This window comes from Pleurodeles waltl, chromosome 11 (assembly GCF_031143425.1).
Source record: "Pleurodeles waltl isolate 20211129_DDA chromosome 11, aPleWal1.hap1.20221129, whole genome shotgun sequence".
Lineage (NCBI taxonomy): Eukaryota > Metazoa > Chordata > Amphibia > Caudata > Salamandridae > Pleurodeles > Pleurodeles waltl.
The window spans coordinates 306,838,672-306,910,760 of NC_090450.1; positions in this window are offsets into that span (position 1 = coordinate 306,838,672).

The following is a 72,089-nucleotide window of genomic DNA, read 5'->3' on the forward strand; positions in this document are numbered from 1 at the left end:
CATCACATCATATCCCTTGAGTCAGTTGAAGTACTGATTGATGACATTTGCCCTGATGTCTCCAGCTTCATCCGCATCATGCTCATCCTCACTTGGCAAATCTGCATTTCAACCCACAGGATCTGCTGGCTCCTCTTCATCTGGTATGAATGGTATCTGATATCTCAGGGCAAGGTTATGGAGCATGCAGCAGGCAGCAATGATTTGACTTACTTATATGGTGAGTAGAGGAGGGCTCCTCCAGACTTGTCTATGCCTTCAGGAGCTCAAATGTCTGCTTCACGAGAAGCCTTGTCCTTCTGTGGGCCTTATTGAAGGGGACTTCCCCTGGCATGGTAGAGTATCTTACTGTTGTCACTAAGCTAGCATGGTTTGGATAGCCTACGTCCCCTGTTAGGTACAGTGACACCAATCCAAACATTAATCTTGGACATCCACGTATAGAGTAGCGGAAAAAAGGTACAGACACACATGACATATATGACTTACCAACTAGCCAGGCCTTCTCTGTGTATAGTTGTGTCATTAGCAGTGGGATATTGCTGTTCAGCATGATGAAGGAATCATGGACTTATCCTGGATACCTTGCACAAACTTGTGAAATGTATAGTTCAGCCAAACAGACCGCTTGTACGTTTATGGAGTGGAAGTTTTTCCTGTTCCCATATATCTGTTCATTGGCACTTGGGGGAACCAAGGCTACTTTGGTGCCATCTATAGCTCCAACCACATATGGAATGTGTCCCAAAGCATAGAATTCTGCCTTCACCTGGGCCAAATCCTCACGTTGGAGAAATCTTATATAGCTGTCCAAGTGTTTTAACAATGCAGACATTACAGCCTTCAAAACCAAACTGAACATGGGCTAAGACATCCCTGCAGTTAGGGCCACTGTATTCTGAAAGGACCCAGTGGCCAGGAAGTGCAGCACTGACATGACTTGAACGATGGGAGGTATGCTATTGGGATTGCGAATGACAAGCTACAGATCTGGCTTGAACTGATGACATAGATCGATAATTGTATACCTATCCAGCAGATATATTTGGATTGCATGTCGATCCTCCATGATCTGCAGATCTGCCAGTGTATGGTACACTAGAGGTTGTTTTGCTCTCCTCAGGCCAAGGTAACTATGTGGAACAACACCAGAATTTATGTGAATGACCCAATCTATACATCATAGGTATGATCACATCAACGTCACACATATATCTAAAATCATGTAACATGAAACAGTGACTATGTGGTATTGAGCACATACCTAGGCAAAATATGAAATTGTACTATATTCCAAGCCCCTAAACCGTTGCATGTTCTCCTCATGGAGATATATGTCATTGACAGTAAAGGTTACATCACCCTAGTTGACGTGCAACATATATTTTTTGCACCTATACTATCTTCAGATTGCTATTGTTATGTTGACAACACTGTTTCAGGTATATGACCCAAAATACCTCTTTTCAATTCCTCTACTGATGACATGCACATTGATACTTGTAAACAGTAAGCTAGCACTTAACACATTATCATACATATGAGCTTTCAATAAATGAGGCAACTTTCAGTACTTCATCGTACATATATAAGGCGTAAAAGGCAGCTGCCTGACCTAGTGTACAGGAAATCAGGAAGAGACCTGACTCTGCCAACAAATATCGTCATGGTGGTAGGCGGCTACAACCGTGTTGGACATTGCCATTGGAACACATTGCTGCCTTTGGTGTTGCTTGGGCCAATGGCGACGTCCGCCGACAGTGACGGTCCTGTACTTGGCAGACATGACCGCAATCTTCCTGTACTTGGCGGACATGACCGCAGTCTTCTGCACAATCCCTCACTTGACTCCTGACACTGCTGTCAGCAAGACCTCCATGACCTGAGCTGCTGTGTACTGCCTCTCGAAGCAATCATGCCACGTCCTGCAGGTGATAGGGCCCCTTCTTCTTCTCCAGAAGAGATGGACAAGTTTATGTAGGAGGTCCTACCCCTCTATGAACAGTTCTATGATGCACCAGAAGAATAGACAAGTCCAATGCAATACCAATGAGTGAAAGGTTGGATGTATGATGATGTAGAGAGAATGTACAGGAATGAAGGACTGAGCTATCATGTGTGTGAGTAGACGGACATGTGCACTTGTGCAAAGAAAGACTGTTACCCCTGATACATAGTAGATAGGTTGGATGTATGTACCCTGATCCTCACATGTTCATAACAGCATTAACATAAATGTTGGTGTGACTAATAGTTGAGATATACCATTGTAAGGGCATTCTTGTGGTCTGCTCATAATTTCTAGGCAAAATCCGTTACTGGTTATGCATGATGTATGTCTGACTCCACTTCTCACATGGCCTGACTGCAGATGGTGACTTGAAAAATATTTTCCAGTGTGAGGATGGGTATGTTTGGCTACTTGTACTAACTTGATTTTTGACCTGACATTTTGGGATGGAGCATGTGGACATGACTTTCTCCTCTTGTCCATGTCACCCATGCAGGTCAACGTCCATCAGAAAAAAAGGATCTGGTGTGACATCGCCAAGAAAGTGCGGACCCTGGGGGTCCACTGCTGGCAAAGCACCCACTGTAGGAAGCGGTGGGAGGACCTTAGACGCTGGGCCTGGAAGACCGCAGAGGCCCAGCTGGGGAGGTCCTCCCAAGGAGGAAGGGGTGCCCATCGGTCCTTGACTCCCCCTATTTACCCACATATTGACGGTGGCCTACACTGAGTTGGATGGATATTTGAGGGAAGCACAACAGCTACGAGGGGGTAAGTACTGACAACACTCATTTACATCCCTCTGCCAGGTCAGTGTATGATCTGAAAGACACTAAGCTGTGATAATGTGGTAAGTGAAAAAGGTCAAATGTCTCCCAGGAACACTGTAATAGGGGTTGTGCAATGATGACACTATGCCCGTGGTTAGATAGTATGCACACAGTCTTTATTTTTAGATTATGGACAGTTATTTCTTTATAAGTTATGTTGTTCGGCCACTCTTCCTCTGGTGATTATTTCTTGTCTTCTTCGTTCCAGGTGGGCTCCCAGGAGGCACATGTGGGAAGAAAACGGAGACAAACAATGGTAAGTGGCCTGGTGAGTTTTTTTTTCTTTTTCTTTCTTTTTTCCATTTCTCTTCTATTACTTTTGTTCCCCTCTATTCTTCTCTTTTCCTTCTTCCTGTTGCTCCCCCTATTCCTTTTTCCTTTTTCCTGGTATTTTCTCTCTTCCTTTTTTCTTCTTCCGGTTCCTCTTTCTCTGTCTTTCCTTTGCCTGAGCCTTTCTTTTCTGTTCGCCTTTTTCCTTTTCTCTCTATTGTTTCTTTTCTTCCTTCCTGTCACTTTTTCTCTTGGTCTTGTCGCCTGTCTCAGTAGCAATATGGTACCACTACGGGTGCCCGGAACGAAAATGTAATTGTGTAAAAGAAAAATAATAATAAAAAAAATTATCAAAAAATAAATGAAATGAGCAAAGAATAAACCTTCTCAATGCCCAACGGGGAACTGTCCCTCTCTCTTTAGTCATGGTTTTCCTTCGTCTCCCCCCTCCTGAACTTAGTGAGTTCTGCCCCACAAACCTGCTGTGGCCACGCTCTTCCCAGAACGTGGCCAGGGTCTGCTGAACTTCCTCCTGGTTTTCCGTCATGTCTCCCGGTGTCGCTTTCCACCTCCAAACTGCCACCGGGTCTTCTGCTGCCTTTCTTTCCTCTGCCGTCCCCGTGTCCTCCACCCCCTTCTCTCTCTCCGGGGTTGCCGCCTTCACTCCTGCCGTCGATGCTGCTGTCACTATCGCAATTGCTGCCGCTGTCCCTCTCACCGTCTCCCCATTCTTTTCTCGCCTTCTCTTCCTCTACCCTTGTGACGGCGCGAAGGGCCTCCTTCTGCCCGCCGTCACCCGGAAGTTCCACCTGATTGGTTCCCGACCGGAGAACATCCTGGTCGGGAATCTCCTCAAATGGCGGTGCCCCAGGTGTATGGCGGAGCCGGCATTGTCTGCCCGTCACATTTACCCCCCTAGAAAGTGGCTGATAGAGCCACGCATCTGACGGGTACCGGGATAGGTAGTCTGCGTTAGTCTGATGGGCCCCAGGGGAATGTAGAACCTGAAAGGAGAAATATTGCAGTGAAAGGAACCCCCGGAGGATGCATGCATTTGTAACCTTGTGACAGGCCAACCATGTCAAAGGTGCATGGTCAGTAATCAAAGTAAAAGGGCACCCAGCTAAATAATAACGGAGGGCTTCTACAGCCCACTTGATGGCTAGACACTCTTTCTCAAGAGTCGGATAATGGCGCTCTTGTGATAACAGTTTCCAGCACATATATAGACCACAGGATGTAGGAACCCGTCCCCATCAGATTGAGACAACACTGCCCCAAGACCCAGATCGGAGGCATCCGCTTGGACTAGGAAAGGTTTACTGAAATATGGACAACAAAGAACTGGTTCAGAGGTCAACAATGTTTTTAAGCGCTCAAAACTGTGTCTCTGGAGGGTAGAGAGGGACGTCAGGTGATTGGGTTTTGTCTTACCCAGTAAAATAGGTTAAGGGGCCGCTATCTCAGAAAAATGTGGTATAAACAGCCAGTAATACCCAACCATGCCTAGAAAAGCTCGGATGTCCTTTTTCCGACACAGAAGGGGCAGGTGAGTAATGGCCAGTACCTTATCAATTTGGGGTCGGACCTTTCCTTCCCTAACGATATAACCGAGTTATCTAATGGTAGTATGTCCCAATTTACTCTTCTCAGGGTTTGCAGTGAGATGGGCTGCACGTAATGCCTGTAGTACATTTTGTAGCTGTGCTAGGTGCTCCTCCCATGTAGCACTATAATTAACTATATCATCCAGGTAGGAGGCTGCATATGCCTGGAAGGGGCGCAGAATCATACCTATGAGACGTTGGAAAGTGGCTGGTGCTCCGTGGAGACCAGACGGTAGAACGGTGAACTGATACAAGCCTGAGGGGGTGGCAAAAGCCGTCTTTTCTCGTTCCTTGGTTCTAAGGTGTCTTGCCAATACCCCTTTGTTAGATCCAGGGTGGTCATGTACGCTGCCTGTCCTAAGCGTTCCAGTAGCTCATCAATCCAGGGCATTGGGTATGAGTCAAAATGGCATAAAGCATTTACCTGCCTAAAATCAATGCAGAATCTGGTCGTCCCATCAGGTTTTGGCACTAAGACCACTGGGGAACACCATGGGCTGGAAGAGGGCTCAATTATACCAGCGTCTAGCATAGTCTGGACTTCCTGTTCCACTAGCTCTCGTTTGGCTTCCGGTATTCTATAAGGGTAGCGTACTACTTTGTCCTCAATTGTACGTATATGTTGTTTTACCGAGTGTGTCCTGCGTGGGGTTTTGGAGAACACGTCTAGGCTAGTTAGGATTAAGTGTTCCAATTGCTTCTTCTGTTTTTGTGAGAGATTTTCATTCAGTTGGGGCATCACGATATCGGACTGGGTGTTTACCTTTGTAGGGTATACTGGTATGTCGTGGTCACTGTCAGTGGCTATGTATAGAGATTTAGGGGTTTCCTGAGTCTCATACCATTTTTTAAGTACGTTAATGTGATAGATTTGTTCCCTACTGGTTACAGTGGGTATTTCAATCTTATAGGTTGTGGGTGTGACCTGGTCTAGGACCGTATATGGACCTTGCCATCGGGCCAGGAGCTTTTGTTCGCTAGTGGGTAATAGTACCAGTACCTTGCCTCCTATGGTCAGGCAACATGGCTTACTGTGGGTGTCGTAATAAGACTTTTGTTTTACTTGAGCATCCCTCAAGGTTTTGTGACCCTCCTCCCAAACTGTACGTAAGTTTTCTCTAAGGTCTTTTGTATAGGTTAGGACTTCCTTTATATCGTTCTCAGACTCTTCCCATTGTTCAGCCAGCAGTTCCAATAAAGTACGTGGCTGTCTGCCAAATAACAATTCAAAGGGACTATGCCCAGTGGAAGATTGTATGTGTGTTCGTACTGCGTAAAGGACGAGGGGCAGCTTTTTCTCCAAATCTCTCCCTGAGTCGCTTATGACTTTTCGTGGGAAGGTCTTAATGGTTTTATTATAGAGTTCCACTAGACCATCCATCTGTGGGTGGTACACCGAGGTCCGGATTTGTTTTACCCCCAGGGTATGACATATTTCTGACAGAAGTCTTGACATAAATGGAGTACCCTGATCGGTAAGAATCTCTTTGGGGAAACCTACGCGGGAAAATAATTCGATCATGGCCTGAGCTATGGTTTTAGTGTTCATACTGGCTATCGGGATAGCCTCCAGATACCTGGTAGAATAGTCAACTAAAATCAACAAATACTGGTGTCCTTTTACAGATGGGGTTAGGGGCCCCACCAGGTCTATGCCTACCCAGGAAAAGGGGACTTCTATCATGGGTAATGGTTGCAGAAGGACAGTACGGTCATGTGACAGGTTTATTAGTTGCCATTTTGGGCAAACTTGACAATGCTTTCTAATATCCCCATAAACCCCCGGCCAAAAAAATTGTTGTAGAACTGCTGCCTCTGTTTTTTCCCTCCCTAGGTGGCCTTCCCCGTTATATCCGTGCAACAAGTGGAGGACTTGTTCTCGATAAGTCTGGGGCACTGCCAACTGGAGTTTCCTGCCTGGATTGTCGGGACACTCCCTAAACAACAGGTTATTCGTAGCGGTAAACACAGCACCTACTGAGGCCACATCCGAGGCAAATGCATTTTGCCATGCGTTTTTCAATGCAGGATCTTCTCTTTGAAAGCTTCCCGCTACAGACATTATGGCCTTTAGGTCGTCAGAGACATTGACTTTATGACCTTCACTATTTTTCCGATAAGTCTGTTTCTGTTCACGTTTCTTTTTTTACTGAAATTCCTTCAGATACAACTTTCCTCAATGTCAGTGGACACGAAAGGGGCTTCCCTCAACTATGACTGTGCCATATGCTCCTGATTGGCATAATTCAGTAAGTGCGCAAAAGCCTCATAATCAGTTCCTATGATCATGTCCTCACCGAGATTTGGAATCACCCCTACGGAAAGACACTCTTCTTGCCCTCTCCAATTAATCAAGACTGCAGCCACGGGATAGGTTACCGATCCCCATGGATACATGTTACTAAGACTTGAGCATTTGGGATCCGCTGGTCAGGCTGTACGTAGCCCTGTTTTACTACACTCTGGCTACACCCGGAGTCAATAAGCACGTTCCTTTCCTCTTTGTTGAGCCTCATTATGGTAGTATATTTCACCTGGTTATGTCCCAACCACAAAACATGACCCTTCATCATACTAATCTCCATTGGTTCTTCGGGATCTTTTTTTAATGGACAATGCCGGGCTATATGGCCCCACTCGGAGCAATGAAAACATTGTGGGCCTGTCATGACCTCTCTGGAAGGGATTGGGTGAGAGATAGTAGCTCTATCCATACTGGGACCTCCTGTTGGTCTGGTGGAGGTGGGTTTGAAACCAAGGGCTCGTGGGGTCATGGGAGTGGATTTTGAAGGAGCCCCTCGGAATTCAGGAGCTCAATGGAAGGCACAAGCCAAATCAAATTGCCATACGGTTAGTAAGATCAGAGCGCTGTCTAACCCAGTTGTGAGTATTGGACGGGAGGGCATCAAGGTATTGTTCTAAAACAATAGCATCAGTCTCAGAGTGGTGGAGCCACTTTCCTCCTGCATGATGTACCCGATCATACAAGGTACGGGGATTTTCTTGTAGCATCCACTTGGTTTGTCGGAACTGGACTCGATCATTTTCCTGATCTAGTCCAATCCTTTTCAGGATTACCTTTTTAATTTTGCTGTACGAGGTTACACCTCCTGGGTTCACGGCCTGATATGTCGTCTGTAGATGACCCGTAAGTGGAGGGGCTATATATTGACCCCACTTGTCGGCTGGCCAATTGGCAGAGCTTGCCACCCTCTCAAAATTAGTGAAAAAAGAATCAGGATCCTCATTATCCTGGTACTTTTGAAGAACACTGCTTGGGACGTTCGGATGTACCTTGGTCTGGCTATGGTTCCAGTCAACTTTCCCAGCGCAGTTTCATGGACCAGTTGATTGTTTGCAATGATTGCGGCCTGGCTCTTCAGGGTGGTCTGCAGTGCTTCTTGTTCCTCCTTCGCTTCCTTTAGCTGCTCTTCCCAGACTAACTGGAGATGCCATTGTCCTTCTTCCTGTTACTCCCTCTATTCCTTTTTCCTTTTTCCTGGTATTTTCTCTCTTCCTTTTTTCTTCTTCCGGTTCCTCTTTCTCTGTCTTTTCTTTGCCTGAGCCTTTCTTTTCTGTTCGCCTTTTTCCTTTTCTCTCTATTGTCTCTTTTCTTCCTTCCTGTCATTTTTTCTCTTGGTCTTGTCGCCTGTCTCAGTAACAATATGATACCACTACTGGTGCCCGGAACAAAAATGTAATTGTGTAAAAGAAAAATAATAATAAAAAAAAATGTCATTGGTTCCCATCCGGAGAACATCCTGGTCGCGAATCTCCTCAATGGCGGTGCCCCAGGGGTGTGGTGGAGCCGGCAGTGTTGGCCAGTCACAAACACCTAGATGTACAGTACTCAACATTGGTACATAGGTGTCCACAAAGTATTGTGTATAGGGACGTGTAACTCACCTATACCACCCCGTCTGGACAGTAGCATATGATGATGCACATGTGACTGTGTCTCATGTGGTCCTCTATAATGCTCTTAATACCCTGCTGGTTGATCCTTGCCACCTACAGATCCAAATCCAATATCCTGATGATAAGTTGTCCTGGTGTTTGCCCTCTGTCCATTCCAATGCCCCTTGATCCATCTCTATGTGCAATATAGAGTTTGACACGTTGTAAACAGACCTACTATTCCTGAGGTTTCAAATGAGGGTCAACTTATTGTGAAGCTGTGATCTCAGTCTGACATTTCACATGCCAAAATTGCTGTACTTACTCAGACATTTTAGGAGGTGTCCTCGTTAGTAAGTGAGGACTATACATTGGCACCTGTGATGGTTCATCGAAATGGACATCCTGCATGTTAGGAACCCTGTTGGTATAACTAAGACTCCTAGTGCAACCCATATCATTGATATAATAGATCAGAATATTAGTACCATGTACATGTTCTTTGGATGGTAAGTGGCTACACAGCAATTTCCTATTTCAATGTGTTGTGGACATGTAAATATGCCATAACATCTTATTAATAGGTACAATCTACACTGGTTTTTGCCAACATCATGTGCACCTTGTTAGGTTCTGCCATATATCAACATTGTGATGCAACTTAAACATACTTACTTTTGCTCTTGTGGATACGTTTTGAAGGGTTTTTGTATGGAATCCTATGGTTTGTACTGACTTAATTGTGGTAGTTCACCTTCACATGTTGGTGGAATGGTATGTGTAGTCAGTCATTTGGCTTGCCTCAAGGTGTATGTATCTATGATGTTAAGCTCAAACATGTATTATGGCATTGTAATATTCATATACAAATGAAAGATTGGTTATGTCTGAAGTGTGGATAGTGAGGTGCCACTTAAGTAATGGGCTGTTGATGTTACCACTCTTCATGATTAGTTGCACTGTATGTGTCCTTCATGCACAGGACAGGTGTCCATTGTATTTAAGGTGTTGGTATGGTACCTGGGCTTGTCTGTGGGTAAATCCTGTGGGCTAAGTAGGCCCCTATAAGCACACATAACTTTGTTTACAGGTGGAGAATGATTAAGATGAGTAGCTCAACAAAGTATGTATCATCCTTTCGTGCATGACTATTGGGACATGTGTTGGTGACATGTGTTTGGATTCTATCACACTCCAATTAATCAAAAGGCAAGTATAGTTGTTCTATGTCTGCAAATGTCACTTGGGAAGGTTGTGGACTATGTGACATGAAATGTTTTTGGCTTGATGCAACATGCTGTCTTTTGTTTGGCATGATAAGGTTCTTTTTTCTGGTACATTACATCAACTAATAATGTAGGCATGTGTGGAATTTGTATATGTGATATGTTGAAATTAATGTTACCACTATTTCCCATTGCTTGGTAGTTGGTTGGCTATGTTGCTGTGGATAGGGACTCAGAATCATGTTGGAAGTCAGGTTGCCATGGAATGGTTATTGTGAAAACTCTACTGATATGATGGTATGGTAGGTGTGCGATAGGTGGCTTAGCTGGTATGTGACATTGTTGTATTGTAGGGGTGTAGATGGTATCTGATTGTGACATGATGTTGGCACTAACCTGGATCTAACTGGGGATGTAGTACAAGTGGTTGTAATGTGATGTATACAGTGTGATGTTAGTGTTTGAAAAGTATATGATGACCTTGCCTCTCTTTCTGTTTTCCAGCATCGACAGGTGAAGGAAACAGGGCACAGCTGAGTGGAGAAGCTGCTGGCCATGGGACCTCAAGTCATGATACCACTGACATGGAGGGACCCCGTGTCCTGGAGGGCGAGGGGAGTGCCCTGGGGAAGACAGGATCCACGTTGTCATCTTTGGAATCCTCCTCCAGTGGACACTCCGTGCAAGCGACTGGGCCATCTGGGGCCACCCCAGCCCCATCTCTGTTCACCATTCCCCTTTCTACAACTGCCCTCCCTGTAGCTCCTCTCCCAGTTGGCTGTGCCCACTTACCCAAGAGGGTGGGCATCTCCTTTGCCGCAGGCACCTCTGCCCAAGCCCCTGATAGCCCTGCTGCCCTCAGTGAGGAGGCTATTGACTTCTTGAAGTCAATCTCTGTGGGTCAGTCGACCATTGTGAATGCCATCCAGGGTCTGGCAACTCAAATCCAACAAAGTAATTTGTTCCTGGAGGGGCATTCATGGTGCACTGGCTGGCCTACAGAGATCCTTTCAGGATCTGGCCTCTACACTAATGGCAGCCAGTCACCCTATGTCTTCCGTCCCCCTCCACCCTCCTCTTCCCAATCCCAAAACCCTCCTCCCAGACCCAGGAAAAGCATGCAAACAGACAGACATGCATCCTCCTCAACATCAAAGGGTATCTCAAACAGACATAAGCACCACAAGACAAACCACCAGCATGCACACAAACTATATAGATGCACAAATCCCACCCCCAGCTCCTTGAAACCCTCACGGGTATTTAGCGCGCTTTACAAATTGATTGATTGATTGATTGATTGTCTAACAGCAACAGTCACAACCTGCCTTGACACTCCCACCACCCACAGCATAACAGACACCACACCTGACACACCTGCAGACACACCACCAACATACAAAGATCCAGCTACTACACCTATCCTACTCACAGACAGCACCATAGCAAATCCTCAGACATCCACCCCAGTCACCACACCTGCAAACACAGTCACGTAGGCTCTCATTAGTCTAATGAGACTCCTGGATTTTGAGCGGCAGAATCACCTGCGGTGTGGGAGACTGAGTCTGACCCACAACACCTGTCACCCTAATCCGAGTTTTGGTCCCGCTAACTAGCAGGGCCTCATCTCTACCCAAGGGCAAGGATTATTGGGCAGCCGAGCACATGACATAATTGATTTCTCAGGGAAACCGTGGTCACTCGGGTCTCATCTGTTTCTTTCAATTACATTAGTCTCACATACATAATGACAAACAGAGGCAATATATGTTTCAATAAGGTTTTAATGAAGTAACTGCATCTTAGATAGCAAAGCATGTACTGCAATAACCAGGACGATACAGCATGACAAGATTAAAATTGTGACAAGGAGAGTAAAGCATAGAAATAACCCTACAATATTGTCACTAGAGTCAATAGACTAATTCCTACCTAGGCTATACGGAGCACAGCATGTTAAGCTCTAATTCTGCCCTTCACGTTTCCCTGGGAAGACATCATTCACCATACCCGATCAAAGGCCTGAAGTCTGCATAAGCAGCTGTAGTGAAGCATTTTGCAATCAGCATACAGTCGTGGTTCTCTGGCTGGAATCTTCCTCTAATGTGTAAGGGACAGGGAAGAGTTTGTATACTAAAACAGCTGATGTTCTGAGAAAATGTCCCTACGAAAAGATATGTGTTGTCTATGAATGTCGGAGACAAAACTCGTACCAAGATCACCGGCAACCTATCTTACTGCAGCCATGAAAGAAGCACAGAGTGAATAAGAACATAGTGTTTAAGAACATAGTGCTGGCCTAAGCAAAAACAGCTAGACAGAAATAAATAAAAGAAGACCGCAAAAGAGGCTCTGGTAAGAATAATAAAACAAAGCTTAATAAAATATATTTAGGTTAAAGTGCCCAGCGGCAGGCCTAGTATGCTCAAATAACGTGCATGGAGCTATAACTAAAATGGCTACACAACACCCTCCCCTTGTCGGTTGAGGGTGGTTCAAAGCCTAAATACATAAAAGCTACTAAAACCAACCTAAAATATATATGTAAAAAATGTAAATCATGACAATTTAAAAGGACACGTGAGCATATATAAAAGGACAATTTAAAATGTTAACATGTGGCAAAAAAAGGAGCTGAATTTCAAGAGTCAGAATCATTTTGAAAGTTGATAATTGAATACGGGACAATGAAAGACAAGTAATCTTCCTCTTCGGCAGGTGTTAAAGTTGGAAAGGCGTAGCCTAGAAGGACCAAGGAGCAGTTGTGTTCCATAGCCTGAGCCTCAGCTAAGGCAGAAGCGTTCTGTGGTGTGCCCAATAATGAGTTAAGAGCCGCATCCTCCAGGAAGGGCAACTCATAAGCAGCTTCTCGTAGCAAACACACCCTCAACGCACATGTCTGGTAATGAACATCAACAGATCAGCTTCCAATGAAAGCAACCGCTTCATAGAAAGGCAAACTTTCAGTGCATGTTCGAAAGAACACCAAAGGAACCAAAATACGGGCTGCATACAATGCAGCACCGGTCTGAATGACAGAGACCAGTCACACTACAATTCCTACAAGAGTGTTGCTCCAAAATACTGCATCATGAGTTCATGACACAGCTGCGCTTGTGGGAGTACTTTCATTCCTCCTTGTTTCGGAGGGACAGCCATTGCGCATGAAAAGTAGCAACAGCAAAATGGCAACAATTATAACTAAAGTTATTAGAAATCCCCCGAAAATACTGGAGAAAATTGAGTGGACGGTTGATGGTATCAAACCGAATATGGAGGAGAATGTGTGAACGAAACCAGAACCAACAGCCTTAAAGAAATTTGTGATTCCAATAGTACTGGACACAATAAATATCCGTCCCACAAGTTCACCAAAGTGTCTCGGAAAGTTTGTACTTAAAAGGGATTGTATCTCTGCGGATGACCTTGCCACCTGAAGTGCATAGGTCTTGCGTGCAGATGTGAGAGCCACATGTTTTTGGAACAGTAAAGCCTTGAGTCTGCTCAACTTGTCAAAATTCACATTAGAAGTAGCAATATGGGGCCAAATGTCAGCTACCTCTTTTAATCTAGTGAGTGCAAAAAGTAAGTTCCTGCAGACTTCTTTCATGCCACTGAGACATTTGTACGAGAAGGGCAGCTCCCACACCTCATGGATGTAACTATATCCCAGCCTTTCATATATGCCTACTGGAATGTGTTTTAAACAGGACGTTAATTGTAGTATGGAAATAGGCAGATTAATGACCCCGTGTATTAGCCACTCAACAGAAGGTATTTCAGCCACAGTAAAAGGCAACTTTTCTACCTTTTTTTGATGTTTAGCATGACATAAGTCACTTCTTTCTTAGCCATTAGTTGTTGTTGTTGCGTTAAATTAAATGTAGAAAATATGTCCCTTGCGCTAACGTGTTGCCAAGGAACGTGACCTGCCTTCAGTGTTTGAAGTGTCCAGCCCAACTGCATAATGGACCTTAATTGACTCTGTCCATTATTTAAGGAAGACATATCAGTTTGTATAATGTCTAGAGCAGAAGAGACTATGGGCCTCATTATGACATTGGTGGTAAAAACCGCCTACCGCCACAGCTACGGTAGCCAAAAAAACGTCGCCGTGGCTACCAGCTGACCACCATATTATGACCGTAGCCTGAATACCGCCAGAAGGATGGTTGAATTCCGGTTGCGGTCATGGCTGCGGATGGCGGTAAGGTGACGCTGCTGCCAGCACCAGTGTCACGTCCACATGATACGGTCTGGCGGTGTTCTGTTGCTGCCTACAATGTATGTTGTTACTATACCCACATGTTCAGAAGATATATAGCGAGAGTCCGGCCTGCTAGTTCTAAAAATCCCCTGTAGAGTTTATAAAACTCTTATGACACCCATTGGTATCTATTGGCCACAATAACCACCCACCAGGACGTGACAGTGAAGCATTAAACGTGCCATTCTGGACCCATTCATCGAGCTGATATTCAATTACATTTATATATTTTTGCTATTTATGAAATTTTGCAGGGGCAGGAATACTGGGTCTGTTCTATTCCTTAATCGTTGCCAAGCCTAAACAACTTGTTTGTTGTACAGTTTGATTTAAAAATATCATTTGAACAGGTATCAGGCATGCTCTAAATAAAGCTTCCTTCCCCCATATTTGCCAATGTCTAGCTCCCCACACACTTTTTAAGTCAATCGACTTCAGCCCATATTCATAGCCTTCTATAGTCAACCGGGAAACAAAGGAATCCAAATAAATACATTTCTTATTTGTCAATAACATGCGTACATTTTCTGTCAGTGGCAATTTAAAATAATATGACTCAGCATTTTTACCATTGAGCCCAGAAAAATATGTAAACTTTTTATAATATGTTTTAGAACTCCCTTGTGGTGGAGTTGGACAATATTCTCATTGTGTGTAATTAAAAACAGTCTTTGGGGTACTTGCTTTGTGGATGAAATGGTGTCCATAATAATAATAGCAAAACATATCACCATAATTCTCTTTAGATTGATATACATATTTGTTTTCAAGTACAGTGTAATACTGCAATTCAGTCATAATATAATCAACTGTTTTCACATCCCAATCATCAGAAACAACTTCGGGTATAATTATATAATTCATTGAAAGTTTAAACACATATAGTATTTGAATTACCTCTGTGGGGCCGTGTATATGAAATGTTACTTTATCCCAAACAATCCCATCTGGAATTGGTATAGCAGAAATGTTCACAAAAGACAAGTCTATGCAGACCTTTTGAGAAGAAAAATGTGGTTTCAGGACCTCATCCACCAGTTCAACGGTTGATTTTTCAGGAAGAAAATGACCATGTATTACTAAAAAGAATGTTATAACAAACCCAATCCAAAGTAGGAAAGTAGTCAGCACAGTCAAAGAAAGCCACAGATAGTTCCATGGAAGAACAAAGTAAGTTGCTTTAAGCCAATTTATCAGCTTATGTGTTTTTGACAGTTCAGGTGCCGAAGAGGCGAATGAGTCCGAAACGTTGTTGTTCATATCGGCAAACTATCCAGAAGCAGTTTGTGCAAAAGCTGGAGCCATGTTTGTAGGTGGAGTGGGTGTTTCCTGTGGTGGCTCAAAATAAAAGAAGCCATTCGTCTGTGTTGAAATTGTGTCAAATCAATCAGTTATTTCTGTTTTGTTTGATGTCAGTGGAACCAATGCAAGATCATTTTCCACCCTCCCCAACCTCGGAGAGGTGCTAGTGTTGCTACTTACAACTTGTAGAGGAACTTCTTGACCAGTAGTGAGAGGGATTCGGGAACTACTGGCTGTTCATTTTGGTCGGCTGTGCAGGATCGGCCACATGGTGTAACTTTACATTGTCGATAGATACAAAGCTGTTTTCTTTGGCACCTGCCAATGGTGGAAGGATAACATTTCTGGTACTGTGTATTCCCAAGACTGGGACTGGTGCATGATAGGAAGGACCAAACTCCTTTTTCACAGCAACCTTTTCACGTACTAGTTCCCCAACTTTAGGAATCCAGCCTGTAGGCATAACAGGTACATCCTTAATTCCTGTGGAGGCAGCACTGGCAGAAGCGTTGTCATCACAGAAATTTTGCAATTCCTGCAAGACAGTGACACATTCATTTATGTCAAAGGGTGTTTCTTCTGCCTCCACGTCAGGATCATCAAGATCTGGAACATACATTTGAGTTCTGAACAGGCACTCATAATAAGTACGACCCTCCCAGGAACCTTCTAGGAAGATTGTTAAGTGCTCTCTGGACTCCATACAGTTGATTAAGCCAACTATGACCCGGAACTGAGATTCTTGCTATTAAGGACTGCTTTAAATCACGGTTTAGTCGCTCCACAACACTATTTCCCTGGGGATGAAATGGGGACGAGTACTGGAGTTCGACCCCCAACTAAGCCACGGCGACCCTGAATGCCCTTGAGGCAAAAGCAGGGGCCTGGTCCGAGTGGAAAGCCGCAACTGCATATGTACTGATAAAGACTCGCAAACCTTTAATAACAGTCTGAGCGTCAGCTGAGCGTTGTGGCCACACCCATTGAAATCTAGAGCAGGAGTCAACAGCGATTAAGATGTAGTTGCATGCACTATCCGGTGTTAGGGGACCACAATGGTGCAAGTACACACATTGTAAAGGTTTGTTGGAAATTAGGAGGGGTGTCTGCAGTGGGCGCTTAGCAGTGGAAACTTTAACTTGTGGGCAGATGTCACAAGAAAGGACATACTGCTTGGCCTCTTTGTATAACCCTGGCCACCAATAATGGGCTTGTAACAATGAAATTTGAAGCCACCACACCAGAATGGACAGATGCTGCCCCCTCATGCGCTGCTTTAATCAACTCTGGTCTTCAATATTTGTTGGGAATATCTCGAACCCCTACGTCTGGTATCTTAACCTCAATGTTTAGGCAGCCTCCCATTCAGTAGGAATATTTAGCAGGAAATGCTTCTGGATAGGGCCTACCTTCAGCCGTAGCTTTCACGGCAGCCCATATGTCCTTGTCCGGTTTTGCAACTAAGCGGGTTAGTGCAGCAACAGTGGCCGTAGCTACTGCTGACTTTGCGGCTTCATCAGCCAGTGTATTCCCAACAACGTGTATTCCAAAGCCTTGGTGTCCAAGTGTATGTACAACATGGACATTTGGTAGCGTTTTCTTCAGATACGCTACTTTCCCCCACAGAACTCTGTATTTAATGGTGTTGCTTTTAGAATGTCTGAACCCATTCTGGCACCAGTAATGCAGTTATTCATTGAAGAACTGGACACAATAGTACGAATCACAGACACTCAGTGTTAGCTGTGCAGGGTCTATGTTCCAGTGCGACCACCAGAGCTTTTATCTCTGGTAATTGTGCTGTACAATCCCCTAGGGTTCGAGTGTATGTATGTTGGGGACAACATTTATTGTGAAGTGTTCAGCAATCAGCATACAGTCATGGTTCTCTGGCTGGAATTTCCAGCTAACGTGTATGGGACAGGGAAGTGTTTTTATAATAAAACATCTGATGTTCTGAGAAATTGTCCCTGCATAAGGATGTGTGTTTTCTATGAATGTCAGAGACAAAACTCGTACCACATTCACCAGAAACGAATCTTAATGCAGCTTGGAAAGAAGCACAGAGTGAACAAGAATGTCTTGTTTAAGAACATAGGCCCTCATTTCAAATTTGGCGGTAACTGCCGCCTACCGTCACAGTGACGGCTGCCAACATACCGTTGCCGTGGCTACCAGCCGCCCACCTGCATGATGACCGTTGACCGAATTCCGCCAGAAGGCTGGCGGAATTCCGTCTTTGGTCATGGTGACGGACGGCGGTAATGTGGCGCTGCTGTCAGCAGCAGTGCCACACCAGAAAAACACCACCTACCGTATCATGAGCAAGGAGGACCCCCTGCAAGCAGGTAAATCAGGTTCTCCGACAGGAGATTGGGGTGGGGAGTGTTGTGTGCATGTGCGGGGGTATGTGTGTCTGTTTTTGTACGCGTGCATGCAGCTGTGAGTTGCGTTGAATGAGTGCATGAATGACTGAAAGTGAGTGTACGTGTAGGTTGTGGGTTGTGAATGCGTGTGTGCTACAAAGTATGTTGGTGTGTGTTGCGGTATGTGGGTATGTATGTGTGCATGCGTGTATTTATGTGTGTATGTGTGTGCGCGTATAAATGTGTGGGGGGCAGGAGCAGGAGGGGGAGGGTAGGGGATGACTCTGAGGAGGGGGAAGGAGAGACACTGATAGTGCCTACCTCCATGGTTTTCGTGACAGTACACTTGCCACGAAAACCATGGTGGTAGGTGGGGTCATAATCCCGAGGGTGGGATTGTGAAGGCTCCTGGCCGGAGACCGAAGTCTCCAGCCCAGCGGCCGTTACCACCTTGGTGGACGGAGTGGTACATTGGCAGTTTGGCTTGGGACAAACTGCCAATGTCATAATTTGGGAAAAGGTACCACCAGCCTGTTGGCAGTACCTTTCCGCAAATTACCGCCGATCGCCATGGTCGTAATGAGGGTCATTGTGCTGGCCTAACCAAAAACAGCTAGATAGAAATAAGACCGCAAAAGTGTCTCTGGTAAGAATAATAAAATGGAGCTGAATAAACTCTATCTAGGTTAAATTGCACAGCGGCAGGCCTAGTATGCTAAAATAATGTGTATGGAGCTATAACTTAAATGGCTATACAACACCACCACAACCACAGACACTCATACATGCAGCACATCCACCATACCTGCACTAAGCACCCCAAAAGACAGTTACCCACCCACCATGGCATCCCCAGCACCTCCAACCCCTCATCCCAAACCACAGAAACGCCCTCACTAACCCACCCAACAAACACCCACCACCCACAAACATGCCTCCCACAAACATGCACCCAAGACATCCACACAAACACCTCAGACAACCACTCCCTCTCCCTTCACACCCAAACCCTTCTGCTCTGACCATCCCTGTGTGTGTAGGAAAGCTTTCCTTTCAGCATTTGCTCTTTTCCCTGCTCCTCTCCCCCTATGAGACTCCTAAACATTCTATTGGCCTTTGACTTTGACATAACTTCACCTTTAATATATTCTAACCAACCGGTTGTTGGTTTTGAGGTCACATCTTTGTCCTGCATTTCTTTCCCTTGGCTGACATTGGTTGTGTGTCATTTTTTGTGTGTGTGGTGCTTGTGCTAGCTGTATTGTCTGGGCAGCATGTGAGGTTGTGTGCAGTGCAGTGCAATTGTCCACAAGTGATAGGGTGTGTTGTGTGATGGGCATGTGTCTGTTCAAAACCTTTTGTTGTCATGCTATTGAGTAGTGTTTGCGTTGACATGTGTTTGTTGCTGTGTTATGTGGCTTTGTGTGCTCTGACTGTGTGTTTAGTGCATAGTATGATAGATGTGGTATGCTGTGTGTGATGTGTATGTTGACTAGTAGATTGTATGGTTGTGTGATTGCGTGTGTTCATTCCCTGTTGGTTGTAGGTGATGTTGTATATGTGATGTGTCCCTGGGTAGTGTCTATTGCGAGTGCTTGCCAGTGTATTGATGATGGTGTAGTGTTGTTGTGACGTGTTGTGGTGTTGTTTGGTATTGTGTGAGACTGGGCCTGTGCTGTGTTTCCGTTCATAAGTGTGTGTTTTTGACATGTGTGTTGGCCATTGAGTGTGTGTACTGTGTAGGTGTGGGTGTGTGCGTGGCTGTATGTGAGTGTGCGTGTCAATGTGTAGCAGCATGTGCTTGTCACCCTCGCACCCCCTTCCCGATGGTATATTGTGTAAGTGTACTGTTGTTGTCGTCAGTAAAGATTCTGAAGTCTTTGTGTGAGCAGGAGCAGCGGGATGACGTCAAGTTCTGGTTCCATGGCAGCTCCGGACTAGTATGGCTTCCTGAAGGTGAGTCTCCTTTTATGCAGTTCATTTCTGCTTGGGTTTCGGTGGTGGTGCGACCGCAGCAGAAACTCTGGCGATGTGCTGCCTCGTAATCTGTCTAGCGGAAGCATGGTCTCCATCACCCTGCAGGTGCCTTCGGTAGTCTATTGTGGTCTGACCGCACTGGCAGTGTCGGCGGTGCTATGACTATTTTGTTGGGAATGCCGTCATGGTCTTAATTTGGCGGTCTTCTCTGCCAGTGTGTTGGTGGTGTGACTGCCACTCTTGAGAATGCCAAACTCGTAATAAGGCCCTTAGTGTTTCCAGATGCGCCTTTGTTTAAGCGCCTGAATAAGAAACTGTTTTTTTAAGGGCAGGGATCGGAGTAAAATATTTTGTATCATTAAAATCTTTAGACACTGCATATACACAGAGACACAATCTGACCTGTTCAATGACTGAAACAGAAAAAACATGTTTTGAATTTCGTGAAAGACCGAAGGAGGGAATTAGAAACTAAACCCAAAACTGATGAAGATCTTGCAACACAACACAGATGGAAGATGTAAGAAATAGAACATCAACTGTAATTGAATTTTCTAGCTTTAACTTTAGACTGCCAACATATAGGGTAATTGTGTCTACACATTGATCAGAGCTATATTGATTTGTTGTCCATAGGGAAAAGTGATTGTGAGCGTACTTTTTATGTCAGTGGAAAGAGTGAATTCTGTTTGGATGGAAAGGATCCTGTGATTCCTGGTGTGTATTTTGTTTGTTAACACTATGCATGTGTCAGGTTGCTGAAATGATGGTATGGTACGTGTAATCTAGCAATAGTATTTCCAAAGATATATCATGTGGAGCATCTAGATGATCCTGTGTGGGAGATGAAACCCAGAACCAGACGAGGAGCTATTGCAGCAGAAATATTGGGAGATACCCTTGGTGCATTGATTCCATCAGTGGGAGTGATTTTGATTCACGTGAAGATTAGAAAGATGTCTACAGTAGTGGATAAATTGGCTACTAGTGCAGCAAATTCGCTGTTGCTGTTCATGTAGGAGGCTGGCCTGGCTTATACCCTGTGGTACTTACACCCTGTGCCAGGTCCAGTTATCCCTTATTATTAGAATAGAGGTGTTTCTAGCAGATTAGGCTGATAGAAGATAGCTATGGCAAAGCAGCTTAGGCTGAACTAGGAGACATGCAAAGCTCCTACTGTACCACTTATATCATATAGCACAATATCATAAGAAAACACAATACACAGAGTTACTAAAAATAAAGGTACTTTATTTTTATGACAATATGCCACAAGTATCTCAGTGAGTACCCTCAGTTAGAAGGTAAGTAATATACACAAGTTATATGTACACAAACCCAAAACAGGTAAGTAAGAGTCAGAAAAGTAATGCAAACAGTGTAGAATTACAATAGGATGCAATAGGTGAACATAGGTCTAGGGGCAACACAAACCATATACTCCAAAAGTGGAATGCGAATCACGAATGGACCCCAGACCTATGGGAGCTTGTAGAGGGTCGCTGCGACTGTAAGAAAACAGTCAGGGTGTCCAAGATACCCCACCCCAAGACCCTGAAAAGTACGAGTAAAGTACACCTACTACCCCAAAAGGACACAATAGTCGTGATAGGGGGATTCTGCAAGAACCACAAACACCAGGAAAGCACTGAAGACGGATTCCTGGACCTGAGGACCTGCAAGGCAATGGAACCAAGTCCAAGAGTAGCGATAGTGTCCAGGGGGGGCAGGAGCCCAGGAAACCCCGCATGAAGGTGCAAGGAAGCAGCCTTTGGATGGAAGAAGGATTCTGCAACAACAAAGAGAGCTAGGAACTTCTCCTTTGGATGGAAGATGTCCCACGGCGTGCTGAAGGTTGCAGAAGTGTTCCCATGCAGAAATAGCACAAACAAGCCTTGCTAGCTGCAAGGGTCGCATAGAGGTTTTTGGGTGCTGCTGTGAACCAGGAAGGACCAGGATGTCGCCCCTTGGAGGAGGAGACAGAGGGGGCCCTCAGCAACTCAGAGAGCCCCCACAGAAGCAGGCAGCACCTGCAGAAGTACCTGAACAGGCACTTAGAAGATTTGTGAACCGGAGCTGGCTCAGTGTCACAAATGAGGATCCCACGACGCCGGAGGCCAACTCAGAGGTTTGAGCACTGCAGGACGGAGTGCTGGGGACCCAGACTAGGCTGTGCACGAAGGAAATCCTAGAAGAGTGCACAGGAGCCAGAGCAGCTGCAAATCACGCAGTGAACAGGTTTGCAGTCTAGCATGGGGAGGCAAGGACTTACCTCCACCAAACTTGGACTGAAGGATCACTGGACTGTGGGAGTCACTTGTATAGTGTTCCTGTGTTCCAGGGACCACGCTTGTCAGGTTGAGAGGGGACCCAGAGGACCAGTGATGCAGTCTTTTGGTGCCTGCATTAGCAGGGGGAAGATTCTGTCGACCCACAGGAGATTTCTTCTTGGATTCCAGTGCAGGGTGAAGGCGGGTGACCCCCAGAGCATGCACCACCAGGAAACAGTCGAGAAAGCCGGCAGGATTAGGTGCTACAATGTTGCTGGCAGGTGTTTTGCTACTTTGTTGCGATTTTGCAGGCGTCCTGGAGCAGTCAGCGGTCGATCCTTGGTAGAAGTCAAAGAGGGAAGTGCAGAGGAACTCTGGTGAGCTCTTGCATTCGTTATCTGAAGAATTCCCAGGAGGAGAGACCCTAAATAGCCAGAAAAGGAGGTTTGGCTACCAGGAAAGGAGGATTGGCTACCAAGAGAGGTAGGAGCCTATTAGAGGGGGTCTCTGATGTCATCTGCTGGTACTGGCCACTCAGAGCAGTCCAGTGTGCCCCCAACACCTCTGTTTCCAAGATGGCAGAGGTCTGGGACACACTGGAGGAGCTCTGGGCACCTCCCCTGGAGGTACTGGTCAGGGGAGTGGTCACTTCCCTTTCCTTTGTCCAGTTTCACGCCAGAGCACGGCTGGGGGATCCCTGAACTGGTGTGCACTGGCTTATGCAGAGATGGGCACCATCTGTGCCCATCAAAGCATTTCCAGAGTCTGGGGGAGGCTACTCCTCCCCAGCCCTTCACACCTGTTTCCAAAGGGAGAGGGTGTAACACCCTCTCTCAGAGGAAATCCCTTGTTCTGCCTTCCTGGGCCAGGGCTGCCCAGACCCCAGGAAGACAGAATCAGGAGCAGCTGCAGTGGAAACCCCGGAAAGGCAGTTTGGCAGTACCCGGGTTCTGTGCTAGAGACCCGGGGGATCATGGAATTGTCCTCCCCAACACCAAAATGGTATTGGGGTGACAATTCCATGATCTTAGACATGTTACATGGCCATGTTCGGAGTTACCATTGTGACGCTATAAATAGGTAGTGACCTATGTATAGTGCACTTGTGTAATGGTGTAATGGTGTCCCCGCACTCACAAAGTCCGGGGAATTTGCCCCGAACGATGTGGGGGCACCTTGGCTAGTGCCAGGATGCCCACACACTAAGTAACTTGGCACCCAACCCTCACCAGGTGAAGGTTAGACATATAGGTGACCTATAAGTTACTTATGTACAGTGAAAAATGTCTGTTAAATAACGTGGATGTTATTTCACTCAGGCTGCAGTGGCAGGCCTGTGTAAGAATTGTCTGAGCTCCCTATGGGTGGCAAAAGAAATGCTGCAGCCCATAGGGATCCCCTTGAACCTCAATACCCTGGGTACCTATGTACCATATACAAGGGAATTATATGGGTGTACCAGTGCGCCAATGAGAATTGGTAAATTTAGTCACTAGCCTGCAGTGACAAATTTAAAAAGCAGAGAGAGCATAAACACTGAGGTTCTGGTTAGCAGAGCATCAGTGATACAATTAGGCACCACACAGGGAACACACACAGGGCACATACTATGACACAGGGGCTAAAACATACATACATACAGTGAAAATTGAGGTAACATGGCAGGCAAGATGGTACTTTCTTACAGTTAAATACAGAGATGGTTGCGATAAGATCAATAGTTTTACAAAATTGGTTTGCACTAGGTTTGTTGCTCGCAAAAGAGGGTGGAGTCTGTCAGATGCTGAAGGTTCAACAACGTTGTACCTTCATTCCTGATAAAATTAAGGATTTGTAAAAGTATATCTGGGACATTTCAGGGTTGACAAAGGATTTGAAGGAGTCGGAAGTGACTGGTGCATTGGAAGCAATTGGAGATGGATTTTCTGCAATAGGCAAGTGATTTGGGAATTTGGGATGTGGAATTATAGATTTTGTGTTGAGACCATTGTTGATTTCAATAGTGGGAATAGTTTTGTTGGTTGGATAGAAAATCTTTCACAGAAGAAATATCCAGTAATGTCAGAAGAGAAAGAGAGCAGACGTTGAATTGGAAGATAGTCAGTGTCAACATTAAATAGATATGAAGCGTTTGGAGGAGTCAAGTCGAAAACTTTAAAACATGCAGATTTTAAAGAGTCTCATTCAAGACAGAAAGGGATTTCTGATGACTCAAATTCATCATAGGGAGGGTTGAGAGAGTGCATCTTGGCTGTGCCATTATGTCTCTTCAAACAAGAAAAGAAGTATGGTTGTTTTCTGTTTAATGTAAGAAATGTGTTCATTTAAACTAAGAGCACTGAGATAGATGAATAAAGTGTGCAGATTAATGCAACGTTTCACGTAGGCCATATTTCATCATCGTTTTAAAAGAATGTTTGTTAGACCTGACAGCCTTAGGGTGGTCACCCCTAACTTTTTGCCTGCCTCCCTCCACTTTTTGGACACTGTTTTTGCTGGCTTTTAGACTCTGCGTACTTTACCACTGCTAACCAGGGCTAAAGTGCATATGATCTCTCCCTTAAAACATGGTAACCTTGAATCATACCTGATTGGACTATTAATTCACTTATAAGTCCCTAGTAATGTGCTTTCTATGTGCATAGGGCCGGTAGATTAAATGCTACTAGTGGGCCTGCAGCACTGGTTGTGCCACCCACTTAAGTAGCCCCTTTTCCTTGTCTCAGGCCTGCCATTGCAAGGCCTGTGTGTGCAGTTTCACTGTCACCTCGACTTGGCATTTAAAAGTACTTGCCAAGCCTAAACCTCCCCTTTCTCCACATATAAGTCATCTCTAATGTGTGCCCTAGGTAACCCCTAGAGCAGGGTGCTGTGTGGGTGAAAGGCAGGACATGTACCTGTGTAGTTTACATGTCCTGGTAGTGTAAAACTCCTAAATTCGTTTTTGCACTACTGTGAGGCCTGCTCCCTTCATAGGCTAACATTGGGGCTGCCCTCATACAGTATTGAAGTGGTAGCTGCTGATCTGAAAGGAGTAGGAAAGTCATATTTAGTATGGCCAGAATGGTTATATAAAATCCTGCTGACTGGTGAAGTTGGATTTAATATTACTATTCTAGAAATGCCACTTTTAGAAAGTGAGCATTTCTTTGCACTTAAATATTTCTGTGCCTTACAATCCACGTCTGGTTGGGCTTAGTTGACAGCTCCTTGTGCATTCACTCAGACACACCCCAAACACAGGGTACTCAGCCTCACTTGCATACATCTGCATTTTGAATGGGTCTTCCTGGGCTGGGAGGGTGGAGGGCCTGCTCTCACACAAAGGACTGCCACACCACCTACTGGGACCCTGGCAGACAGGATTGAACTGAAAGGGGACTTGGTGCACTTCTTAGCCAATCTTTGAAGTCTCCCCCACTTCAAAGGCACATTTGGGTATAAAACAGGGCCTCTGCCCTACCTCATCAAACACTTGCTGGAGAAGAAACCTGAACCAGAAACTACATCCTGCCAAGAAGAACTGCCTGGCTGCTCAAAGGACTCACCTGTCTGCTTTCTACAAAGGACTGCTGCCTTGCTGTTGGCCTGCTGCCTTGCTGAACTCTTGTCTGGTTGTGAAAGTGCTCTCCAAGGGCTTGGATAGAGCTTGCCTCCTGTTCCCTGAAGTCTCAGGACCAAAAAGACTTCTCTTTTTCACTTGGACACTCCGTGCGCCAAACTTTTCGACGCACAGCTTGTTCCGCGGCGAGAAAAACGCTGCACACCGACGCTGATCGACGCAACGCCTTTGGGACGATCGGAACTTCGACGTATGGCTTCGCAAGGACAGGCTTTCTCCAGAGGAGAAATCGGCGCGACGCCTGCCGTGAGATCGTAATTTCGACGCGCAGCCCCGCAGAACGACGCGCAGCCGGAAAACAAGCAGGAAAATCCACGCACAGACCCGGGACATCTGGTAATCCCCGCGATCCACAGAAAGAGACTGTCCACGCGCTGGAAAACGACGCACGACTTCCCCGCGAGAAAAATAACGACGCAAGTCCGTGTGTGCTGGGGAGAAATCGACGCACACACCCTTTTTCCACGTATCTCTTCTTCTGTGGCCCTCTGAGGAGATTTTCCACTCCAAACCAGGTACTTTGTGCTTGAAAGAGACTTGGGTTGCTTTTTAAAGACTTAAGACACTTTGTATCACTTTTCAGTGATATCTCTACAAATTCACATTGCAACTTTATTCGTTTTGACCTACAATTATCCTGATAAATATTCTATATATTTCTAAACACTGTGTGGTGTATTTTTGGGGTGCTATATGGTGGTATTGTATGATTTATTGCACAAATACTTTACACATTGCCTTCTAAGTTAAGCCTGACTGCTTGTGCCAAGCTACCAGAGGGTGGGCACAGGATAATCTTGGATTGTGTGTGACTTACCCTGACTAGAGTGAGGGCTTTTGCTTGGACAGGGGGTAACCTGACTGCCAACCAAAAAACCCATTTCTAAAGATGTTTATGTTCAAGTATCATAGAAATGTTATTCTTTATAATCATTATGTATTTGGCATGAGACATATAGAATTATTTAACCTGAAAGTGTATTTGAGCTTAATTAATTTGGCCAAAGTTAAGGCCTATATGTATTTTTCCTGTGTTCTAACCTTAAATACGAAGCTCGCTTTTTTGAATGTTTTTCTAAAGCCGCAGGATGTGAAACAGAGTTAAAAGGGAGCTCATTGTTTACAAAGATAAGAAAAGCCCAGAGGAACACTCATCAAAGACAGGAGTAGTATCCTGTGTTGACAGCTGTAACTCTTGTGAAATTCCAAAGTGCAAGGGAGTACCATGCTGCCGTACCTTTCTTGATGAAAACTTCTACAGAAGTTCTGTTGTGCTGACTACATTTCTGAACCCATAAATATTAGCATAGTTAGAATTTTAAATCAAATGGTTAAGCAGGAAAACTTGGATTCAAACTCAACTCATCAATTGTTTTTCCTTATTTTCTGCATTATCACCATTGAATTAGTGGTCTTTTACATGTTAGTTAACTTTCTTATTGTGCAACGTTTTTATTCTTCTTTGTTTATTCTCTACATTTACACTATGATTTCGAGACACATATATGTAAGTTTGACTTTGAATCTGAAATAAAGCCCTTTGAACTATAAGTTGGCCTCTGGAATTGAATGTGTGACCTTTGAATTACAGTGTAAATAATCTGAATAATTTGATGCATTGTTTCCTAATCCTTCGGAACAGAGGGGAAAAATTAATCAGACCCCCAATTTAGAAATAGGGCCTTGTCGTGGGCATTCTGTAAATGTGAACAAAAGGGACATGACTCCATTGAGCCGAGGCCTGGACTGCCATGTTCATGACAGCTGGTAAACAGGTGAGACTGGGCCTGGGTATGGCTAGCAAATGTTCCATGTTGATGGGTAGTTATTTCTAGCAAATGTGTGTCTGTATGCCTGCAGCCTAAAGTATTTGAGCCCACTTGTCTGTGGAATTATTGCTTGAACTGCCTATCTTCCTTCATTGTAACTTTGAACCTGAAATCTCAGTACCAACCTAACCTAAAAATGTATGGGGCAGATTTACAAGAAAGTGGTGCAATGGTCTCCCTACTGCCATCTAATGACACCATGGTTGCTCCATATTTGTAATATGGTGCACCATGGCGGTCATTAGCACAATAATGTCAAACCTTTTGATGCTATTGTGTCGCTTTGCTGCATTAGAGTCGAAACATTTGGCACTAGTGCGAGAAAGTACAAGGAGGCCCATAGGTTAAAACAGGTGCATCATTTAAACACCTGCTCTGAGCAGGCATTAAAAATGGTGCAGTGAAATGTTGTAAATTTCACTGTGCCATTTTTTCTGCCTCCCTGTGTTTCAAATTCCCCCTTTGCATACATTATGCCTGATGCAGGAATAAAGTGGCGCAAGGGTTTACAAAGTTGAGCAATGCAAGCATTGCACCACTTTGTAAATATGGCACGGGGAAAGGCCTCCTCAATGCTGCCTTAGTGTAAAAAAAAATGTTGCTAGGGCTTCAAAATATGCCCCCTATGTATTGTAAATGTACATCCTGTGTCACTCAAGTGGCACTATATAAAACTACAAATAAATACATTAATAAATCATATCTTTCCTTTCTGAGGGTTATAAAATAGGCCCTGCAAGTGCTTTGGAGCTTTTATTTTCAGAGGGCCCGCACAGCAAAGGCAGCCAGGGTAAAGGACTTTCAGTTGTCACCCTAAACTTTGAAGGCGGGTGGCATAATTTTGTGTTGCACCAGAGTCCAGAGAGGCATGCCACAGCGGTCCTGACCCCACTTAACTCTCAGAATGTAAAGGTTTTCCTGCTCTCCTTCTCATGTCTATTTCTTATTAACAGTGGACAGTTATAATGAGGGAAGAGATGTTTCTTCAGCTCACCCTGTCAGTCTCCCTCCCAGGAGCCCGGATCGTAATAGGGTCTTCAGTATGCCAAGAGCACCTCATTAATTGGAGCTAATAAAGCACCATTCCATCAATTAGCATGTACGTGCCTCTTAGGCAATAAATTATCAATCACCGTGCACAGCAGGCTCCCAAATTAAAACAAAAATGCCTTGCCGGACCAACGAGGTCGATCTGATACGAGAGCGCGGCACTCCTCTTCCCGCCTCGCCATAACAGTTCTACTTGGATGAATCAGGGCCCTTTCTCGCGTCACAGCATTTGTCCCGAGAGGCCTGAGGCCAGCTGCGTGGTACCTGATAAAGTGCGCTAAGGTCCAGGTGGCGTCCCCGGTGCCAGTTCTTGCAAGGAATAATTAATGTGCGCACAATTATGTGCAACAGTTTCGTGACTACATGCAATTTCTGGTTGTGTACCCCGAGCACTGAGTTTCACCTGCGGAAAAAGATTTGGAAGGCTTGCTGTGTCTCCCAATGGACACTAACGGACGCGATTCACTCTCTAAAAAAGAGAATGAATGCTAGCCATGTGTTGGGCTTCTTGGCGTCCTACATATTAACGTTTATAACGTTTTACGAACTAGATTTGGCCCTTGAATCTACTAGAAAGAAGAACATTACACTCTGAGCTGTTAAAATGGTCAACCAGGTACCTGTTTCTCTTGCTGGCGGCATCATTACGCCATACACACTTAGGCAAGTGCACCACCTAGTTTCTCCAACTCACCATGTAAAGCAGCATAAATGTGTGCAATAAGCAATAATGCACACGTGGAGCATACAAACGTAGTGAATGTGTGCCCTGCACAAATATCAGCAACAACGTTTCGCATGTAAGTCAAGTAAGTCTGTCGTGTTTTACTCTTAAAGCCAACATAAAAAAGTGATGGTAAGAGAAGTATGGAAATTATATGGACACGCAGCTCTATCTCTCTCCCATCCTTCTGCTTTGTGCCATGCTTTAGTGAAAACACAAAACTGTGTTAACATTTTTAGAGTACACCGCAGAAGCTCGTGCACAGAACCAAAGCTCTTCCACACAAACCAGACAATGAAAAGCATACTATATCAACATGATAAAGTAGCTTTCAACTGCCCCATTCATCACCCCAACAGTATTTGCTACTCTGTTACTTCTGCCTGAACTGCACAGAGTACCTGTGTTGATCATAACTGCACCAGATGTTACCACCTTCACACCCCACAATATTGCCCTCCATCCTGTCCTTGCCCCCTGTGCAAAACCAATGTCCTGTCACAATGCTGTATCTGCCAAGCGCAGCTAGAGCATTTTGGGCCAGATGTATCAAACATTTTTGCATTCGCAAATAGTGCTGATGACGCAGAAATGAAGGTTTTACATTTATTAGCGCTTAAACGTAGTGTAGCAATAATCAAGTGTGACTTTAATCGAACTAAATAAGATTGTACGGGGACAAATGTGCCCTCAGAGTAGTTTGCCAACATTTATAAGCGTGCTTCATATAACGTGATGTATTAGAATCGTATTAGTTTGACATAATCGTAAACGTGTGCCATGATTCGCTTGTTAGAAATGTTTTAGCTTAGCATTACTTTAGTGGAGGCTTTGGCCTAGTTGCCATGTCTCACGGTTTAGATGCTCGTATTTTTCCACTGTGCTAATAAAACGTGTATTCTTGCTTGAAGCTGTACTTTTCCAGTGAGATCGGTTCACATGCTTATCTTTAAGGTTTCGTGCCAGCCCGGCATCTTCTTCTTTGCTCCAAGGTCAATCTGCAGGTGCAGACAATGGACGCTCTGAAACTGAGTTAATTGGTAAAATATGTTGCAACTTACATTCCCGACTCCAAGGATAATGTATGCCTAGGTAGAAGCTTGTAAATTGATGTTTTTGATTGGACAATTTGAAGTCAACCTATGAACCCTCCAATGGAAGACCCTACTGGATTTGAACTGTTGTCTAGTTAAACCAGGTGCACGAGAAGAAAGCAGCCATTTTCGGACATTAGCCCATTGCGGACATCACAGCCATTTGCCAACGATTACGAACATTATTGCCCATTGCAGCTATTATGGCCCATTTTGCTGCGACGCCATTTTGAGAGACTTTGATGCTTTCTCTAATCGAGAGAAAGAGACTTTGAGTAATTCTCGCCCTAGAGACTTTAACTTTGATTTGTCCCTTTGCATGAAGTAATAGTTGTCTTTTACCTTGCCGCTGTGAGGCAATTGCCCCGTCCACCCTGCCCCATTGTCCCGTCCCATGCTGATCGAAACCGGTACCCATGCTGATCGAAACCGGTACCTGTGAGACGAAGACTTCCTTGAATGCTGATTGTATTTGGTAAATATGAAGAGAAATTGTACAATTGCATTGTGTTTCTTTTAGGTGACCAACTGCTGATTTTTAATAAGCGCCCTAGTTAGGAGTTTTCCAAATTAATGTTGCTAAATTGTTTTTGCATGAAACCCCTCATGCCGATGCTAATTTGAGGTTAGATGAGGATTCATCTGTTGCACGATGCAATTTGAGACCTTGTTATGCTGACTAAATGTATGCAATTAGCTCATTACAGATGATAGTTTTAGTAGTTTGCGTTGCTATCATCGAAGGTATTGTTATTCAAATGCTGCATAGATTGCATCTTTTCCGCCGTTATGGACAGTTATTAATGTTCATTTACATATATCATTTGGTGTTGAGACACATCTATATTGTGCTAGCTTTGTTAATATAGGGAAATAAATTCACTAACTTTGCATGAACTGGTGTGGTTATTCATGACCGAAAGGTCATGGTTTCGTCGAAATGTATTCTGGATTAATTGTGAAGTGTTATGTTGATCAGGGCATTGCTTATGTTCGTTATTGATTATTGATTTGATTAAATTGATTACTAAAGGGTGAGGAGAGTCCCACTTGGTCAAAAGATTCATCGACCCAAGAGCGTCCCAATACAGGTAAATTATTAAGTCGGAACGCTCTATCAGTGCGAATCACAAAATTAAGACATTTGCGAATGCAAAATGCCTTCCATGATGTATGAAAGGCATTCACAGTGTGAAAATAAGGAATCGCTAAAATTATGAATTTTAGTGAATATGACATGATTTTGCATGTTGCAATCAGCGTATCGCAAATAGGAGATATATGAGAAGTACAGATTAAGCTCAGCCATTATACTTGAACTGATAACAGATCCACAACCCATATTGCAGGGCACAACACACAGGACCAATAGTATTCCCACCCATGTGCAAGTATTATGCTCCCTGCACCTATTAGCCTAAGGGAGCTTTCAAGGGGTCAGAGCAGCAGCGGCGGGGGGTGTCCAGACAGAGTGCTCTCTCACGCTTCTTCAATGCATTTCTCAATGCCATGCTGAGCAAAATACAAGAGCACATAAGATTCCCCAACAACCCACAGGAATTACAACAGACGAAAATTAATTTCCTTCAGATTGCACAATTCCCACATATCATAGGTGCCATCGATGTGACTCATGTAGCAATCAGTCCACCATCGGCCACCGAGAATGTGTATCGTAACCGTAAGAACCATCATTCCATGAACATACAGGTGATTAGCAATGCCTCCAACATCATAACCGATCTCGTGGCCAGATATCCAGGTAGCACACATTACTCCTACATATTTCGCCACAGCGGGATTCACACAAGACTGCTAGCTGGGTAGTTTGGCAAAGGAGACCTACTGGGTAGAGTAATAGTTTTCAATGTTGCATTGATGTTATAGTGAAGTCAGATATCAACAGTACTCACTTTACCCTCTGTTCATTCCAGGAGACAGTGCCTACGCAGTGCGGACCTATATACTGATGCCCAACTGAGCCCTGCAATGCCAGCAGAGAGGAGGTACAATGCAGCACACAGGGCAACCCGCACTGTGGTGGAGCAGATCTTCAGACTGCTGAAGAGCCACTTGGAGGTGCACTACAGTACAGCCCAGAGACAACATGCAAAATTGTGGCTACATGTGCAATGTTTCACAGCATTGCAACGGGAAGGGGCATACTAGTTGAACCAACGGAGCCGGACTCAGATGAAGATGGTTATCCCTTACCACCACATCACCCAGTAGACAGGACCAGTGCAGCAGAGGGCAGGCAAAGACGTGCTGACATCAAGCAAACCATTTCTGATGGTAGTAATGACAACACCACTTCAATATTATGTATTTCTGCAGTTAGCAACCTTATTACCTTGACTTGAGGTAATGTATGTGTCAATAGGACATAGCAATGAACTATAGGCAAACATGTGCGATTAACAGTGTCACCCTATTAGCATCATAGTAGAACTGTATAGCTACCTGTTACGGTAGTCCCCTATAGGCCTCAACATTACTTCCTACATCCATGCCCTCCACTTGAGTGCTCAGTGGCCTCACTGGCACCTCTTGTAGCGCGTTCACAGGCAGTACTGAGTCTGGTACTGCGACGCCTAAGATCCATCACAAGGGCTGTAAGATTGCTGAGGCTAGAGAAGTCTTCACTATCCCCACCACCCAGTTTGCTATTTGTAGCACTGCGTGCTGGCTGTATTGCATTAAGAACATTGGTTATTTGCACCAGTCCCTGAGCAACGTCCCAACTGCAATGTGCCATCTCCACCTGTATGCCCACAGCACTTTGTGAAATCAAGGCAGTTGAGCTAGCGAGCCGATTGACCGATCTGCAGAAACCATCAAACCTTCCCATAAATTGGTGATGGCACCCACCGTGACTGACACGCTCCTGCTGAATCTCAGTGCAGAGTTCCCTAATGGCATTTGTCAACTCCTTTGTGTTTTCTGCTGCTGTTTGCTGTCCCTTATTCAGAGACTCCAACTGCTTGTGCAGTGATCCAGTGTTTTCATTGAGTGCATCCATCTGCTTGTGCAGTACTCCCATATTGTCATTGTGAGACTCAAACTGCCTGTGCATTGTGCCAATGTTCTGATCGATTGACACCAACTGCCTGTGCATTGACCTCATGTGTTTGCATTGCAGGCACTGCACTTTCAGCATGGAAGCTTTAAGGCCACCAAAGATTGATTGGCCCTCTCCTTCATCTGTGCACTGTCTGCCTGCTTCGTGATGCCTCTTGAGGGGAGTTGACTGATGCTGGGGCAGGGACTGCTGTCTTCTTGTGGATCTAGCCTCTGGGGGTGGTGTGGGGACTTCATCCAGCATTTCATCTGAGTCCAGGGTATACTCTGGGAGAGGTAAGACACTTGCTCTGCGTCTAGTTGGTGCAATACTGAAACACTCACTGGTGTTTGAGTCAGACTGTGGCTGTGTTTCGACATCCCCACATTTCCACATTCTTCTGCAGCAGGGCCCAGGATATCTGCAACGACAATGTGCAGTATGTCATTTATGAATATATCACAAGACGTTGCACAATAGTAAAGATTGTACACTGACATCGTATCACTGTGAGTTGTGTGTGCTGTTTCTCTATGTGGTTGAACACTAACTTGCTATTTCTGTGGTATTTTGACTTTAGGGTTGTGGACTACCACTCCCATAAGGCATAGTTGCGTTGTATGTAAGATGTGGCATGGACCACTTATCACAATGCATCTAATTAATAGCTATCTTCTAAGGGGCATTTGTACATGCACATATGGGGATACACATCATTGCTGGCCTTGCCTTTGCTGGTTCTGGGTGTCCCTGAGGTGTCAATGTCAGTGACACCACTAACAGCTTCAGATAGCAGCGTGGACTCCACCATGTCTTCCATTGGTGTGGATGGTGTCTGGGTGGGTGGTCCTCCTCCGGTGCTCCTTGCCTCCTTTAGCCTGCTGGCTACCCTCTCTTTGGCACGGGAAAGCAAGTCATACCATTGCTTGCGTATCTCCTCAACAGAGTGCTGCGCAACACCCACTGCGCATATTTTGGTCTGGATTCCTGACCACAGTTTCCTCTTCTCACTTTCAGGTACCTGGAGTGAGTTCTTCCCCAACAGTTTGTCGTGGTTCCTGACCACCTCCTCAGTGAGCACCTCCAATTCCTGCTCACTGAATTTGAGCTTGCGCTTCCTGTCTCCTTTGTCCTTCACCTTCCCATCATTGGCCATGTTGCAGTTTGGTCCTGGCTGGCTCCCTGGTGCTGGGCTGTGTCTCTCTGCCTGCTCCTGTGGGTGTGGCTCCTGGAAACAGCTTGGGCTGACTCACTTCCTGGTTGTGATGTCATCAGGCTGTTCCAGGTTGCCGTTTTCTCAATTCGTGATTTTCAGATACTGAATCGCTATTTATTTGCGATTCAGTATTTGCTAATCACAAATTGCTTTTTTGAATTTTAGGAAATCGCAATTACCGACTCGCAATTTTGAAACATTCCATTTAGCATTTCTAAAATAGAAATTTCTTAAAATTCGCTATTTAAGAAATGCAAACCAGGAGCTTGATACATCTGGCCCTTTCTTCCTTTGCAGGAATCAATGCTTAACAAGGCCAACGGATCGTTAGAGCCTGAATTGGATGTGGTAGAATCAAACAACTAATTTTCAATTCAAACCAAGTAAATTATACAGTATGAGCAATGTGGCCATACAAGGAAGACTCCAGGCAGGAATACAGTTAAGAGATATATTACAAACATAGACTTAAAGTCATGTAGACAGTTTGCAAGAAAAAATTATAAAGGTACAGAATCACCAAGGGCTGTCCAAGGCAACAAAATAAGTTCAGGAGGACTAACATTAACCTCTTAGCGCTGGGCCTTCCCCCCCCCCCCCCCCCCAGTGCTGAGCCATTTTGTCCACATAAGCTATCCACGCCAAATTTGCGTCCTTTTTTTCCAACATCCTAGGGATTCTAATGGTACCCAGAGTTTGTGGTTTCCCCTGGAGGAGACCAAGAAATTAGCCAAAATACAGTGAAAATTTCGTTTTTTTCCCAAAAAAATTGGAAAAAAGGGCTGCAGAAGAAGGCTTGTGGTTTTTTCCCTGAAAATGCCATCAACAAAGGGTTTCTGGTGCTGAAATCACCATCTTCCCACCTTTCAGGAACGGGCAGACTTGAATCAGAAAACCACTTTTTTCAACACAAATTTGGCATTTTACTGGGACATACCCCATTTTTACTATTTTTGGTGCTTTCAGCCTCCTTCCAGTTAGTGACAGGAATGGGTGTGAAAACAATGCTGGATCCCGGAAAGCTAAACATTTCTGAAAACTAGACAAAATTCTGAATTCAACAAGGGGTCATTTGTGTAGATCCTACAAGGTTTTCCTACAGAAAATAACAGCTGAAATAAAAGAATATTGAAATTGAGCTGAAAACAACAGCCATTTTTCTTTATGTTTTACTCTGTAACTTTTTCCTGCGATGTCAGATTTTTTAAAGCAACATACCGTTATGTCTGCTGGACTGTTCTGGTTTCGGGGATATAAAGGGCTTGTAGGTTCATCAAGAACCCTAGGTACCCAGAGCCAATAAATGAGCTGCACCCTGCAGTTGGTTTTCATTCTATAATGGGTATACAACAATTAATTTGCTGAAATATGAAGAGTGAAAAATAGGTATCAAGAAAACCTTTGCATTTCTAAAATGGGCTCAAGATAAGGTTTTGAGGAGCAGTGGTTATTTGCACATCTCTGAATTCTGGGGTGCCCATACTGGCATGTGAATTGCAGGGCATTTCTCAAATAGACGTCTTTTTTACACACTCTCTTATATTTGGAAGGAAAAAATTTAGAGAAAGATAAGGGGCAATAACACTTGTTTTGCTATTCTATGTTCCCCCAAGTCTCCTGATAAAAATTATACCTCACTTGTGTGGGTAGGCCTAGCGCCCGCTACAGCAAATGCCCCAAAACACAACGTGGACACATCCCATTTTTTTGACAGAAAACAGAGCTTTTTTTGCAAAGTGCCTAGCTGTGGATTTTGGCCTCTAGCTCAGCCGGCACCTAGGGAAACCTACCAACCCTGTGCATTGTTGAAAACTAGAGACCTAGGGGAATCCAAGATGGGATGACTTGTGGGGATCTGACCAGGTTCTGTTACCCAGAATCCTTTGCAAACCTCAAAATGTGACTAAAAAAACACGGTTTCCTCTTGTTTCGGTGACAGAAAGTTCTGGAATCTGAGAGGAGACACAAATTTCCTTCCACCCAGCGTTCCCCCAAGTCTCCTGATAAAAATGATACCTCACTTGTGTGGGTAGGCTTAGCGCCCATGACAGAAAAGGCTCCAAAACACAACCTGGACACATCCCATTTTTTGACAGAAAACGGAGCTGTTTTTTGCAAAGTGCCTTCCTGTAGATTTTGGCCTCTAGCTCAGCCGGCACCTAGGGAAACCTACAAAACCTGTACATTTCTGAAAACTAGAGACCTAGGGGAATCCAAGATGGGGTGACTTGTGGGGCTCTGACCAGGTTCTGTTACCCAGAATCCTTTGCAAACCTCAAAATGTGGCTAAAAAAACACGTTTTCCTCACATTTCGGTGACAGAAAGTTCTGGAATCTGAGAGGGGCCACAAATGTCCTTCCACCCAGCGTTCCTCCAAGTCTCCCGATAAAAATGATACCTCACTTGTGTGGGTAGGCCTAGCGCCCGTGACAGGAAATTCCCCAAAACACAACATGGACACATCCCATTTTTTGACAGAAAAAAAGAGCTGTTTTTTGCAAAGTTCCTACCTGTAGGTTTTGGCCTCTAGCTCAGCCGGCACCTAGGGAAACCTACCAAACCTGTGCATTTTTGAAAGCTAGAGACGTAGGGGAATCCAAGATGGGGTGACTTGTGGGGCTCTGACCAGGTTCTGTTACCCAGAATCCTTTGCAAACCTCAAAATGTGGCTACAAAAACACGTTTTCCTCATATTTCGGTGACAGAAAGTTCTGGAATCTGAGGGGAGCCACAAATTTCCTTCCACCCAGCATTCCCCCAAGTCTCCCGATAAAAATGGTACCTCACTTGTGTGGGCAGGCCTAGCGCCCGCTACAGCAAATGCCCCAAAACACAACGTGGACACATCCCATTTTTTTGACAGAAAACAGAGCTTTTTTTGCAAAGTGCCTAGCTGTGGATTTTGGCCTCTAGCTCAGCCGGCACCTAGGGAAACCTACCAACCCTGTGCATTGTTGAAAACTAGAGACCTAGGGGAATCCAAGATGGGATGACTTGTGGGGCTCTGACCAGGTTCTGTTACCCAGAATCCTTTGCAAACCTCAAAATGTGACAAAAAAAACACGGTTTCCTCTTGTTTCGGTGACAGAAAGTTCTGGAATCTGAGAGGAGACACAAATTTCCTTCCACCCAGCGTTCCCCCAAGTCTCCTGATAAAAATGATACCTCACTTGTGTGGGTAGGCTTAGCGCCCATGACAGAAAAGGCTCCAAAACACAACCTGGACACATCCTATTTTGTGACAGAAAACGGAGCTGTTTTTTGCAAAGTGCCTTCCTGTAGATTTTGGCCTCTAGCTCAGCCGGCACCTAGGGAAACCTACAAAACCTGTACATTTCTGAAAACTAGAGACCTAGGGGAATCCAAGATGGGGTGACTTGTGGGGCTCTGACCAGGTTCTGTTACCCAGAATCCTTTGCAAACCTCAAAATGTGGCTAAAAAAACACGTTTTCCTCACATTTCGGTGACAGAAAGTTCTGGAATCTGAGAGGAGCCACAAATGTCCTTCCACCCAGCGTTCCTCCAAGTCTCCCGATAAAAATGATACCTCACTTGTGTGGGTAGGCCTAGCGCCCGTGACAGGAAATTCCCCAAAACACAACATGGACACATCCCATTTTTTGACAGAAAAAAAGAGCTGTTTTTTGCAAAGTTCCTACCTGTAGGTTTTGGCCTCTAGCTCAGCTGGCACCTAGGGAAACCTACCAAACCTGTGCATTTTTGAAAGCTAGAGACGTAGGGGAATCCAAGATGGGGTGACTTGTGGGGCTCTGACCAGGTTCTGTTACCCAGAATCCTTTGCAAACCTCAAAATGTGGCTAAAAAAACACGTTTTCCTCATATTTCGGTGACAGAAAGTTCTGGAATCTGAGGGGAGCCACAAATTTCCTTCCACCCAGCATTCCCCCAAGTCTCCCTATAAAAATGGTACCTCACTTGTGTGGGTAGGCCTGGTGCCCGCGACAGAAATAGATCACACAACGGTCAATGTTGGTCCTTACATGAGGCAGCTGTTGACCCTGGGGTGATCAATTCCTGACGCAGGCACTAGGTGTAGGCACTCAAGTGGGGTAGTGTTTTTATCAGGACAGGTGAGGAATCACTGTGTGGTAGGAATTTTGTGGATCCCAGCATATTCCTGTAGTTTGTGTGAGAGAAATGAGAGAAAAATCGAGTTTTTATTCAACATTTCAGCTGTCCTCTATAACCCGAGTGCGGGCAGCAGTCATCCATCAAGATGCCATCTCTGCTATTGGCTAAACTGTTGCTCTAAAACACTAGCCTACGTAGACAGTCACAAAATCGATGGTGTGTGTGAGATACGTGCAACAGCAGAGGCCATCTTACCTGCACTTCTTCCCTCAATCAGCACGTTCTTTCAAGACACTCAAAAAACACCTTGTCACATACTGTTCGTCACAGTCTTTAGCACCTCCTGCGCCCCGTCCAACAATCATTATTGGTGCTCCCACTCCCTCCTCCTCGGATTCCCTCATTACCACCCAGCAAAAGTGCCCTTCATCTCTCCATAACCACCCCACACATACATTTCATTTGTATTATAGCGCAGGTAATGGCTGACTTTATTAAGGTACTCAGCTATTGACATAAAATACAGATTTGCTCTTTGCAGTAGGCATATAAACCTTCTGCGCTTCTTTATGGCACTAAAACTGCCACTAGACAAAAGTCTGATCCTTTCATAGCAGAAACATAATCACAATACTTACTTGACTTTTTTATTGCTGCCTAAAAGCTACAGGTGAAATGCGTCAGTTGAAGTATGTGCATTGCTTTGAAGACGCAAGCTGCAACTGCAAGACAACTGGTGGCAAATCTATATATAAATATATATATAAATAAATATATATATATATATATATCACTTTTATATGTGGGTCTGGTTTTCCTGGGGGCCGATCGCAGCCCCCAGGGAAACCACACACATATTGAGAAAAGTGATATATATATATATATATATAGACATATATATATATATATATATATATATATATATATATATATATATATATATATATATCTACATAGATATATCTATAGATAGATCTATATATATATCTATAGATCTATTTATAGATATATCCATGTACATAGATATATCTACATCTTATGAGGCCTTCCTGAAACTGTTTCCTGGCCCCCAATCGCAGCTATGCTGCGATCGGGGGCCAGGAAACACTTTCAGGGAGGCCTCGTAAGAAAGGGGAGACTCTCCCCTTTCTTACGAGGCCTTCCCAAACATGGGGAAGGCCGTTTTCCCCCATCGGAGCAGGAAGGGACCGCAAGGCTGCTTCCTGCTCCGATGGGGAAATCAACTTTGTTACGTCAGCGCGTTGCGTCACAAAGGGGCGGGTGGGGGTCGGGGGGAGACACGGAAGAGCTTCCGTGTTTCCCTGGGGCAAAACAAAAAAAATAATAAATCCTCGGGTGCGACGCACTCGAGGATTTATTAACCCCCTCCCTGGTGTCGGCCACTGGTCGTGACCCGCACCAGGGAGGTAGTGCGGGCGTCGGCCAGTGTCCGACGCCCACATTGAAGGGGTTAAAAGAACTAGGCACTCAGCACAAACAATGCAAAACATTAGTAAGTTAACTTGATGATTGGAAAATAAGCATTGCTCAGTTTTAGTAAGCATTAAGGCAAATTTTTAAAGTTCAATTAAGCTGGGCACAGGAAAATTCCTAGAGTTTAGCTAATTATAGATAACATGTGCGGAACACGTAGGCTAAATACAAAAAGATCAAAAAGGACAAAAACATTTAGAAAAAGGTAATTTCAGGCAACAGGTTACTAAGATGGGCAAAGAAAAGGTAAAAGGGAAAGAGTCAGCATATGAGAAGCTCGGTCAAGAGTCTTCTTCTATGGGCTGGGGGAAATCTAAGTCTCAGCAGGGCATTTTAGAGGGGCAAAGGCAGAGAGGAAGATACCTCGCCAAAAGGGCTAAGCATGCGTGGTGTAGGGCAAAAGGTTTCTTCTCTGAGCTATAGGGATTCGTCATCTGATGGGATCTGCTGGGATTCTGCAAGGGTTCTGACCAAGGTCCAGCTTGGAATTAATACTTTAAACTTCATATGGAACGCCAATGCGTCAATGCAACAGTTCCCTTGACGTTGAAGGGGCATCATCCAATACAAATCGATCATTCAACTCCAACGTGTAACATCTAAATTTTTTCCCAGGTTTGTCATGAGAACAGCATCTATCCATCTAGCTCCATGCAAGATTGAAACAAATGTTTAAAATATTAGTTCACAGTCCAGGATGTTCTACATCCAAGGTCAGTTTCTCTCAGCTCTCTGTGTGTAAAACAATAGACATCTATTATCAAACCAGTCTTCTCATTGGAACAAAATCTAAAAGAAAGGTACAAGTTAACAAGATGACTTGACATTTTCTGCACAGTCACCAATACAGGGCCTAGCAGGCTTCACTTAAGCTAATGCAAATGAATTAAAGAGCACATTAATACATTCAGATAAAACACATTTTATTATACAAACTATAGATTCTGCATTAATGCATCTTAATTAGGGTTCACGTTAGAGTAACATTAAACAAAATGGTTCTGTTAATACATTTCGGTCAATGTGGCACAGAACTACACTTCTCTATTTGTTTGCATTCTTATTCAAAACATTTACCATAAGAAATTCAATATGGTTTCAATACAGACTATTAATTTAGACTCCTCTGAAATATAACATGATGACAGTTTAATTCTTCAAACATTGAAATAATTCTCAATACCGCCTATGTTTCCATCATTAGTCTAAACAAATGCACACTAAAATAGCTTCTCAATGCATCACTCTACATTCAAACTATTAGTACTTTGATTAACAAAATGCATGAACTGTCACACACAGATGATTTCTGTTACACGTGGGACAATGCTAACATTTCTGCTCCATCACAACCTTACAAGTTCATATGTTGTTGAGTCATTTTACTGTTAACTCTAACTTGCTGAAATGGCATGCTGTGCTGTACACAAAACGTAATATAAGGAGCTTGGTAATATAATTTTCTGTGTACTCTTTCCTCTGCCTCCTTGAGTAGCAGACCACATATGAATGCATATTGTACTGTAATGCAATGCTACAAAGCGTTCATTAAAAACATATTTTTTTTAAATTAGAAAGTAGCTGCTTCCTGGAGAAGAACGATGGATTAAACCCAGATCTATGACTGGGGGTGAGTTTTTGCACTGTCAGCACTCTGTCCATCATCCTTTTGTGTTACTAATGTTGCCCTAAGTGGGAAGGGTATGCCCAGACGGGGGTCCCTTGCTCACTGTGCCACTGGAATCAAGCTAGCCTTGCTGAAGAAGGGTGATACCCTGAAACCGGTCCCAGGATGCTTGTTTCCGGTCCAGGAAGGACCTGGCCTGGCAGTTCGGGCTGGACTGTTCCCATGAGGAACAGGGTCAAGACTGATTTGCATATGGCTGGGTCTGAACTGGGGTGGCATGGTGAGCAAAAGAACAATGGATGAAACCCAGATCTGTGACTGGGGTTGAGTGTTTGCATTGTCAGCACTCCGTCCATCATCCTTTTGTGTTACTTATATTATCATTGGCGTTGTTATTTAATAGCGATTAGATTAAGCATTAGCAGAAGACATCTTGTATTTAGCAACTATTGTGAACATTTGGCGGAATCCATTTTGTATTCATGGCAGCCATTTTCTCTGCCATGTGCTCTGTCCTACCTTTCTGTTAACTACTCTTGAAAATCTGACTAGTGACAAGTTATATTTAGCATCTCCGACTTTCGCACATGCCCAGTAAGATCTGCAGCTGTTAGTAATCAGTAACAGACAGTAATGTGTCAACTAGTCCTTGAAACTGTTAGCCCCTCCTACCTGTCGACATTGCATTTCCATATGACCTTACATGTATGTAAGTCTTGCTTCTATAATTGTACCACCTTCTTTCAGCCCCTGCGTGGGCATAAAAGGACCATGCTCTCTTAGTTCAGTGTGCTACTTCAAACATTACCGAAGTGTGCTATTTGAACTGTAGTACCACCTCACGAGGTTTAATAAACTTTGTCTTTTATTTCAGTTTCTGTGCCAACTTCTTCCTATATGGTCTGAGGACTTTGTGCAGAGAAGGGCAAACCCCTTGCACTAGTAGGCCTTGCTGAGGCTTACTTCAACAAATTGGTGCCCGAACAGGGACTCATCGGCGACTCGGACGCCCAACGCATTGGTCGCGACGAAAGATTGTGATCTCGCTGCGGACGATCAATGCCTGAGGAGACGCGAGTCTTGGCAACCACAGCGTTTTTCCTTTCTTTCTGATTTGACCATCCAGGTGGCTCCGGTCCTTGACTGAGAGCCTTTTTGTTCATTCGTCATGCAGTGACCATTTGGTCAATTTTAGAACTTGGCAGTTGGAACCTGGACACCCTGTGATTGGTAAGAGCCGTTTTACGGGACCTGCTGTGGGTTTTGATGCCTTTGTTTGGTAATGAAGTTTAGCACTACTTACTGTGGCTCTCGTGTTTTGGGTGACTAGTCAATTTGTGTACTTTGAATTGATATATAAATTGCAATTTATATAGGCAGGTAATGAGGAGAATTTTCTCCAATTTAATTTTGATTTGAACGACACCTTAGGTGGTACTTTGATTTTATTATTGCATATTCTGCACTATTTTTGGCATGCCTGTTTTTAGCGCACTTCGTAGGATGTGTTGCTTTTGTAATGGTACCAATTTGAGACTGGAAGAATCGCAACCGGCACTCCCAGAGGGGACGCCCAATAGAGATATGTATGTTAAACATGGTCTTTCTTCTATAATGTACAGCACATTATGGAATAAATACACTTGTGCGGATCCTGAGTTACGTTGGCCTATGCATGGGTCATTTGATTTGCGAAAGATTGAGTATGTGGAACAATGTATGTGTAAGCGAAGGTCTAGGCAAGATATGTTTGACTGTGTACGAATGTGGGAGAAAGAAGTGCGTGGACGAGTGAAGCGTGAGCAAGCCTTGCTTGAGAAAGAGCAGTAGAAGAATGTATATGTGAAAGCATTGGAAATGAGAAAGAACGAAATAAATGACTTAAAGGAGCTAGAAGAGAAAGAACGTAAATTACAGGTAACTGGCCAATACACCATTAGGCAACCTCTCTATCCTATCCTTAATAAACCACACGATGATTTTTTGTTACTAGATCGCCCTCCACCTCCGTATGTCGTTCGTTCTGTCCCTCATGAGTTAGCTAAGGTCTCCGGTTCGGAGCAACAGAAGACACGAGACAGTCGCTCTATGTTGCCTGCTGACCGTGCGTCTGAGCTTAGATCTATTGCTCGGAAAACAATTCATAGCGTTGTCTCTGCTTCTGAACTTTTAGACAACATGAAAGGGTGGATGGAAAAGGAGCAGCTATATTTTACTGAGGCATTTGGCACAGAAGTTATTGAACTATATAGGAAATATTCTGATGAGTTAGAGCCCAATGATGTAGCAGCTGATCATAAGCAAATGCATGATGGTCTTTTTGTTTTCTCCCAGGTGGCTGATGCAATCAGGCGTTTGGTGAAATTATGTGTTGTGGCAGTCCGTTTGCAGGAGGAGAAAAGGGCCGTGGACATAGTTGCACGGACATCTCAGACCGGCGGGGTGCAAGCTTCCATCTTCGGAACAGATAAGACTATGATAGTTCACCCGAAACCAATGCGGGAGGCCGCGCCTTTGTATGTTCCTCCTAAAGGATTGGGTACAAGTGATGATAAAACTCCTGTTGATGCTAAGGGTTATTTTATTTATAATTGGGTGTATACTCCTTGGAATAGGGCAGATGTAATGGCACTTAAAACAGCATTACCTGACCCGCGGAAAAAAACAGCCGCCTTTTATGAGGAAGTTGAGGGACCAATTAGTTCTTGTACTATGACTTTGGCTGACATTGATTTATTTTTCGGATTGATATTACCGCCAGATATGTGGAGAACTGTTCGTAAAATTGATGATCGTGTAGTTTTTGGGGTGACATGGAAAGAATTAGAACAGATGGACGGGGATAGGGAACCTGCGAAAAAGCCATATCAGTTGATTCTAGATCTTCCAGCAGCCATATTAGTTAAGTTAAAAACGATTATTCCCCCTAAAAAGATAGATTGGACTGTTTTAGCGTCTTGAAAGCGAAAGGCAGATAAATCGGTCTCTGATTTCTTTACACGCTTTGAAGAAGCATTTCATGATTTTAGCGGCCAGTTATTGTCAGTTGATACGAGCAGACATTTGTTTGTCGATAAATATGTCGCAAATCTGTTACCAGGAATAGCCAGTCATCTAAAAGCTAGTGAAAGTTCATGGACTACCTCTACTCCGGTTTCTCTTTTGACTATGGCTCAGTATTATGAACGTCAGGAATTAGAAGCAAAAGGTAGCAAGGATAAAAAGATTAAAGAATTAAAGACAAAGGTTATGTTGGCTCAAGCTTATGGTCCGCCTTTTAGAGGTAGTGATAGAGGTGGACGTGGATCTTATGGTTCTTCTTACACTCGTTCGAATTTGTCTGTTGATCAGTGTGCGTATTGTAAGAAATTTGGGCATTGGGCTGCCGATTGTCCAGCACTACGTGTTCAGCAGTGTTCACGTGGTCGGGACAAATGAGAAATCGCTCAGGATATTCAGGACCTAGAAGAAGCACGAATGATCATGCTAGGGTTGATGCTAATGTACGAGGGCAGGATGGGTTTAACACTTTTATTAGACGGAACCAATACCAGATGTCTAACTATGTGCAGCCTGATTTCCAAGATTCTGCTTATGCATAGGATTGCCTAGGATGGGGTAAGGAATCAGTTGAAGTTCCAGTAGATCAGAGGGTTCCCTATGTTACAGCACATGTTTTGGGTTCTACTGATCAGTTTCTGGTTGATACAGGAGCTACTCGTAGCGCCTTGTCTAAACAATTGATTCCAAGGGCTCCCCTGTCTGGCTCAACCATTTCATCGATAGGTTTCGATGGAACACCTTCCACTAGCCCATTGTCACAACCACTTGCATTACATGTTGATAAATTTACTGCTCCATGTCCATTTTTGCTTTCTCCAAGTACACCAGACAATATTGTGGGTCTTGATATGCTCAAGTATTTCAGGGCTACAATACGATGCTCTCCTGAATGGGTGCGTGTTATTTTAAATGATAATCATACTGTGATGGAAAGAGTTTGTCTGCTTAAAGAGGATATTGCATTAGCTTCACTCCCTAGTAGTTTGTGGGCTACTTCAGATACTGATGTGGGACAAATGATTATTCCACCGGTGCATATTAGTGTCAAGGAGGGAGCTGTATTGCCACATTTGCCTCAATACAAAATTTCACAGGAGGGCGAAGAGGCACTCACACGAATTGTTCATGATCTTATAGCAGTTGTAGTTGTTGAGGAAGTTCCGTATAATGTTTGTAACAGTCTGATTCTTCCTATTCTGAAAAAGGATACTGATACTAGGATTTACCGATTCATTATTCATTTACAAGAAGTCAATAAGATTGTGATACCACAATATCCTGTGGTATCTGACATCACAACACTTCTTACTTTGGTTCCCCCAACAGCAACTACGTTCTCTGTGATAGACTTGAAGAATGCTTTCTTTTTGATCCCTATTCATACTGACAGCCGATATTTGTTTGGTTTTACTTTGAATAAACGATCTAATAGATTTTGCAGAGTTCCTCAAGGCTATACTGAGAGTCCTAGTATTTATAGGCAAGCGTTAAAACGACAACTTGATTCTTTTGTTTTGCATGAAGGTGTGGCTCTCATACAATATGTCGATGATATTTTGTTGGCAGCTGATACCCCTGAGCAATGTGAAAAGTGCACTTTGTCCTTACTTTCTTTTCTTGCTTCACACCATCATAAAGTGTCACGAAAGAAATTGCAATATTGTAGACCAAAGGTAACCTATTTAGGTCACCTTTTGTCTAAGGAGGGCCGTGCACTTACATCCGATCGTATTCAAGCAATTTTAGACACACCAGTACCCTCTACTCAGAAAGATGTTCATGTATTCCTTGGTCTTACTTCTTTTTGTAGGCAATGGATATTAGGGTTTTCACACATTGTCAAACCTTTGCTAGCACTTTTTACTAAAGATACTCCAATGCCCCTCCCATGGACAGATGAATGTGAGACTGCTTTCCGGCAGCTATGACAAGCCCTTTGTTCAGCACCAGTGTTAGGTACTCCAGATTACATGAAGCCTTTTGCACTTTACATACATACGAAAGATGGATGTGCATTGTCAGTTTTAGTACAGACACATGGCGATAAGCAGCGTCCCTGTGCATATTTTTCAGCAGCACTTGATCCTGTCGCTCGAGCGTTGCCTGGGTGTTTTTGTTCAGTTGCCACAACAGCTGTGTCAATACGTCAGAGTGAAGGGATAATTTTGTCACATAAGCTGTTGGTGTTAGTACCCCATGCGGTTGATGCTCCTTTAAATCGAACAAAGACACAACATTTAACTAGCGCTCGCCTGACAGGATATGAGTTGACATTGCTGGCTCCTCACATTACACAGCAGAGAGGTGCAACACTAAATCCAGCCACTTTGTTGCCATATCCGGTGACTCAGCCTCAGTCACAAGAAACACATGATTGTATATTCCTTACCGAAGAACTGACAAAGGGTCGTATTGATTTACAAGATACGCCCCTTCCAGATGTAGACGGGGAATTGTGGGTTGATGGGTCTTGTTTGAAGTTGCCAGACGGTACGACCTCAGCTGCATATGCAATCACCACAATACACACGGTAGTGGAGACAGCTCGTATACCACAGAAGTCAGCCCAAGCAGCTGAACTAATAGCTCTGACACGAGCATGTGAGCTTAGTACTGACTTATGTGTGAACATTTATACAGACAGCCGCTATGCTTTTGGAGTGGCTCATGATTTTGGTTTGCTTTGGAAGGAGAGAGGCTTTCTCACATCCCACGGGATGCAGATAATGCACAGGGAATTAGTTCATAACCTCTTGACTGCATTGACATATCCAAAGAAACTAGCTATTGTGAAATGTAGTGCACACAAGAAAGTGACCGATAAGATGGGGCAAGGTAATGACCTTGCGGACCGCCTAGAACGTGAGACTGCGATGCAGCAAAGTACTACTTCTATGTATGTAGTGAAGTCACAAGCTGAACGTTGGCATAATGCTAGACAAGACGTATTAGATATACAGAAATCTGCTTCTGTGAAAGAACGTGAGCAATGGTCTAAAGAAGGAGAATTGGATGATGAGGGCTGTTGGCGGAATAGCAGATGGATAAATGGAAATTGCCTATAGCTTTTGCACAACCTATGGTTCAGATGGCACATGGGCTGGCACATGTTGGAGCTTCAACAATAACGAAGTTGCTTACGCAAGTTTGGGAGCATCCAGAAATTTCCAGTACAGCTAAGAGAGTAGTACAATCTTGTTTGATCTGTTTACAATACAATCCTGGAAAAGGGACACGTACTCCTACGGGAGGGTTTGCTACACCAACTGCACCTTTTGAAGTTCTACAAATGGATTCTATTCAGCTTGAACATTGCAACAATTTAAAGTATGTCTTGGTGGTGGTATGTGCCTTCAGTAAATGGATAGAGCGTACCCCACAAAGGATAATACTGCCATTACCACAGCGAAGGTGCTTTTATAAGAATTTTTCCCTAGGTTTGGTGTTTGCAGACTTTTATGGAATGATAACGGCCCTTATTTTGTTGGGGAAGTTATTAAGTATGTCCTGAAAGGATTAGGGATCAAACAGAAGTTCCATACGGTTTTCCACCCACAATCAGCAGGGTTGGTGGAAAGGTATAATGCTACTTTGAAGCTGAAGTTAGCGAAGATACAGGCTTCCACATCCTTAACTTGGACGGATACATTACCGTTGGCATTATTGTCTATTAGGTCAGTGCCACACACTCGAATCTGCCTTACTCCTTACGAAATAGTGTTTGAAAGGCCAATGAACATTTGGGGAGTTCCTAAGCCAAATTCTGTATATGATGTACCTTGTGTCCTGATGAATGATTATTTGGCACAGTTAACCGACAATTTGGTTTCTATTCATCAACAGGTTCGAGAAGCACTTCCTGACAGATCTACAGGTGAAGGCCATGAACTCCGACCTGGTGACCAGGTGATGATTAAGTCCTTTGAAAGATCAAGCAACTTGGAACCAAGGTGGCGAGGCCCAGAACAGGTGCTCCTTGCGACAAGGACAGCAGTTAAAGTGACGAACCGAAATAATTGGGTCCATAGTACTCACTGCAAGAGAGTGGTGGAACCTGCTGTGCTGACCGATCATCGAGAGATTTTGACTACGGAGAAAGGCCGTGCTATATCACCTGACGAATCTGCGGAATTCTTCCCAGACCACACGATTTCTGGAGTGTTGCGATATAATTTGAGACCGATGAAAGAATCTGTAGGGCTGGAGAAAACTGGTTGAGCTACCGCCCTGGGTTAGTGAAACAGAGAGCCAATGTGGCAAGGGGGGGCATCAGCCATGCATTAGAGTAGTGACACCCGTCTTGGCCTGTGGTGAAGAAATCAGCGGCTGCCCAGGGATAAGAGCTCCAACGACTGTTTTTAATTAATTTCTGAAAGGGTTGATTATTGCTGTTGCTAAAATGAATAACAAAATGATCATTAGTACTTTGGGGTTTGTTGTTGTTTTGGTGTTTATAGCAATAATCACCTGGTTTGTTGAAAAGAAGGCTCCTGCTCGTGAGTTTTTTGTTGCCACTACTCCAGTACCAGAGGATCACTATTACTTTACGCTTCCCTATCAGGAGCAGAAACACCGTCAATCGTACTTCAATAATATTTTCATTCAGATGTTGCATCATATTCATAATTCTACAAATACTACTAACTGTTGGGTATGTGGAATGATACCTGCGCATCAAAAGAAAGGAAGAACATCTTTCATTCCTCTTCCTTTTTCACACAATGGTTCTTGACAAGCTTGGTATACGCTTTTGTTTGCATCTGGAAAACGTACAGAGGGCGGACTTCTTTTTCGCCTTAATAAAGTATGCTACCAAGACAAAGATGGGTATCCCCAAGCCAAAGGAACTAAATGGGAATGGGAAGAGTATCAACCAGAAATGTTTCAATACCATATGTCTTCACAAATATAAGACACTCTGACAAGAAAGCACAATTTGTGATTTCTATTACAAAAACTAAAGTAGATTTATGTATACGTAGCATTGGGCAAATTCCAGTAGGGATAAGCGATTGTACCTTGATTTTAACTATTGAGGGTGTAAATAATATTAGTTTTACAGCTTCACATAATACATATTTTGTTTGTGGTAACTATGGATAAAACCAACTACCTGTTTTTTGGTTAGGTGTGTGTTATGTATCTTTTCCATTACCCCCTGTGTTTTTGGCCCCTGCATCATTTCACCGAGATTTTAAACTGTTCAATGACATCATTAAAAATAGATATAAAAGGACAATAAGTACAAATGAGGTAGACCAAACGGACACTAGCCTGCAACAATATGTTGATTTTGATTTAGGGTTGTTCTCCTTTGTGGGTGCTGCGTTAAACAGTAGGAAAGTGAGACGATTGACTAGGGTTGTGGAAGCTGTTACCAATCAGGCAGCTCTGGCACTTGGGAATATTACTGGGGAGCTCCAAATTACAAGGATTGTAGCGCTCCAAAATCGTATGGTACTAGATCAAATCAAATCATTAACATTTATAAAGCGCGCTACTCACCCGTGCGGGTCTCAAGGCGCTAGGGGAAAAGGGGGGGTTATCGCTGCTCGAACAGCCAGGTCTTTAGGAGTCTCCGGAAAGCGGAGTGGTCCTGGGTGGTCCTGAGGCTGGTGGGGAGGGAGTTCCAGGTCTTGGCCGCCAGGAAGGAGAAAGATCTCCCACCCGCCGTGGAGCGGCGGATGCGAGGGACGGCAGCGAGTGCGAGGCCAGAGGAGCGGAGGAGGCGGGTGGGGACGTAGAAGCTGAGGCGTCTGTTGAGGTATTCCGGTCCCTTGTTGTGGAGGGCTTTGTGTGCGTGGGTGAGAAGTCGGAAGGTGATCCTTTTGCTGACTGGGAGCCAATGCAGGTGTCTCAGGTGTGCAGAGATGTGGCTGTTGCGGGGTACGTCGAGGATGAAGCGGGCCGAGGCGTTTTGAATGCGTTACAGGCGATTTTGGAGTTTGGCTGTGGTCCCAGCGTAGAGGGTGTTGCCGTAGTCCAGGCGGCTCGTGACGAGGGCGTGGGTCACGGTTTTTCTGGTGTCGGCGGGGATCCAGCGGAAGATCTTGCGGAGCGTGAGGAAGCAGGCGGAGGACACAGCGTTGACTTGCTTGGTCATGGTGAGAAGAGGGTCCAAGATGAAGCCGAGGTTGCGGGCGTGGTCTGTGGGGGTCGGTGCGGTGCCGAGGGCCGTGGGCCACCAGGAGTCGTCCCAGGCGGACGGGGTGTTGCCGAGGATGAGGACTTCCGTTTTTTCAGAGTTCAGCTTTAGGCGGCTGAGCCTCATCCAATCTGCGACGTCCTTCATACCCTCTTGTAGGTTGGTCTTGGCGCTGGCGGGGTCCTTGGTGAGGGAGAGTATAAGTTGGGTGTCGTTGGCGTAGGAGGTGATGATGATGTCGTGCTTGCGTACGATGTTGGCGAGGGAGCTCATGTAGACATTGAAGAGTGTTGTGCTGAGCGATGAGCCTTGAGGTACGCCGCAGATGATCTTGGTGGGTTCTGAGCGAAACGGAGGGAGGTAAACTCTTTGGGAACGGTTTGCGAGGAAGGAGGCAATCCAATCCAGGGCCTGGCCTTGGATCCCGGTGGAGCGGAGGTGGGTGATTAGGGTGCGGTGACAGACGGTGTCAAAGGCAGCCGAGAGGTCGAGGAGAATGAGGGCGACTGTTTCACCGTTGTCCATCAGGGTTCTGATGTCGTCTGTGACTGAGATGAGGGCGGTTTCTGTGCTGTGGTTGGTTCAGAATCCGGTTTGTGAAGGGTCGAGCAGGTTGTTGTCTTCCAGGAAGGTGGACAGCTGTTTGTTGACGGTCTTTTCTATTACCTTGGCTGGGAAAGGCAGAAGAGAGATGGGGCGCAAGTTTTTCAGGTCGCTCAGGTCAGCCGTAGGTTTCTTTAGTAGGACGTTGACTTCAGCTTGTTTCCAGCATTCGGGGAAGGTAGCAGAAGAAAAAGAAGAGTTGGAGGTGCGGGCGATGATGTTGTCGGCTTTGTTAAAGATGAAGTGCGGGCAGGGGTCCGAAGGGGCGCCGGAGTGGATAGAGTTCATGATGGATTTGGTTTCTTCCGTGTTGATGTGGGTCCAGTTGTTGAGGGTGATGGCAGGGGATGCGGGTTCGGTGGTGTTTGGTTGGGTCTGGTGTCCGAAGCTGTCGTGGAGGTCGCTGATCTTGCGATGGAAGAAAGTGGCGAGGGATTCGCACAAATCCTGTGAGGGCGTGACGGCGTTGGCGTTGGCGCTGGGGTTGGAGAACTCCTTGACGATGCTGAAGAGTTCTCTGCTGTTGTGGCTGTTTTTGTCCAGTCTGTCGGTGAAACAGTTCCTTTTGGCAGCGCGGATCAGGTGGTGGTGTTCGCGGGTAGCGTTCTTGAGGGCGGTCATGTTGTCAGCGGTGTGGTCCTTGCGCCAGGCCTTCTCAAGGGCGCAACAAGTTTTCTTTGATTCTTTGAGGGTGTCAGAGAACCAGAGAGGTTTTTTGGTGTTGGTCTGTCGATGCGTGCGTTTTGAGGGGAGCAAGGTTGTCAGCGCAGTTGGAGATCCAGTTTATGAGGTTGAGGGCTGCGTCGTTGGGGTCGGTGGTGAGGGTGGGTTGGTTGGCGGTGAGAGCGGAGAAGAGTTGCTCTTCAGGGATCTTGTTCCACTGTCGACGAGGGATGGGTTGAGTGCGGAGGTGGCGGGTCTCGTGTCGGAATGTGAAGTGGACGCAGCTGTGGTCGGTCCATTGTAGGGCGGAGGTGTGGCTGAAGAATACGTGTTTGCTGGCGGAGAAGATAGGGTCGAGCGTGTGTCCAGCGATGTGGGTGGCTGTGTTCACCAGTTGTTTGAGGCCGAGGTTGGCGAGGTTGTCGAGCAGGGTGGTGGTGTTGGGGTCGTTGTTTTGTTCCAGATGGAAGTTGAGGTCACCTAGGAGGATGTAGTCCGGTGAGGCGAGTGCGTGCGGGGAGATGAAGTCGGCGATGGCGTCGCTGAAAGATGCGCGAGGTCCGGGAGGACGGTAGACGAGGGATCCACTGAGGGTGGTCTGTGATTTTAGCTGATCGAGGTGGTGCATGTCGCATCATCGGTAGTAGTTTCTGTGTTTTTATTCCAGATCACTCACCTTCAGTATATGATGCAATATCTAAATTGCATAAAATTGCTGCAGAAATCCACACAGAGACTGGTACTTGGACTTTTTCTGGATGGTTTTGGGCTCTTGTTTCCGCTTGGGGCTGGAAACTACTGACTATCCTGTGTGTAATGATTGCAAAATTTTTCATATGCTGTATCTGTATTCAGTGTGGTCCAGTGTTCTGCTCCATGTGTATTACTGCTTGTATGCCTACCAAAAGAAATATTACAGAAATGAAAGCACAACACATGTTAGATAAGGAAATAGCTGAAATGTTGAGCATAAATATACAAGATAATTATTTATATTATCCCAAAAAGACAAATGTCTTCAGCTAATGCTGAAAGGGTCATCTGTTGTAATATAATAGTGATTAGATTAAGCATTAGCATAAGGCATCTTGTATTTAGCAACTATTGTGAACATTTGGCGGAATCTATTTTGTATTCATGGCAGCCATTTTCTCTGCCATGCGCTCGCCATGTGCTCTGTCCTACCTTTCTGTTAACTACTCTTGAAAATCTGTCTAGTAACAAGTTATATTTAGCATCTCCCACTTTCGCACATGCCCAGTAAGATCTGCAGCTGTTAGTAATCAGTAACAGACAGTAATGTGTCAACTAGTCCTTGAAACTGTTAGCCCCTCCTACCTGTCGACTGTGCATTTCCATATGACCTTACATGTATGTAAGTCTTGCTTCTATAACTGTACCACCTTCTTTTAGCCCCTGCGTGGGTATAAAAGGACCATGCTCTCTTAGTTCAGTGTGCTACTTCAAACATTACTGAAGGGTGCTGTTTGAACTGTAGTACCACCTCATGAGGTTTAATAAACTTTGTCTTTTATTTCAGTTTCTGTGCCAACTTCTTCCTATATGGTCTAAGGACTTTGTGCAGAGAAGGGCGAACCCCTTGCACTAGTAGGCCTTGCTGAGGCTTACTTTAACATGGGCATGTGAGGTAGTGATAGTGGACTACAGGTATAACGCCTTAAAATAAACTCCAATATTTTGTGGACATAATATTGAAGACCAAAATATTGACAAAGTAAGTATAGTTTACATGTTCAAGGTGTATAGATGTAGAGCTAAGAAGAGTAAATCTATACCTACCCAGATGGACTTATCTTATTTATATTTTTTTGAGTCTCAATATTTTGGTAGCAAAATGTTTCTATAGTCAATATGTTGACATACAACCAAACTAGGAGTAGCAGATATTAATATGGCAGAGCATACCAGTGCATACAACCTAATATTCATTATTAGAGAGGCTGCAAGCACTAGTCACTGACATGGTTTCCTCTTTATTAAAATGTCTCATTTCTTATTACTGTGCAGATCCCCCAGTTAACACGAATAGGTTTGAGATTCTATTGATTTGCATAATTTGTTTGGAAGTTTAGTTATCAGGGAGTAGCTTAAAACTGAATTCAGTGATCTTCTTACCAGAATGATATTGTTGTTCCTAACTCTGCTCGTCTTCTGCTGCCTTATCTTTCTTGGCTCATATCAAGCTTTGAGTGCTACTTCATTAATTTGTACTTTAATTCTAGTTCTTTCTGTTCTTTTACTTAAATTTTTTTTATGTCATTTGCTTCTTCTAGGCTTTTACTCCTTATACTTGTTATTGTTACTCTCCTCACCTTTTAAATTAGGTCTTTACCAATGCTATCCTGATTACATTATCTTAGTTTAATTCTTTACAACATATTGCTACTCTTGTTTTCATCCTCCATCATATTTAATTTTTGGTCTCAATTTATTTTCCATTTTCACTATTAAATATCCTTTTTAGGGTTGAGCGTGCAAGCGCTCTAGCCTGCTGTAATCTCTTTGTGGGCTTGCATGCCCATTAGTTTTGTTGGTTTGTGGGCTTGCCTTTTAAAAATTGCTTGATTTTACTTGCGAAAGGCATGCATACATCATGCCTTTTCCGGTGTTTAGCCCCCCTTGAGCGCACCGGCCAACTATTGCAAACATATGAGGCTCCATGTACTACTTTGTCTTTTTATTTCCTACGCAGTGAGATCTCGTTGCACATTTGCCGATACGTTTGACTCCAAGAGTACTTCTGTTTCATTTTGTGTGCTCCTTCACGCTCTTGGCGTGGCACTTTAAATCAAGTCGCGTATGTAAAACTGTATTACTTTTCATTTTCATTTTATGTGGTGATAAAAGTCAAGTTAGGACTTTACAATGCTAATAGCTCTGAGCCGAGCAAATGTTAGACCCATTGCATCACAAATGCTTGTTTAACTTGCCACTGTCCTCCTCCTTTCATCACACTATTTACTTCCTGATACTCATTCGGCTTCTCTACATTTACTTAGTTACTTTTGACTGGCTGTCTACCATTTTGTACAAAACCTCTATCAGAGTCTCCGGGCACATATATAGGGGGATTTCTAGTTACAAACAAATCCTCTTCGCAGCTTAGTCTTGCAATTAACAAGGTAGAGTTAATGAGAGCCAGGGTAAGAAAGTTTGTGAGAATAAATAGACAAAAGAGAGAGGGTTGAGAGAAGATAGCAAAAAGACAGGTTGAGTGACACATTAGGCATCATAGCTTTGTGGGAATGCATAGCTTTGTGGAAATGCATTATTCAAGAACCACATTTTCTTCTACTCAGCAAAGCAACACATGAAATCAAAATGACATCAGAGAACTTGGCACTGAAAATCCATGATAATATCCACTTGAGTACGGGCAGGTGTAAGAAATTGGGATATTAGTTGAAGGACGTGAGCTTTCAACTTTGATGCATGGGCTGCACAGTGCTGTAAATCTTTGATGCAAGTCCCTAAGTTTTAACTGTTGAAGTCAGTGCTCAGGAGCTGAGTGATGCTGCAGTGCAAGGCTCTGCATCAGGAACTGCACAGTGCTGTGATGTGAGGCTCTGTGTTGCGTCAAGTGAGTCTCTCAGTCAAGCAGGGGAAAGGCAGTTTGACTTCAGCCAAGGGTCCAGAACCCTGATGAAAGCAATTGAGGGTCAAGTCTCATTCCCACCTAGGACATCAGAGGGAAGCAGGTCAGGTTCAGTTAACTCTGGTCAGCGGGAAAGCAGGAATCGGCTCTGGAAGCAGGTGCACCTGTAGCTAAAACAGAAGGTTAGTCAATTGACCTATGTAGTAATTATTTGAGGTCTTGTGTTCAAAGCAATCAGGCCTAATCTTCCTTCTTCACACAGCAGGGAAGTGTTTCAGAATCTTCTAAGCTGCAGAGAAGTTCTGATTTCAGGTTCAGAGTGTGCCATTTTTATACCCAGCACAAGCCTCCAGGTGGAAAACAATCCTTTGTCTAGCACCAAAACTAATTCTGCTCAGTAATTCCCTCTTTCCTGGGTTTGGCTCAAGGTTGGCTAGTCAAAGAAAAGGCAGGGGCAGCCTGGGTGTCTGGTTCCTTTGTGTGTCCTGGTGCAGATCCCTTTCAAGTATAATCAGGACTAGGGCATGACACAGCTCCTCCCCAGTCATCCTTTCAGGAAGATCTACTCCCATCTAGACCCAGGTCCTTTGTGCATTGTATGGCTCCAATACACACTTCTCAGTGGAAAGCCATCAGTGGCTGATAGCTCACAGAAAGGCCCCAAAAACTTTAGGCAGGGAAATACCAACTTTCTAAAAGCGGCATTTCCCAAAGATAATTAGAAATCCGCCTTTGCCATGAAAGATGATTTTTAAATTGCAATTAAAGTGAGTGGAGAACTATTTTCTTAGCTGTTGCCAAACTGACTTTAGCACTTATTAATTGTAATAAGGTAAACCAGTGTTAGCCCATTGGGGAGCCAGCCTTGCCACAATGAAAAACACCTTTAGAGGTTTTTCCCTACCAGGACACAACTATTTAAATATACATGAATATACATGACCTACTTTTTAAATACAATGCACCCTGACCTATTGGCATTGGCATGGATTATTGAAACCCTGGCTCCCGAGGAGTCATTGGCTTGCTCATCCTTTGTGTGACTATTGCCATTTAAGAGTCTACATTAGGGATGACTTATAAGTGAAGTTCTAGGTCTGGGGAGAGGTTTATTTTTCCAGGTCGAAATGGCAGTTTTACACAGCTCTACAGGCTGCAATGGCGGGCCTGAGATTTTACTGTGCACAGGTAGTCCTGTATTCCACGTACTTCTACGTAAATTAGATGTGCTAATCATGTATATCCCAATTTTATCATTTTTAAAGGGGGGGACACTGTTGAGTAGAGGTAAAGTGCACAGAGTCATATGGCCAATAAAAAGCAGGTTTGGTAGCAGGAGGAAAAAATGTGGTATGACCCTGCAGAAAGGGCACATTTCCAACAGCAGGATTGGGTGGAGAGTGAAGAAGCAACTCGGGGGTGGATTTCAAGCAGCGATGTCCCATTTCTTTGACACACAGTGTAATGCTGAGCAACCTATTTTGCTGAAGTATGCAATGTACAGTCAGTCATTTAATTGTAGCAGAATAACCTTGGTGATAGCTCCTTTGCCTAAGGCATTAGAATACACCTTTGCTGTAACCTGAGAGGGTTCTGCTGTCAATGGCCTCTATGGTATATGGTTTCTGCATCTTAGCTTTGCTGGCCAAAGGCAGAGCCTGTTATTATGTTTTGCCTGAGGGAGAGCTTTGATGGCTTGACTTCAGACTGCCAGATAGGTGAAAACTGAGAGGTTCCTTCTCTATTTGAGCATGAAGATAGCTCTACAGGACTTAGGGCCTGATTTAGATTGCGCCAAATGGGTTACTGGTTACTGATGGTGACAGATATCCTTCCCGCCAAAATATAAATTCCGTAGGAAATATTGCGATTTACATTTCGGAGGACGGGATATCCGTCACCATTATGACGGAGTAACCGGTCCACCAAAATCTAAAGCAGGCCCTTAGTTTGTATGTTATATAACCTCAGTCATGTAACGGATGTCCAAATACTCTTCCTGCAAAATCAGTGTAGCCTGAGAGGTAATTCTGCACTCTGTTGTCAAATTATTGACACTCTTTGACAGATGTGTGAAAGCTCGACTGTCTAAAGAAAACTCATGAAAGATCTATATACCTTGACAAATCGCTGTGGGTCTGTGCAACCTATGGGCTTATTCTTTTCTATAAGGCCTGAGGCTATAAGGCCTGTGTCACCAGATTTCATATTTGACTTGGTTTTTATGTGGTTATGGTTGGAGGGTGGAAAGGCCATCTGCTATTTAATATATGGGGCTGATGAAGCTGAAATGAAGGTTTTACATTTATTGACGCATAAACGTAGTATGAAATAATCATGTGTGACTTTAACCGAACTAATAAAGATTGTACGGGGACAAAATGTGCCCTCAGAGTAGTTTGCCAACATTTATAAGCGTGCTTTATATAACGTGGTGTATTAGAATTGCACTAATCCGACATAATCATAAACATGTGCTATGATTTGCTTGTCTGAAATGTTTTAGCTTAGCATAACTTTAGCGGAGGCTTCGGCCTAGTTGCCTGGTCTCACGGTTTAGATGCTCGTATTTTTCCAATGTGCTAATAAACGTGTATTTTTGCTTGAAGCTGTACTTTTCCACTGAGATCGTTCACATGCTTATCTTAAGGTTTCGTGCCAGCCTGGCATTTTTCTCTTTGCTCCAAGGTCAATCTGCAGGTGCGGACAATGGAAGCTCTGAAAGTGAGTTAATTGGTATAAAATGTTGCAACTTGCGTACCCGTCTCCAAGGATAATGTATGCTTAAGTAAAAGCTTGAGAACTGTTGTTTTTGATTGGATAATTTGAAGCCAACCTATGAACCCTCCAATGGAAGACCCTACTGGATTTGTACTGTTGTCTATTTAAACCAGGTGCACAAGAAGAAAGCAGCCATTTTTACCAGCCATTACCGCTATTGCCAGCCCGATACCCGCCATTTTGTAGCTACTATGGCCCATCTTGCTGCGACGCCATTTTGAGAGACTTTGATGCTTTCTCTAATCGAGAGAAAGAGACTTAAATGATTCTTACCCTAGAGACTTTAACTTTGATTTGTCCCTTTGCATGAAGTAATAGTTTATCTTGCCGCCGTGAGGCAACTGCCCCGTCTACCCCTGCCCCTTTGCCCCGTTCCATGCTGATCGAGAAACGTTACCTGTGAGACGAAGACTTCCTTGAATGCTGATTGTAATTGGTAAATATGAAAGGAAATTGTACAATTGCATTGTGTTTCTTTTAGGTAACCAACTGCTGATTTTGATAAGAGCCCTAGTTAGGAGCTTTCCAAATTAATGTTGCTAAATAGTTTTTGCATGAAGTCCCACATGCCGATGCTGATTTGAGGTTAGATGAGGATTCCTTTTGTCGCACGATGCAATTTGAGACCTTGTTATGCTGACTAAATGTATGCAATTAGCTCATTACAGATTATAGTTCTAGTGTTTTGCATTGCTATTATCGAATGCCTTGTTATTCAAATGCTGCATAGATTACACCTGTTTCGCCGTTATGGACAGCTATTAATGTTCATTTATGTTTATCATTTGGTGTTGAGACACATCTATATTGTGCTATCTTTGTTAATCTAGGGAAATAAATTCACTAACTTGGAATAAACTGGCGTGGTTATTCCTGACTGAAAGGTCAGGGTTCGCCGAAATGTATTCTGGATTAATTGTTAAGTGTTATGTTGATCAGGACATTGCTTATGTTCGTTATTGATTATTGGTTTAATTAAATTGACTGATTAAGGGTGGAGAGGGTCCCACTTAGCCAAAGGATTCATCGGCCAAAAGAGCGTCCAAAGTATAGGTAAATTACTAATACGTAACGCTCTATCAGTAGATGGTAGCAGAGGACGGTTTTGCCTTTTGGGACCCCGTACTATTAAAATACATGGTGTTGAATTAACGGTTTCGACTTTTGAGATCCCACTCGAGAAGTTGAATTAGATTTTCTTGGGTTAAACAGATTGAGAAAATGATGATGGGCTAAGTCCACTGCGACTTTCCCGGGATCTCGGAGCTTGCGAATGAAGAGAATGGAGGTGTGAGATCGGCGTTGGTGGGACTAGTGACGGTACGAGAGAAGTTAGGGTTTTGCGCTTGCACAGCTTATTGCCGCAGATCGTGTGAAAAGGTTGCGAGGATTTTAGAGAATAGCGGAGGTGCGACTCCGAGTGTAGAAGTAGGGAAGTCGTCGAACTTCATAGAAATAGCGGAGGTGCGACTCCGACTGTGAGAGTAGGGAAGTCGTCGAACTTCATGTGCATGTGGCGCTTCGTGCATAAAAAGGTCCACGTGGTTGTTGTTGTTGAGACGGGCCCTGCGAGGTCAAGAGACTCCGGAGTATGTTGTTTTATGTTGTGGTCTGGGCGGTTTAGTAGGTTGATCGGGCGTGGTCAACGAGTCAGTACGTGTGTTAAGGGAGTGAAAGAAACTTCGACTTCGGGCTTTGACAAATTCTAAGTGCACTAGAATAGATCATTGACAAGTTGAGAGCAGAGTCTGCGGGTCAGATTTGCTTGCGAAAGTGGGGACCGAGAAAGATGGAATAACTGCTGAGGCTAGTGAAAAATCCCTAAGGTCCTGAAGCGATTGTGTTACCCCTCCTGTAGTAAACCGACAGATCTGTTTTATATTTTTGGTAGCTCGCGATACAGGCTAGAAGTTGTTACGAGAGGAGCTGAGTGAAGGAGGACAAGCCGCGAGGCTTTGTCAGCCGCAGTGTGTGAGTGTGACGTCACTAGGAGCCGCGCTGGGATAGGTTGGTTGCAGAGAAGGGTCGCGCACGGATTGGACGCAGTCCGTGGGGCTCGATTGGAAGGGGAAAGGCAAGCGAAGAGTATTCCGGGAATTAAAGTCACTTATTGATTACAAACTTTGTGAAATAAAAGACGAGAAAAAATGAAATTTTTTAAGGCATTCAAGAGTGCGATGAAGGGGGAGTCTTACATCAAAGCGAGCGTAGGAGAGGAGACGCCACCCGAAGGTACACCAGCTTACATTGTAATGGAGGAAAAGGGGGTAGCTCCGTGTCTTTGGCTAAAGCAATGGCACAAGCTGACAGAGAAACATGGGAGCGTAGCGTTCCCAGTCCATGGGACATTTAATATAAGGATCCTAGAGAATTTGAGATTTGCGATGTACGACATGAAAGTACCTCCAAGGCCAGCACAGTTTGAGGCTCTAGCAATTTGGGAACTAATGGCTAGACAGCAGCAGCAAAATAAGTTCGAGACTAGGATAAGGAAGGTAGAAAAGACACTAGCGGACGCTAGGTGGGATAATGCACAGAAGGTGTGGAGGTCAGATGTATTGCAGGGGATAAAATTGTTTCCCGCAATTACTAAGGAAGAAGAGGAGACAGGTAAGAAAGCTACCTGTAAGACAAACAGGAGGTGTTCCAAGGATAGAGAGGACGAGGAAAAGTTGAGAAGAGAAGAGGAGTTAGAGGATGAGGAGTTAATCATGCAATTGCTGAACGACCGTCCACCACCTTATGCGGAGAGTGGACAAGGTCCAAGCACCAGTTCTGCCCCTCCGGCACCGGTACAGAACAGTGAAACTCAGAGTTCAGGAGCATCATCGGGATCTAAGGACCCGAGTTTACTGTTCACCCCGCAGATACCGCAGGTTAGGAGAATATATCCAGATGTGCCCATATTGAAACCAGCAGAAAATTATCAGCCGCAGGTCCCAAGGTACTACAGCAGTGATAACAGTATGGGAATGATTTTAGATCCAACCGTAATGGGAGGACAGAATGGTCACAACCCAACACTGGCACAAGCTGAATCAACCCAGTTTTTGATGCCTCAAAAGCAGATGCAGGGGGGAAACACACATGCTCAGATGACGGGGAGTCAGATGGGCATACTGGCAATGATGACCCATAATGTGGGAATGAACATGTCTCAGAACATGGGAAATGGACAGAACCCAGACGCGATATCACTACCCATTACTGTAGGTCCACCGGTACCTTTGTACAGTCAGCCTAACTTAGGTATGAGCGGTCAGGGATCAATGCTGCAGAATGGGACCGAAAGGAGGTGCATAGAAAACACTCCAGGGATAACTCCGATAGCGGCTCAGCCAAATGGATCTGGGTCCTTGATGGAGTTTAGTCCCATATGTGCTCAGTCAACACTGGTGAGGTCGAGTCCCCCACTGATAATACCTCTAACATCGAACACTGAAAAGTTGCCGCAACCATCAATGGCGGTCGATGTGAATGCTACACTGATGGGGTTGAATGCGCAACAGCTGACACAGTGGTTCAACAGTCTGAATTCCACACAAAGCTCAGTCAGCGGGAAGGGAGAAGATTATCTGAACAGGGTCAGGTTGAACATGGAAGCACAAGAATTGGTGGAAGGGACTATGGGTGTGAATAGGTTAGAGTCCTACTCGGAAGAAGAGCTGAGATATCTATGTCCCAGGATTACGAAAGAAGTGAACAAGGTACATAAAAGCTTGCAGGAAATAGCTGACAAAAACGGGGTTGACATAGACAAGACAAAACACTTGAGCAGGAGCTACAGGTTGGATTTCGGGACCACAGATTTTGAACACATGAGGTCAGCAGGCATGAAGGCGCACCTTAGAGAATTGTTGCAGAGTGCACAAGTGTGGAGGTGCTTAGACAAATGGGAAAGTAGATGGGTAAAGAGAAAGGAAAAGAGGAAAGACAGTGTCCCAGAGCTCAACGAGAAAAGACCACAGAGTAGTGATGCAGTAACCATGTTACCAATGAGGGAGACAGCAGGGGGAAAATTAATACATGTACCATGGCATAGAAGCGACATTCAGTCTTTTACGGATGATTTTCCCAAACTGAGAGAGAAACCAATTGAATGGTATTAACAGACTGACAGGTTTGTGAAGCTTGCAAAACGTCTCTGGGAAGACCTGAACACTCTCTTTGAGATTGTGGTTCCGGCAGATTTGTGGGAGGATTGCAAAAGAGCTGTAGGTTGGCCGACAAGTGAACCGGAGAGAGACAGGGATACGGGTGCACCATCACCTATGGTGATGAGCCTGTACTATAAGGTGATTGAGCATTTGAAGACAAAGGTTGCCGCGAAAAATGTGGATTGGCAGAAAATAGATCGAACTGCCCAAGAGGCTAAAGAGTCGATTCACAGTTACTATGAGAGGTTGTTGAAGGCGTTCAAGAACTACAGTGGCATGGAAACAATAGAGGCGAAGGACATGCTTTATTTTGTGTTTAGATTTGTGGAAGGGTTGAGACCAGAGATAAGTCAGATGATAAAGTCGCATTTGATTTGTTGGCAGTCGAAACCTATTGATGAGGTGTTGAATTATGCGAAATACTGTAGCAACGAAATTGAATTGAAACAGAAAAGGTTGAAAGAGAAAGTGATGATGATGCAGCTTAAAGCAGCTCAGACAGGTCTGCAAGGTTTGCAAGGGTTGCAAGGGTTCCAACAACAGGTACCGCAACCGCAGCCGCAGTTGCAGGGAAATATGGCGTTTCAGCCACAGGCGAGAGGCAGAGGAAGTTTTGTGAATAATGGTCCGGATTTGAACACTGTTGTGACTCAGAATGGTGTGCAGGCATTGAAAAAGGTGATGCCGTGTCACGTGTGCGGAATTGTCGGTCATTGGAAACGCGAGTGCCCGATGGTGGTGCAGGAAGGTGCAGGTGTCGGTCAGCAAAACAATGATGTCAATGCATTTCAGACAATGAGGGGACCGAAAATGAGAGGTCCAAACCCAAATTTTCAGACCATAAATCAGCTACAGGGATTACAGCCCATGCAGCCGCAGCAAATGCAGATGCCCCGTATGCAGATGATGCAAATGCAGCCAATGCAACAGCAGTTTCCCATGGTACCTAATCAGCAAATGCAAATACCTTTGGCACCAATGAGTCAGCAGCAAGTGATGGTTCCTCCACAGGTCTCAGGTCAGGTAATGAACACAAATGGCACCGTACAACAATTCCCATTACACAGTGAGAGTGGAATAAACAATGTATGGGAGAGTGAAAGTTCAGGAGAGGAAGGAGATTGTGTGCTTGCAGCATCCTTGGAAGTTGATCAAAAGGGTCCGTATGTGGAGGGAAGAGTAATGGGTCATCGTGTCTCATTCTTGGTTGACACAGGAGCCACACGTTCAACTGTTAAGAGCATTGAAGTACCAAATTTGCCACTCTCAGGAAGGACAGTTCAAGTGGTGGGAGTAGCAAACAGGCACCTGACAAACCCAATTACAGATCCAATACCAGTCAGCATTGGTAACTATCAAGGGTTACACAAATTTGTGGTATGTGATTCAAGCCCGATAGCACTGTTAGGGAGAGACCTATTGTGCAAATTGGGTTGTTCGATTATGTGTTCGAACGAGGGAATAAAAATACAGACGAGCAGTGATGGGGAGGAAGAGGATAGTGCAGAGGGGGATGGGATGGAAACTGTCGATGAAGAGTATCCTCTGATTTGTCTCTTCCCGATGATAACTGAAGAAGATATTCCAGCTGAATTACGGGAAACAGTTGGAAAGGAAGTGTGGGATATGACAGGGAAAGAGGTGGGATTGATGAAAGGAGTGGAACCAGTGAAAGTGACTGTAAAGCCCATGCAACCTTTCCCCAGACCCCACAATACCACATGGCACAAGACACCCTCATGAAAGTTGCCCAACTCATTGACGAATTTGTAAAGCAGGGAGTACTGAAAGAAGTGTTGAGCAGTCCATGTAATTCACCAATCATGGGACTAATAAAGCCGAGTGGAAAGGTCCGAATTGTGCAGGACTTGAGGAAAATAAATGACATCATAGTCAAGTGTTGCCCTGTCGTACCAAATCCAGCTGTGATAATGTTTCAAGTCCCTTGCGATGCCGAGTGGTTCTCAGTCATCGACTTGTCACAAGCATTCTTTTCGGTGCCTCTTCATGAGGACAGTCAATATCTCTTTTGTTTCAAATTCTTAGACAGAGTGTACAGTTGGTGTCGAATTCCTCAAGGGTTTTCTGAGTCACCGTCAATATTCAATCAGATTCTAAAGAAAGACTTGGAAGCGTTAGAATTGCCATTCGAGTCAACCCTAGTACAGTACATCGATGACTTATTGATTGCATCAAAGACAGAAAGTGGCTGCACAGCCGATACCATTGCTCTGTTGAACCATTTGGGAAGGAATGGACACAAGGTGTCTCCTTCCAAATTGCAGTTCTGTCAGAAGAAAGTGAAATACTTGGGTCACCAGATAGAGAAAGGGTCAAGGAGAATAATGAAGGAAAGAATAACGAGTGTACTTCAAATGAGTTCACCAAAGACAAGGAGGGAGGTGAGGAAGTTTTTGGGAATGGTGGGCTACTGTCGTCAGTGGATTCCCAACTTCTCAACTCTAGCAAAGCCTTTACTGAAGCTGACCCAGAAGGATGCCTTGGATCAAATTGAGCTGAAAGAAGATGAGATGGATGCTTTTATCGAATTGAAAGAATGCATGTGCAGGGCTCCAGCTTTAGGTATGCCTGATTACACAAAGCCTTTCACATTGTTTTGTCATGAACGTGATGCATGTTCTTTGTCTGTCTTGACTCAAGCCCATGGTGGCATAAACAGACCAGTAGCGTATTTTTCAGCTACTTTGGATCCGGTTGCAGCAGCACTCCCAGGGTGTTTGCGCGCCGTAGCAGCAGTTGGTATCAGCCTCACTCAGAGTGAAGGAATAGTGATGGGACACCCAGTAACAGTCATGGTCCCTCACTCAGTTGAGATACTTTTGACCCGCTCCCGAACGCAACACATGACTGGAGCAAGACTCACAAGGTATGAAACGATAATCCTGGGCTCACCGAATGTGCAGCTGAAAAGGTGCACTACGTTGAATCCAGCAACCTTGCTTCCTGGAGAAAATGCTGAAATTGAGAACGCTGAAGACGTCGAGCATGACTGCCTTCAGGTGACTGAATTTTGCACAAAACCTCGACCTGACATTAAGGATACTAAGCTTGATGAAAATGACCAAATTGTTTTCGTTGATGGTTCATGTCTAAGAGATGGGATGGGAATTTTGAAAGCAGGATATGCTGTATGTACTGTAACAGGTGTCTTGGAAGCGTCCTGGCTTCAAGGAGTCTATTCTGCACAAGTAGCAGAACTTGTAGCCCTTACAAGAGCATGTCAATTGTCTGCATTGATGAAAGTCACCATTTACACTGATAGTCAGTACGGGTTTGGAATTGTGCACGACTTTGGACAACTATGGTCACAGAGAGGTTTCCTGACTTCTTCAGGATCCCCAGTGAAAAACGGGGAGAGAATAAGGGAATTGTTACACGCCATTCAAATGCCAGCCGAAGTTGCAGTGGTAAAGTGTAGTGCTCATACCACAGTACAGGACTATGTTTCTCTGGGAAATGCATATGCGGATCAAGTCGCAAGATTTTGTGCCTTGAACTGTATATTACTCAGAGATGAATGGAATTTGATAAGTGAACCAGAACTCGAACCAGCTGAAGCATTTGCCTTGAAGGTCGTAGATACAAAAGATGAATTAAAAGCATTACAGAATAACGTCAGGGAGGATGAAAGAGATTCCTGGATTAAATCACAATGTATAAAGAGACCAGATGAGTTATGGGTTTCAAATGAAGGAAAATTCGTTTTGCCAAACAGTCTCTTATCACAGCTTGCGCGGTTCTATCATGGGCAAGCTCACCTAGGGAGAGATGCCATGATAAGATTATTCAAAACTGATTGGTTTAACCCCAGATTTCGTCAAGCTGCAGAAGCAGTTTGCCATCGATGTGTTATTTGCCAGCAGATGAACCCAGGAAAGGGAACAGTAGTGAACGCGAGCCACATTGGCAGGGCCAGTGGCCCGTTTAGTCGAATGCAGATGGACTTCATTGAGATGCCTGTGCATGGAGGTCTGAAGTATGTGTTGGTGATTGTGTGCATTTTTAGTCACTGGATTGAGGCATACCCCACACGTAGAAATGACAGCCTTACAGTTGCAAAACTATTGTTGAGGGAGTTAATACCACGTTTCGGATTCCCGATCTCTTTAGAATCAGATAGGGGAAGTCACTTCAATAACGAGGTGATAAAGTTACTTTGCGCAGCGCTGAACATTGAGCAAAAACTGCATTGTAGCTATCGCCCTGAAGCCTCAGGACTGGTGGAGCAAATGAATGGTACACTGAAATCAAGAATGGCGAAAATATGTGCATCGACAAATTTGAAATGGCCTGACGCATTGCCCTTGGTGCTAATGTCAATGAGAAACACCCCTGATAGAAAGACTGGATTGTCTCCGCACGAAATTCTCATGGGCAGGGCTATGAGACTTCCTGCAGTTCCCGCAAACGCGCTTTTGAATATTACAGATGATATGGTGTTAGACTACTGCAAAGGTCTGGCTGACGTGGTTCGCTCTTTCTCTCACCAGGTGGAAGCAACCACCTTGCCACTGATCCAAGGTCCAGGACACGCCCTGAAAGCAGGTGACTGGGTCGTGGTAAAGAAGCACGTGAGAAAGTTGTGTTTGGAACCCCGCTGGAAAGGCCCTTTCCAAGTGATCCTGACGACCACTACCGCTGTGAAGTGTGCAGGAGTTCCCAACTGGATTCACGCCAGTCACACAAAGAAAGTGTTGTGTCCCACAGATGAGGAAGTTGAAGCGCTGAAACTGCCAGTGCCTGATAAAACAGTGCTGAACGCTGAGACAGAGCAAAACCAAACTGAAAGCGACCAGACAGGAACGGAAGAGAGAGAGATATTCTCTGAGGACGAAGCGACCAACTCACTTGGGGAAGACCAAGGAGAAAGTTCAGACAGCGACGAAGCAGCTGAAGGTGACAAAGAACCTGAAGCAGCTGAGGGTAGCAAAGAGCCTGAAGCAGCTGAAGGTGATAAAGAGCCTGAAGCAGCTGAAAGTGATAAAGAGTCTGAAGAAAGTAACGGTGACGAAGGGCTCGAAAGAGGTGAAATAGCAGGAGAGCCTGATCAGAGGAGGGCTTTCCCAGAAGCGGACGATACAGAAAAAGAAAAAGAGAACGTGATTGATTCCCCAGAAGGAGGGGACAAGGCAGATCAGAACGAAACAGTCCAAGCTTCTACAGAAAAGGTCGCAGGTCCATCAAATGGACACGGTGCAAAGAGAAGACTAAGTATATCACCAATAAAACAAAGGACTAAAGAAAGTTTGAACGACGGAGAAAGGCCAAAAGTGAAAGAGAAAAGAAAGGAAGTGACTGTCGTGATACCATCCCCGAGTGAAGAAAAAGACTTGACAAAAGTGGAAAGTACCAGCGAAGCAGAATCGAAAAGAGAAGCAAAATTGAAAAGGAAAAGGATACCGAACAGAAGATATTCCGGTCCTGAATGGGCATATGTAGTTCATGACGATTGGACTGACGAGTTTGTATCTCTTAGCCTCGAGAACGAAGAAGAAGAGATACCAATAGAAAAGAAAAGTTTTATGGACTCTGTCGATTGAAAGGGTAATAAATGACATTGCTTGCTACAATTTAACGTGATACAAACAACCAGCTGAGACATTGCTAAACCGGATAAGACACTTGCTGAACTGATAAAAGACTGAGTTATTGCCGAATTGAGACAAATGCTGCTAACCGATAAGTGACTGGCCTCCTGAAGAAGACGGTGTGAACATTGCGCTTGTTCAGCTTTGTAACTGAATTGCTAAATAGTTTCTTTATAGGTGCTTCTAGCTCTCTGATTCTATACAGATCATGACGCAAAACAGTAGAAAGAATTATTGTAAATACGTGTGTATAGGCTTGGTAATTGCATGTGTACTAATAATAATGGCAATCGTACTTGGAATGCATGGTAAGGGTGAGAATGAGAAAATTGACGCTTCTACTTTTGCTCCTGTTACTGTTACTGAACTAACCGCACTGAAAAGACTAGAATTAGATGAGAGACACTTGCATGATAAGAAAGAACTTTTGTATAATGTTTTCTATCGCTTGTTAACAGAATATGTTGAGACTATGGATGCGAAAGATTGTTATGTGTGTACACAGATACCGACATCAGTAAAGGAAGGGGTGACTTATCACCACATGCCTCTTACATACAGGATTACGTGTAGTATAGTAATGTCTAGATTTTATGGTCAAACTAACATACAGTACTTCTACTCGAATTATGATGTTACCTTTGCATATGTTCCTATAATAGCGCAGCTAAGCCAGATTGCTAAAGATTGGGATGCTAAAATAATGAGGGATTTTTTCGAGCCAATGCAACCTTTTGAAACGGCTCACGCTCATAGGGAAAACCTTACCTGCTCGCTCTCTGCAGTAGAAATAAGCTTTTTAGATCGCACAGATGATAGAAGGGCACAAATGAATGCGAAATTAGAAAAAGAACTACATAAGAGGACTTCAGTAGATAATTATGATTTTGCCGCAATAAAGACACAAGGGAGAATTGCTTTAGATGCTTGGCATGTAGGGAAATTTTTTATATATCGTGGTGAGTCTTATTATGATAAAATTTTTGTAGGAGCAAGTGAGTGTAAACATACGTTTATCTTTAAGGCCAAATGGACATTCATGATGAACGGACTTGACCCAGTCATACCAGGTGTATATTACATTTGTGGGTATAATGCCTATTATCGTCTTCCAAAGGGATGGTGGGGGAGATGTTATTTGGGTATAGTATTCCCAAAGGTTTATCAACTGGATGACCTATCGATGATTCCAAAGACATCTGGATCCCATTGTATCCAGAAAAGAGAGACCGCAGCTGCTGTGGTAGGAGATATATTTGGAGCCATGATTCCTTCATTGGGAGTTGTGTTGAATTCCATCAAAATAAGAAAGTTGTCTACTATAGTGGATAACATGTTGACAAAGTTTTCAGGTGCTATAATCCTGATAGATGCTGAACTTGCAGCGGAAAGAGCTATGACTCTTCAAAACAGGCTTGCCTTAGACATTCTTTTAGCAAAGGATGGCGGCGTTTGCAAAATGCTTGGCGCACGTCACTGTTGCACGTATATTCCAGATAATAGTGTGAAAATTAAAACTATGCTTGCTAATCTAACAAAAGAGAGTGCAGATTTAAAGGAATTGAAAGAACCAGGAGTGTGGGAGAAAGTTGGAAAGGGACTTACTTCAGTCGGAAATTGGCTTGGTGGCATTTGGAATGGAATATTGCTAAAAATAATACAGGGAATTCTAATAGTTCTAATTTGCATTTTTGGAATTTGGGGAATAAAAAGAGGAATAATAATGATAATGGAAAGAATTCAAAGAAGGAAGGAAGAGAAAATTATGAAAAGAATGGCAGAAGAATACAAAGCAAAAACTAGGGGAATTAAAAGGAAAAGAGAACTGACAGAATTTTTATGGAATAAAATTTGTGGGCATGATTTGGTGTGATGACAACTAGTCATCAGAGGAGGGATTGATGAAGCTGAAATGAAGGTTTTACATTTATTGACGCATAAACGTAGTATGAAATAATCATGTTTGACTTTAACCGAACCAATAAAGATTTTACGGGGACAAAATGTGCCCTCAGAGTAGTTTGCCAACATTTATAAGCGTGCTTTATATAACGTGGTGTATTAGAATTGCACTAATCCGACATAACCATAAACATGTGCTATGATTTGCTTGTCTGAAATGTTTTAGCTTAGCATAACTTTAGCGGAGGCTTCGGCCTAGTTGCCTGGTCTCACGGTTTAGATGCTCGTATTTTTCCAATGTGCCAATAAACGTGTATTTTTGTTTGAAGCTGTACTTTTCCACTGAGATCGTTCACATGCTTATCTTAAGGTTTCGTGCCAGCCTGGCATTTTTCTCTTTGCTCCAAGGTCAATCTGCAGGTGCGGACAATGGAAGCTCTGAAAGTGAGTTAATTGGTATAAAATGTTGCAACTTGCGTACCCGTCTCCAAGGATAATGTATGCTTAAGTAAAAGCTTGAGAACTGTTGTTTTTGATTGGATAATTTGAAGCCAACCTATGAACCCTCCAATGGAAGACCCTACTGGATTTGAACTGTTGTCTATTTAAACAAGGTGCACGAGAAGAAAGCAGCCATTTTTACCAGCCATTACCGCTATTGCCAGCCCGATACCCGCCATTTTGTAGCTACTATGGCCCATCTTGCTGCGACGCCATTTTGAGAGACTTTGATGCTTTCTCTAATCGAGAGAAAGAGACTTAAATGATTCTTACCCTAGAGACTTTAACTCTGATTTGTCCCTTTGCATGAAGTAATAGTTTATCTTGCCGCCGTGAGGCAACTGCCCCGTCTACCCCTGCCCCTTTGCCCCGTTCCATGCTGATCGAGAAACGGTACCTGTGAGACGAAGACTTCCTTGAATGCTGATTGTAATTGGTAAATATGAAAGGAAATTGTACAATTGCATTGTGTTTCTTTTAGGTAACCAACTGCTGATTTTGATAAGAGCCCTAGTTAGGAGCTTTCCAAATTAATGTTGCTAAATTGTTTTTGCATGAAGTCCCACATGCCGATGCTGATTTGAGGTTAGATGAGGATTCCTTTTGTCGCACAATGCAATTTGAGACCTTGTTATGCTGACTAAATGTATGCAATTAGCTCATTACAGATTATAGTTCTAGTGTTTTGCATTGCTATTATCGAATGCCTTGTTATTCAAATGCTGCATAGATTACACCTGTTTCGCCGTTATGGACAGCTATTAATGTTCATTTATGTTTATCATTTGGTGTTGAGACACATCTATATTGTGCTAGCTTTGTTAATCTAGGGAAATAAATTCACTAACTTGGAATAAACTGGCGTGGTTATTCCTGACTGAAAGGTCAGGGTTCGCCGAAATGTATTCTGGATTAATTGTTAAGTGTTATGTTGATCAGGACATTGCTTATGTTCGTTATTGATTATTGGTTTAATTAAATTGACTGATTAAGGGTGGAGAGGGTCCCACTTAGCCAAAGGATTCATCGGCCAAAAGAGCGTCCAAAGTATAGGTAAATTACTAATACGTAACGCTCTATCAGGGCTCCCAGCAGCACCATTCATTCAGTATTAGAAACGCCCTTAAAAATCCTGCATTTGCTCATGGCCTATGCCATTCATTACTCCATTAGTTTTCATTGTTTCGAGGCCATCCTTCTCCTCTTTGTGTGTCG